This window comes from Saccopteryx leptura, chromosome 1 (assembly GCF_036850995.1).
Source record: "Saccopteryx leptura isolate mSacLep1 chromosome 1, mSacLep1_pri_phased_curated, whole genome shotgun sequence".
In the NCBI taxonomy this organism is placed as follows: Eukaryota; Metazoa; Chordata; class Mammalia; order Chiroptera; family Emballonuridae; genus Saccopteryx; species Saccopteryx leptura.
The window spans coordinates 7,497,651-7,563,393 of record NC_089503.1 but is presented as its reverse complement, the minus strand read 5'-3'; the positions used below and the strand labels follow the sequence as shown (position 1 = coordinate 7,563,393).

The following is a 65,743-nucleotide window of genomic DNA, read 5'->3' as shown; positions in this document are numbered from 1 at the left end:
GTCACCTACAGAACAAAGGCTAACGTCCTTCATGCTGTATTCCAGGCAGTCCCGAGGCTCTCCCCAAACTCATATCCTACCAGTCTCTGTACTACTCTCCCTGCTCCAGCCAGACCAAACTACTATTCTTGCCTTTTCCTAAACAAGCCATGCTGTTCCTAGTCATGGTGCCTTGGCAACACTATTCTCTCTGTTTAGAATGTTTTCCTCGGCCTGACCTGTGGTGGCGCAGTGGATAAAGCATCAACCTGGAAATACTAAGGTCGCTGGTTTGAAACCCTGGGCTTGCCTGGTCAAGGCACATATGGGAGTTGATGCTTCCAGCTCCTCCCCCCTTCTCTTTCTCTGTCTCTCTCTCCTCTCTCTCCCTCTCTGTCTCTCTCCTCTCTAAAAAATGAAGAAATAAAATAAAAAATAAAAATAAAATAGAATGTTTTCCTCTTCTCACTCAATGTTGACCCCTCCTCACCCTTCTAAGTCCAGCCCCAAAGCCTTCTGTGATCACCCCCCTTCCAGCCACCTGTGGTTGGTCCTTCCTCCTCTGTGGTTCCCACCATGCTTGGTACATAACTCCCTGCTAACCCATCTCACAATGCATGGTAATCTGCTTGGTGAGACATCTGTCTCAACATGAGAAAGGAGGTCAAGGGCAAGGACCTGGCCCTCCACCTTGGTTGCATTCCCAACTGACATATCGTACACGTTCAGTGTTTGGTGAATGAATGAATGGGACTGACTATGAGAGCATTTGAATAAAAGCCAATGTCACTTTAAACACATACTGTTGCAAGAAACAGGGATTTTGGAGTATATGCAAAGGAAAAATAAGATAAAAAATATATAAAATCACGAGCCCCTCAATTCTCTGAAATGTGTGCATTTTGGTTAATTTTAGTAAAAAGGGATAAAGTTCTAGCTATCTAGGCAATCGAAAATATCTTGCCTGGCCCATGGTGGCGCAGTGGATAAAGTCAACCTGGAACACTGAGGTCACCAGTTTGAAAGCCTGGGCTTGCCCGGTCAAGGCACATACGAGAAACACTACTATGAGTTGATCCTTCTGCTCCTATCCCCCTTTCTCTGTCTCTCTTCTCTCTAAAATCAATAATTATTATTTCTTATCTTAAAAAAGAAAAAGAAAATATCTGTACTTACAAGGTGGCAGCCATTTGTCATGGTGTCTTGCTCTTTACTTTTTCTTTCTGTGGCTTCAGCAGAATGCATCTGATATCCCAAGAGAAAGTGTAATCCAGCCAAAGAAGTCTGATTATTTGGTTTATAATTTATATACTGTGCAGTGTAATCTGAGAGACTCACACAACCAAAAACTGTTTGTCTTGACCTCATGCCTCTGCACGCCTCTTCTGAGATAGGCAACAACTTCTAGGTGCTCAAAGAATCACCAGAGGAGGCTAGGAGTGGAAGATCTTGGGAAGGCAGAGATCTGGGAAAGAAAATAAACATCATTGTTTTTGGCATTTAAGGTCTTAAAAACTTGCCTCTGAAGCGCCCATTCAATAAACATTCACTGAACGAATGGAAGGGCTGTTGCACAGCCTCAGTCCCCGCCCCAGGCAGGATCAGAGCCCTGGCTTTGGCAGTCTAGAAAACCGTGGAGGCCAGCTAACATAATGGTCTCCAGCACGGCTCTGGGGTCAGGCTGCCTGGACTCAGGGCCTGGCTCTCGCAGTTTGTAGCTGGTAGAGTTGGTAGAGTAATAGTTCCTCCCTTCGAGTTGTTGGAAAGATTAAATGATAGAAAACATGAAAAGTGTTTAGCATGGTGCCTATGAAATTATTCTGATTATTACAAGAATTCAGTAAATGCTAGCTATCATCATTGTCAAAAGACCCTACTGGCCTGACTTGTGGTGGCACAGTGGGATAAAGCATCGACCTGGAATACTGAGGTTGCCGGTTCGAAACCCTGGGCTTGCCTGGTCAAGGCACATATGGGAGTTGATGCTTCCTTCTCCTCCCCTTTCTCTCTCTCTCTCTCTCTCTCTCTCTCTCTCTCTCTCCTCTCTCTAAAAATCAATAAATAAAAAATATATATATAAAAAAAGACCCTACTACTAGACTTGAGACTTTTAGAGCTTATCTTTCCAGCTCTGCACACCTAACACCTCTACTTTATTGTCCAACTATGGGATCAGAGTTCCTTGAGAATGGAAGAAAGAAAAAGCTATAAATTTCTGACCAATAAATAAGCAGAGGCCCTGGTCGGTTGGCTCAGTGGTAGAGCATTGGCCTGGCGTGCAGGAGTCCCAGGTTCAATTCCTGGCCAGGGCACACAGGAGAAGCACCCATCTGCTTCTCCACCCCTCCCCCTCTCCTTCCTCTCTGTCTCTCTCTTCCCCTCCCGCAGCCAAGGCTCCATTGGAGCAAAGTTGGCCCAGGTGCTGAGGATAGCTCTGTGGCCTCTGCCTCAGGTGCTAGAATGGCTCTGATTGCGGCAGAGCAACGCCCCAAGATGGGCAGAGCATCGCCCCCCTGGTGGGCATGCCGGGTGGATCCCGGTCGGGCGCATGTGGGAGTCTATCTGACTGCCTCCCCGTTTCCAACTTCGGAAAAATACAAAAAAAAAAAAAAAAAAAAAAAAGCAGAAACATAGAGACAAGAAGAAAGAAGGCCACACACTGAACATCTGGTCATGTAATGGCTCAAGCATAAAAATAGATCTGGACTCTCAACAGCCATGCTTGAAGAGACAAAACAAAGGGGCATGCCTCTAAACCGCTGAGGGAAAACTACAACCAGACAAACCTCAAGTATGGAATAAAGACTTTTTAGGCATTTGAGGCTTCAAAAAATGTGAGATATTCTAAGGAACAGGGTAAATTATAAAACTCTTTTTAAAATTTGTTATTTATTGATTTTAGAGAGAAGGGGGAAAGAAACATTTGTTACTCTTATTTATGCATTCATTGGTTGATTCTTTTTTTTTTTTTTTGTATTTTTCTGAAGCTGGAAACGGAGAGGCAGTCAGACAGACTCCCGCATGTGCCTGACTGGGATCCGCCCAACCGGGATCCACCCGGCATGCCCACCAGGGGGTGATGCTCTGCCCATCTGGGCGTCGCTCTGTTGCGTCCAGAGCCATTCTAGCGCCTGAGGCAGAGGCCACAGAGCCATCCTCAGCGCCCGGGCCATCCTTGCTCCAATGGAGCCTTGGCTGTGGGAGGGGAAGAGAGAGACAGAGAGGAAGGAGAGGGGGAGGGGTGGAGAAGCAGATGGGCGCTTCTCCTGTGTGCCTTGGCCGGGAATCAAACCCGGGACTCCTGCACGCCAGGCCGACGCTCTACCACTGAGCCAACTGGGCAGGGTCTCTTTTTTTCTTTTTGACAGAGACAGAGAGGACAGATAGGGACAGAAACAGGAGGGGAGAGAGATGAGAAGCATCAATTCTTTGTTGCAGCACCTTAGTTGTTCATTGATTGCTTTCTCTTATGTGCCTTGACAGGGGCTCCAGCTGAGCAAGTGACCCTTTGCTCAAGCCAGCGACCTTGAGCTCAAGCCAGCAACCTTGGGCTTCAAGCCAGTGATCTTTGGGCTCAAGCCTGCGATTTCACGGCTCAAGCTGGTGAGCCGTGCTCAAGCTGGCGACCTCGGGGTTTCAAACCTGGGTGCTCTGCATCTCAGTCTGATGCTCTATCCACTACACCACCACCTGGTCAGGTAATTGATTCTTTTTTAAAATGTTTATTTTATTGACCTAGAGAGAGAGGGACAGAGAGAGGCACAGGTACATCCATCTGTTCCTGTATGTTCCTTGACTGGGAATCAAACCAGTAATCTTTGTGTTTCTGGCTGATGCTCTAATCAACCGAGCTATTGGGCCAGGCATGGTTGATTCTTTTATGTGCTCTGACCAGGGATCAAACCCACAATTAACTGAGCTACCTGGCTAGGGCAAGATCAGGTTAAATTATTTCAGCAAATCTTTAATAGATGTTAAATAGTATTGAGCCAGGTGAAGTCACTGAATGTGACAGACTATTTCATACCACAAATACATGCTGAGTGCCTACCATGTGTTGGTTTGACAGTGAATAGAACAGGTAACCCAACAAACACACGTTTATTCCCTTCTGGAACTTGCACCCCAGTGGGGGAGAGATAGATGATAAACAACCACAGAAGGTAAACTGGGAGCCAGAGAGTGATGACTGCTACAGAGAAAGAGAAACTAGGGCCTATAACCCCCTTCCATCATACAGGAACTACAGCAGATAGAAGAACAAACTAAATAACACCACCTGGACACAATCAGATAAATCCAGAATGTTGGACATCTATAAGAAAACAGTCCTGGCCTGATCAGGCAGTTGCACAGTGGATTGAGCATTGACCTGGGACATTGAGGACTCAGGTTCAAAACCCCAAGGTTGCCGGCTCGAGCACAGGCTCACCAGCTTGAGCGTGGGATCATAGACATGACCCCATGGTCGCTGGCTTGAGCCCAAAGGTTGTTGGCTTGAAGCCCAAGGTCACTAGCTTGAACAAGGGGTCACTGGCTCAGCTGGAGCCCCCCCAGTCAAGGCACATATGAAAAAACAATCAACAAACAACTAAAGTAAGGCAACTCCGAGTTGATGCTTCTCATTTCTCTCCCTTCCTGTCTCTGTCTCTCTCTCAAAAAAAAAAATTTTTTTTTAATAATATATAATCAACAACAAAAAATGTGTGTGTGTGTGTGTGTGTGTGTGTGTGTGTGTGTGTGTGTGTGTAGTGGAGCCCAGAAATCATTCTGGTAGTAATTAGAGGGAAGATCAATAAGGATGAGTTTGGTCCAGAAATGCAGACCCTGTTAGATTATAAATTTGGCTACATGGGAGAGGAGGGTACAGAAATACTGAAGAAAATAACCTTAAAACCCAACATACATAATTACTATTATAAGATCTGGCTTCTTACTTTTTTTTTCTTCACTTCTGTATTTTCTTATCTCTTCCCTTGCTTTTGTTGCTCATTCATCTTTAGGATCCTCTTTCAGAAATTTTCTTTAATTGTTCTAGCCCGCATCTTCTTCCACAACCTTTATTATCTATCATTTATCATGCTATAATTTTCCATTTTTCTCACTATGCATTCTTACTGTGCAAATCAAATCCTTCTAGCCCATACTAAATCCATTTCTCAAACATTTCCCTACAAGCTCCTTGATCACAGCTCTTCTCCAAGAAATATCCAATTGTCCCTTACTTATCAACACATTATTGAATCTTTTCTTTCTCCTCAAAATATTCCCATTTCTCTCTTCATCACTCTCCCTGTTTCCTTTGGTCCTGGTTCCCTGCCTTCACCACCAATAGCTCTTCATTTCCACTGTCTTCTCTTTTTCTTTTATTTAGGCTTAGCTATTCACCTTCCCTCTCTCATATTTACTCTTTCAGGGTCAATATGTTCTGCTTGGCTCTAATGTCTCCTCTTTGACTTGCAATACCTCCTTTATCTACTTCTCTTTCCTTCTTTATGTTCAGTTCTTCATATGCCTCATTCACCAGTACCTTCCTCTGTAATCTCTTTCTCTTCCATAGAAACGGATTTATCAGTAATATCATTTACGCCATCCGGGACATGCTCCTCCCCTCCTGCCCCTTCCTCAGTCCCCTCTAGGTCTTGATCATTCCTTTCCGCCCTGTTGAAAGGAATCTCCATCTCAGCACCCATAACTTCTATTGCTTTTGCATTAGTAACTTCTATCACTCTTTCAACTTTCTCTTTGTTTATGCTACCCATTTCTGAGCCTTTTAACTTCCGTCCACTAGTTTTCAGTTTCTCCCTCCTGGATCCCAGCTTCTCTGCACTTGACTGCTCTTTATCTTCAGTGGATCTCAAATCCTCTTGACTGGTACCCAGCTTCTCTCCCCTAGATCCCCGCTTCTCTCCGCTCGACCTCAGTGTCTCTTCATTTGACTGCAGCTTCTCTGCACTTGAGCTCAGTTTCTCTGCACTCAGCTTCTCTCCATCCGACCTCAGCTTCTCTCCACTCAGCTTCTCTGTACTTGACCTCAGCTTTTCTCCACTTGACCCCAGCTTCTCTCCACTCAGCTTCTCTGTACTTGACCTCAGCTTCTCTCCACTCAGCTTCTCTGTACTTGACCTCAGCTTTTCTCCACTTGACCCCAGCTTCTCTCCACTCAGCTTCTCTGTACTTGACCTCAGCTTCTCTCCACTCAGCTTCTCTGTACTTGACCTCAGCTTTTCTCCACTTGACCCCAGCTTCTCTCCACTCAGCTTCTCTGCACTTGACCTCAGCTTCTCTCCACTCAGCTTCTCTCCACTTGACCTAGGCTTTTCTGCACTCAGCTTCTCTCCACTTGACCTCAGTCTCTTTGCACTCAGCTTCTCTCCACTCGATCTCAGCTTCTCTCCACCTGTGCTCAGCTCCTTCTCACTCTGCCCTAGTTTATGTCCCCTGGATCTCACGTCCTCTACACTGGTCCCCAACCCAGTAAAGCTCAATGTCTCTTTAAACCCGGACTCCCTCCTAGACCCTGCTGTAGTTCCTGCACTCTCGGATTCAATCTCTGCTTGCCTTCCCCACATTTCCTTTGGGCTCTCTTTCCCCAAACTTGCTGAAGGCTGTAATGCGCTTGCTACACGGTGCAGTGGCTTCACTTTCAGCCTTTCCTGACTGGGGCCTGACTTCTTTTTCACAGTTTCCAGTCCCCAGTGTTCAGACCCAAGCTTCGGATTCCACATCCTAGGCTTTTGCGTGTTTCTCTCCAGAAGCTCCATTCTCTTCCCAATCACGATGAGCCCATTCCAGGGCATCCATATTTTTTCTCGCAGCATCTCTGCCCCTCTGCTTCCCGGCTCCAGTTGGAACCACCCACGGACCTGGGCCTGGCCTTTGATGTCCTTGTCGCACCCTTTCACCTTCTTGCGCCGCTTACACCGCCGCTTCCTCATGACTCAGAGTGGAAAGCCAACAGGCATTAACCCTGGCCCTGATCCGCACTCCATCATCCCCTCTCCTGCTCCCCATTTTGTCCCCCACCCTTCCCCCCTTTCCCCCTTCCCACTGCCCCGCCAGCCCAGCCCACCGCAGCCCACCACCTGGGGCTGAGGGGGCAAACGGGGCTATTGCGCACGCGCAGACCGCGCGATACCGTTGGAAGGCGCGGCGGGGAGCGGCGGCGGGTGAGAGGTAGCGAGGCTGGTGGTGAGGCTGACCTGGCACAAGATCTCTGCGACCCCAGAGCCCCGGTCCCTAGTGCCTACGCTGTCACTCAGTTCCGCTATTCCCCTTAAAAGCTGGGACGTGGACGCAGCATCGACAGGCGTTGCATCCAATGGCTTCGTGCACCATAAACCTGGTACCCAATCAAAAGGCGAGGCTGAGAGAGGATGGGGTGAGAATCTCGCCCAACTCCCGGTGACTCCTTGGCAGGGAGGAAAGAGTGTCTCCATTAGCTGATAGGATCCCCACTTGATCTGTTCCTCCCGGCGACTAACCGGGGACCAGGCGGCGGGAGCGCGCGGGAGGTGGCCAAGCCCGGAATCCTTGTGTGCTGCAGCCAAGAAGGAAAGTGAGGGAGGAGCATCAGGAGGCTGGGGAGGAGAGCAAGGTGAACAAAGGACGCCCCCCCCCACACACACACCTCACTCTATGATACCCAATCATGCCCAGTCAAGGAGGATGTGCGTGTGTGCGTGCGCATGCGTGAGCAAGAGGGTGGGGGCGTCTTTGTGGCACCCGCAAGGGAACTGGTGAGGATGCCAAGGGAAGCAGGGTTTACCTTTGTCCTTACAGATGGAAAGGGGCCCGTCACTGTTACACCTCACCTCTCCAGGATAGACTCATACGGGCTTGATGGAGAAGAAGAGGAGGAATGTTAAGGATTGGGAAGGGGCTGGAGTACCCTCATCTTTCCCCAAGGGGAATCCTGTTCATCACTAGTGGCTTCATTTGTGTATCTGTGCTCATATAATCATAAGACTATTCGCTCTTTATTCTTTCCTCTTAACTTCATTCAACAAATAGTTATTGAGCACCTTTCTGCCAAGGATGCACTCAAGGTGCATACCTTTGAGGGTTGGAGGCATGTAGTAGGGAGATGTGGCTGAGGGATCAGGATGGAGCAGCTTTCTTCTTCCTCAAGCAGTTACCAAGCCATGCAGGTCAGAGCAGACGTACTAAGGCCGTAGGAAGGAGACAGTGGACTTGGCGGCCTACTGCACCAATGAGCTAGACTGTGTGTGTTGGTGGTGGTAGGGCAGTTGTACAGAAGAAGAGCCTTCCCTGGGGGAAGTCAGAAAAGCCAAGTGGAGTTTGGACAGGTGAGAGGGGTTGAGAGACAAAGTACGGAATAGAAAATATGTTTCAATGTTTATTTATGCTCATACTAGTTTTTTTTTAATAGATTGATTTTACAGAGAGGAGAGAGAGAGAAGTATCATAACTGCTTCACTTTAATTGTTCATTGATTGTTTGTCATATGTGCCTTGACCAGGCAAGCCCAGGGCTTCGAACTGGCGACCTCAGCATTCCAAGTCGACTTTTAATCCACTGCATCTCCACAGGCCAGGTTGGTTAAACTAGTTAATGTATGCCTGACATATAAAGAGCAAATATAAGTGTTAGCTATTGTATTATTATTGTTGCTATTGTTGTTATTACTGTTACCATATGAGATGCTATATGCTCTGAACATGTACTGGACTATCAGACTGATAGGTGTACCCCCAACCTTTGTAGGTGCCCAACTCTAAAAGTCCACTATTAGACCTTGTCCTCTAGAGGAGTGATTTTCAACCTTTTTTTTCCATGGCACAAACACACACTAATTACTAAGGTCAGTGCCCCTGACTAAATACAACCATTTTCATCTCATGGCACAAATAAATTAGTTACTAAGGGAGAAGAGGTCAGAGCCCCTTTTTCTTTAGTAATTAGTTTATCAGTGCATGAGAAACAAAGGTTGAAAAATCACTGCAGAGTAAGCATTGACTAAGATTCTCCTTTAAATGCAGAGAAATGAAAATAATAATAAATAAATATGTAAGTAAAAATAGAAGAGAAAATGAAATGATATAAAATACTAATCTAGCCTGACCAGGCGGTGGCACACTGGATAGAGCGTCGGACTGGGATGCCGAGGACCCAGGTTCGAGACCCTGAGGTCGCCAGCTTGAGCGCGGGCTCATCTGGTTTGAGCAAAAGCTCACCAGCTTGGACCCAAGGTCGCTGGCTCCAGCAAGGGGTTACTCGGTCTGCTGAAGGCCCGTGGTCAAGGCACATATGAGAAAGCAATCAATGAACAACTAAGGTGTCGCAATGCGCAACGAAAAACTAATGATTGATGCTTCTCATCTCTCTGTTCCTGTCTGTCTGTCCCTGTCTATCCCTCTCTCTGACTCTCTCTCTCTGTAAAAAAATTAAAAAAAAATACTAATCTAACAGAAGGCAAGAAAAAAAAAGAACAAAAAAAAAGAGAAAACAGCCTGGCCTGTGGAGGCGCAGTGGATAAAGCGTTGACCTGGATCGCTGAGGTCGCTGGTTCGAAACCCTGCACTTGTCTGGTCAGGGCACATGTTAGAGTTGATGCTTCCTGCTCCTACCCCCTTCTCTCTCTCTCTCTCTCTCTCCTCTCTAAAATGAATAATTAGAAAAAAAGAAAACAAAATTCAAGGCAGGTTTTATAGCCTGCTCTATCCACTGCGTCACTGCCTGGTCAGGCAACGGATTGGATTTTTTTTTAAGACAGAGAAAATTTTTGTTTTATTTTATATTTTTAAATTTTTATTTATTTATTTTTAAAGAGAGAGAAAGGGAGACAGGCAGGGAAAGAGAGAGGGAGGAAGGAGAAGGATGAGAAGCATCAACTTGTATAGCTGCTTCATTTTAGCTGTTCGTTGATTGCTTCTCGTATGTGCTCTGATGGGGCTCCAGCCGAGCCAGTGACCTCTGGCTGAAGCCAGCGAACATGGGATCGTATTGATGATCCCACGCTCCAGCTGGCAAGCCGTCCCCAAGCTAGCGAGCCTGTGCCAAAGCTGACTGCACCCGTGCTCAAGCTGACCAGCTTGGGGTCTCGAACCTGGGACCCCAGTATCCCAGGTCAACACTCCATCTACTGTGCCACCACCAGTCAGAACCTGATTAGATTTTTATCTTTTCTTTCTTATTTTCTTTTTTCAGTTAGAGATAGACAAAGATAAATAGATAAGAAGAGAGAGATGAGAAGCATCGACTCTGTTGTGGTACCTTGTTGTTCATTGATTGCTTTCTCATATGTGCCTTGACCAGAGGACCCCAGCTGAACCAGTGACCCCTTGCTCAAGCAAATGACCTTGCGCTCAAGCCAGCGACCTTGGGCTTCAAGCCAGCAACCTTTGGGCTCAAGCCAGCAACCATGGGTTCATGTCTATGATCCCATACTCAAGCCGGTGAGCCTGCACTCAAGCTGGTGACCTTGAGGGTTTCAAACCTGTGTCCTCAGTGTCCCAGGCCTATGCTCTATCCACTGCGCCACTGCCTGATTTGTATTTTTTTTTTTTCATTTTTCTGAAGCTGGAAACAGGGAGAGACAGTCAGACAGACTCCCGCATGCGCCCAACCGGGATCCACCCGGCACGCCCACCAGGGGGCGACGCTCTGCCCACCAGGGGCGATGCTCTGCCCATCCTGGGCGTCGCCATGTTGCGACCAGAGCCACTCTAGCGCCTGAGGCAGAGGCCACAGAGCCATCCCCAGCGCCCGGGCCATCTTTGCTCCAGTGGAGCCTTGGCTGCGGGAGGGGAAGAGAGAGACAGAGAGGAAAGCGCGGCGGAGGGGTGGAGAAGCAAATGGGCGCTTCTCCTGTGTGCCCTGGCCGGGAATCGAACCCGGGTCCTCCGCACGCTAGGCCGATGCTCTACCGCTGAGCCAACCGGCCAGGGCTGATTTTCTCTATCTCTATCTCTCTATCTCTCCCCTGTATCTAAAATGATTTTTTTTAATTTTTATTTTATTTATTCATTTTAGAGAGGAGAGAGAGGAGAGAGAGACAGAGAGAAGGGGGGAGGAGCAGGAAGCATCAACTCCCATATGTGCCTTGACCAGGCAAGCCCAGGGTTTCGAACTGGCGACCTCGGCATTTCCAGGTCGACGCTTTATCCACTGCGCCACGACAGGTCAGGCAATGATTTTTTTTTTTTTTTTTTAAAGTACACGAAACATTTACCAAAATCCATAATATGTTGGGCTATAAAACAAGTATCATTAACTTTTTATTATTATTATTCATTTTAGAGAGAAAGAAAAGGGAAGGAGCAGGAAGCATCAACTCCCATATGTGCCTTGACCAGACAATTACAGGGTTTTGAACTGGTGACCTCAGTGTTCCAGGTCGACGCTTTATCCACTGCGCCACCACAGGTCAGGCCAAGTTATCATTAATTTTAAGGCCCTGGCCAGGTACCATGGTTGGTTAGAGCATCCTCCTGATATGCCAAGGTTGCTGGTTTGATGCCTAGTCAGGGCACATACAAAAATCAACCAATGAATTCACATATAACTGGAACAAGTCAATGTCTCTCTCTTGATTGGTTCGAGCACGGCCTTGGGAGCTGAGGATAGCTCAGTTGGTCCGAGGGCATCAGAGTCATGCGCTAAAAAGAGCTTGGTTGATTCGAGCATCGACTCCAGACAGGGGTTGCTGGTGAATCCCGGTCAGGGGTGGGAGTCTATCTCCCTTCCACTCACTTAAAAGATGAGTCTGACCAGGCAGTGGCACAGTGGATTGAGCATGGGATTGCGATGCAGAGGACCCAGGTTTGAAGCTCCAAGGTCTCTGGCTTGAGTGTGGGCTCACCAACTCAAGGCACATATGAGAAAGCAATCAATGATCAACTAAGGAGACTAAGGAGCTGCAACAAAGAGCTGATGCTTCTCATTTCTCTCCCTTCCTGTCTGTCTGTCCCTATCTGTCCCTCTCCATCTTTGTCTCTGTCACAAGAAAAAAAAAATTTAAGACATAGAATGTGATCTCTGACCAGGTAGAATTAAATAGAAATCAAAACAAAAAGTAGGTTCCAAGATATTTGGAAGTTAAGCAACATGCTTCTAAGTAAATTTATAGGTCAAATAATAAATTATAATGGATATTAGAACAATTTTTAAAGAAATTACTTTGAAAATATGACATATCAAAACTCATGATATGCCTGACCTATGGTGGCTCAGTGGATAGAATGTCAACCTGGAATGCTGAGGTCGCCGGTTCAAAAACCTGGACTTGCCCACTCAAGGCACATATGAGAAGCAATGAACGAACAACTAAGCGAAGCAACTACTATCTTGCTCCCCTCTCTCTCTCCTTCTCTCCAAAATAAATAAAATAAATTGAAAAACAAACAAACAAAAAACTCATGATATGCAGCTAAAGTAGTGTCCAGAGGGAAATGTGTATCTCCAAATGCATGTTTTATTCTTTTTCTTCTTTTTCCTAGTGAGAAGAGGGGAGATAGACTCCCACATGTGCCTGGACCAGGATCTACCTGGCAACCTGTCTATGGCTGATGCTCTGTCCATCAGGGACCATGTTCACAACAAACTATTTTTAGCACCTGAGGCAAAGGCTCTACAGAACCAATTGAGCCATGGCTGTGGGAGGGAAAGAAAGAGGGAGAAAGAGGGAGAGAGAGAAGGGGGTGGGGGTAGAGAAGCAGATGTTCACTCCTTCTGTGTGACCTGACCAGGAACAGAACCCTGCACATCCACACTGGGCCAATGCTCTACCACTGAGCCAACCGGCCAGGGCTAAATAAAACCTTTGAAAAAAAAGAGACAGTTGCAATGCATGAAGACTTTATGTAGCCCCTGGCAGCCGCCCCCCCCCCCCCAACCTGGATGTGAACTGGGCCAGAGCACAGGGGTCACCGCTGGGGGTGGGGGGCAGAGCTCTAGCTGGCCTCAAGCAGTTGTCAACTTTGCAAGTGCCATGTGCCTCAGCTAAGTGCTTGAAAAAAGAACAGGGAGGAGCTCCTTGGTGGTTTTGTGAGGAACACTGTGTAGTCTACAGATGAAGCCCTCTTTACCAGCATGCCAGGGCTCAAGGTGACCCCTGGGACCCTTTCTGGATTCAGGTCCACAGCCAAGATTGCGGCTCAGGCTGGCTGTGGGAGTGAAGCCATTGGTGAGGCCTGGCCCAGAGGGAGACGGCCGCCCATTTGTCTGTGGTGCCAGGCCCCTGGTTACTTGGTGGAAGTATGCCTTACCATGCTCACTTCTGTGGATGACTGATTTGAGCAGGAGAGGACCTTCCTGCTGGAGTAGCACACCCACGTCTAGGATGCCTACCAGCAGGCACAGGTCATACACTCCTACAAATGTACACAGGGCCACTAGTCGGACTCCCGAGGAGAGAACAGGAAATGCCCTGTCCGTGGCCACAACCACCAGGGGTGGTGCTTGACATGCAGACCAATGAGCTCTGATGGAGGGCTGTTCCCCCACAGAACTGGCAGACAATTATATCCCTGTTTCAGCTGCACTGAGCAGCCCGAGAACACAGCAAGTTAACCAGCTCAAAATGTGAGGACTCCCTCCCACCCTTCCTGCCCTTTCTCTGTGTCTGTACTACTCTGTGCCCAGGAAAGGTCACTGTAGAAACCACCTATCTGCTCCATGTGAGAGCTGCAGAAGTGCTCCTGGGGTTTGGGAGAAACATTTCTCCTCAAGGGTGGGGTAAGGGCAGGGAGGCTTTCCGCAACCACCGAGGCCCAGCCCTCGCGCCTCCCCACTGCCTCCTCAGAGCTTCCTCAAATTGGCAGAGATCTTTGAGACTAAGGGTGGTCTGACTGGTGGTGGCGCAGTAGGTAGAGCATCGATCTGGAACGTCCAGGTTTGAGATCCCGAGGTCACTGGTTTGAGTGCAGGGTCACCATCTTCTTCAACACGGGATTATTGACATGACCCCAAGGTTGCTCGCTGGCTTGCCCAATTGAGGAGCAATTCAAGATCTAAAGTGAAGCAACAAGCTGATGGCTCTCATCTCGTCTCCCCTCTCAAAATACAAAAAGCTTCAGCCTGACAGCTTGGTTGGCTAGAGCATCATCCAAAAGAGCAGAGGTTACCAGTCCAATCCCTGGTCAGGTTCTGCCTCTTTTCCCCTTCCTCTCTCTAAAATCAATAAAATTAACTTTTTGGGTTTTTTTTAAGGAAGTTTAAAAAAATAAAACAGACTAAGAGTGTGTACTGCCTTCTGTGTTGAATTCCACACAAAGATCTTTTGCAGGGAAGAATCCTGTAAAAGGATAAAAAGCACCAGGATAATTCTGGAATTTTCATGTTCATGACTCCCTGGACTTGTCCTCCAGGATAGTTTAATAAAGAGGTGGAGTGGAGGCAGGGATCCAGCCTCAAGTGTGTCTGGTGGTGGGAAGCGGGTGGGAGTCGGGCTTGGCAAGGCATTTACAAGGACGTGCCTGCTAGGGGCCACTGGCAGGCTGCAGCTATGCTGCCAACATCCTGCCCCAGGCCTCTTCTGAACCCTTCTCCAAGAGTCACTGGAGTGTGCCAATCTTGCTTCTCTGCTCAAGGCCCTTCAGGGACCCTGTTCCTTCCAGAAACTACCAAAGACACACAGCACAAAGTTCTTAGCTTGCACTTAAGGCCTCTTGTGACCTGGCCACTGCTGTCCAAGTGCCCCCACTGAACAGGCTCCCTGAGCACACACCTGGCTTGCACATCTACCTGACCCCCACAATCCAGATCAGGTACTACCTCCTCTGTGAAGCCTTTCCTGGTCTGCTCCCCTAAACATCAGAGTTTGACCTAGAGTGGTTACCAAGTCATGCTGGGTAGAAGCTCCTGCCCCAGTCCCCAACTTGCTGATACATTATGTTTACTTATCTTTTTAGAGGCAGGGAGACAGGAACATCAAGCTGTTCCTCTATGTGCCTTGACCAAGATTGAACCAGCATGCTGCCTTTCAGTATGACGCTCCACAGAGCTACCTGGCCAGGGCCTATCTACCTTCCTGATTCAGAGGCTGGAGTGGCCTCAGGGCTAGGGGCTGGAGCCACCAAAAAGAGAATGTAGATAAGGGTGGTGGGCAACAGTGCTCAGTGCCCCTGCTGTGTTGGCAGCTGCAGACTGCTGAGCACCAGCAACTGTACTGCTTGGAGTGCTTCTGAACCAGGACAACAGGGCGAGCCGCACGGCCCTGGAGCCCCTGCCACTGGTCTGCCTACCCTGCCACGTTTCCCTTCTACAAGAACCTCACTGAGTTGGCAGTGCTAGAGCTCAACCAAGGTGAACCCTCCAGCCTGAGTCATTTTGCTAATTCCCTACCTCCCACCCCCCTGGGTTCTTTCCAACTGAGTGTGTTGCTGGGAGGGGTGGTAGCCATGAGCAGTACCAGCTGAGGTTCCGGGCAATGTTTCCCCATCTTAGGCCTGGCCGCTGCCGTATCACCAGTAAGAAGTCCTCAATAAACGGAAGCTGTGACTGCCAGAAACAAGGATGAGGGGAGGGGAGAGGAGGGGAGAGGAGGGGAGGGGAGGGGAGGGACAGTTACTGTGGTACATGAAGAGCTACACCGTCTCCCAAAATATGGCACAGGCAGGGGACACTCAGGACCTTTCCCCTCTGCAGGACAGTACCCTGTTTCTCCAGAACACCCTTTTTTCCCTCAAGGAGCCTTAAAGCAGCCAGAGCCTGCTTGGGGCCATTTAATGACGCCTTTCCCAGACCTCCCACCCCAGCAATATGCCTCCTTCCCCACCCACAGCAGCCATCAGCCACACCCACAACCTCCCACCCTAACCCTGTACCGGGTCCTCCAAAAGGATAAACTGTGGAAGCCAGGGCCCTAACCTGCTTCCCCAGGGGGCTTAAGGACAGCCTCCACCCACCTTCCACCCACCTGGACCCAGGGATCAGTTTACCCAGTCTGTCCAAGAATAGACTGGTTTTGAGCCTGGCCTGTGGTGACGCAGTGGATAAAGCATCAACCTGGAATGCTGATGTACCGAGCAGGGCACATACAACAAGCAATTAACAAGTTAAGTGAAGTGACCGAGTTGATACTTCTCCAAGGCCCCAGATGGGGGTTGCTGGGTGGATCCCAGTTGGGGGGGCACACAGGAGTCCATCTCCCTTTCTCTCACTTGAAAAAGGAAAAAAATGAGTTGATACTTCTTGTCCCCCAACCCTCCTCTGCAAAATCAATTAAAAAAAAAAAAAAAGACTGGCTTTGCCTGACCTGTGGTGGCGCAGTGGATAAAGCGTGGACCTGGAAATGCTGAGGTCGCTGGTTCGAAAAACCTGGGCTTGCCGGTCAAGGCACATATGGGAGTTGATGCTTCCTGCTCCTCCCCCCCTTCTTTCTCTCTCTCTCTCTCCTCTCTCAAATGAATAAAATAAAAATTAAAAAAAGAAAAAAAGACTGGCTTTATAACAAGGAGGCCTGCTCTGCCCTCACTTCCTAGTTCCAGGGGCCACCAAGTACACCCCCTACTAGAGCACTACGGAGACCGGATCCTGGGGGAATACGGTGGGCACCTACAGCACCCTCAGTTGTTTTCCAGGGTACTGACTCTCCATGGGAAGGTGCAAGACTCAGTACTTGGAATCCAGCAGTCTTCAAGATGCAGACCATATAAAACACCTAATTCTCTCCACACCAGTGGCTTTCAAACGCGGTCTGCTAGAGTTAACCACCCTGGCCTGAGCAGGCAGTGGTGCAGTGGATAGAGCATCGGACTGGGATGCAGAGGACCCAGGTTTGAAACCCCCGGGTTGCCAGCTTGAGTGCGGGCTCATCTGGCTTGGGCGCTAGATCACAGACATGACCCCACAGGCGCTGGCTTGAGCAAGGGGTCACTCGCTCTGCTGTAGCCCTCTCCCCCAAATCAAGGCACATGAGAAACCAATCACTAAGATGCCGCAGTGAATAGATGCTTCCTGCCTCTCCATTCCTGCCTGTCTGTCCCTCTCTGTCTGTGATAAAAAAAAATCAAGATTAGCCTGTAATCTTCATATATCAGAATGGCTAACTTTCACACACCAGCACTTGAAAAACACTACTCTACACCCATTTCCTAAACAGTAAAATAGAAATACCCTTTCTGCCTCCCAGAGATATGGACAGCTCCAAGAAACTAAGGAACCAGCTCTAACTCCAGGTTCTTTTACTGTAGTTGATTAGGATGGGCGGTATAAATTCACATTACCACCACCAGGATGAGACTTCTAGAGTACCTTTACCTGCCGAGTAGTTTAAAGCCCAAAGTACAGGCTGGAAAGAACCTGTAACAATGCTGGCAGAAGGCTTGAAGTTCTAGCCAACACCCCCTTGGTTAAACACAGGAAGAGCCCAAGACACCTGGGTCTGAAGTCCTGAGCCCCACTTGGCTAGCCCCACCCTGGACTCCAGCCGTATCTGCAGCAGACCAAAGGCTCACCTTGGCTTCTGACTCACGGCAGCCACAGAACCCAGCCCTCATAAATGAGTCAGCCAACGAAGGGAGGTAGAGAAAGGACCTGAAAGAACCCTGACAGTGGAGAAAGTAGTTCAAGGTAACCTGTGACATGTACTCTCAGCCCACATCTGGTAATGAGAAGAGGCCTCAGCGCCCTGCTGCCCACCAGGGTCAAGGCTAAAGAAAAAAGCAATTCAGGCACAGAGCCCCATCTGCTGGAGGGCCCCAGGCCGATATTCCCTGGCTCAGCTACCTCCTAAATGGCCAACCTGGTGCCAACAGAATGAGTGGCACCTCTCAGAAGGGAGACTGGGCCAGTCACTGGGGCCAGATGAGGGTGTGAAGACTGGTTGGAGATGGGTTTAGAGAAGAGATGATATTTATTCCCCTAACCCACCTTCCCGACAAGGTCCCCTGGGCCCCAAACCTGAATCAAACATCGTATTAAGTGAGCCTTTTTATTGTTGTGTTTTCTTTTTTTAAACTGAAGGTCCCTTACTGGTCCTGCTTCCAAGAGTGGCCACGACCAGGTGAAAAGGGGAGGGCAACCAGGCAGCACAGGGAGGGGTCATCTCCACAACATTCCATTTATACACAGAACTAAACAGACAAGCACAGAGTCACTATTGCGGTTAGAAGTTGGCAGCATGGGAAAGGGGAGCCACAGGTGGGAACTGGGGTGTCATTAAAAAAAATACAGGCCCCCCCCAAACTGGGGTGCCTGGGAGGGGGACTTGGTCTCCTTCAACCCAAGAGGAATCAGAAGATCAAAAGCAGTTTGGGAAGGCCAGAACCGTCAGGGATGGAGGGAAGAGGAAGGTCCAGGGGGTGGGGGGGCTGTTTGGCAACTGGGTGAAGGGATTGCCCTCCCCCTGCTGGGATCCCCCCAATCCCTCCGGTCTGGCGGGAAAGGGGCAGCCTGCAACCCCCCACAGGCAGGTCTGGGGCTGCCAGATACTCCAGGCAGGGGGCTGGAGGGGGCTCACAAAGGCTTGCCCTCCAGGGAGATGACAGCACTGCCCCCCAGCTTCTCTGCCAGAGTGCAGCGGTCCTTGACCTCCTCGTAGCAGTTCGCTTGTAATTCATGCTTGATCCCTGTGGGAAAGAAAGGGGAGTGTATGTGAGCAGCAAACACTGGTATGGTGGTTGGGGGTAGGGAGATTATGGTTGGGAAGGAGCCAGTGAGAACAGGTGGCAGGAACAAGGTTACCTTCTGAACAGGCAGGAAAGAGGAGGGGAAGGAACTTCCTCTGCCATACCACCCACCCCACCCTGCAGCCAAGGCCTGAGCAAAGTGCATGTGGCATGACCAGTGTGGCCCTTACCTGTCAGCTTCTTCTTGATGGCATCCTTGGAGCTGGCATAGATCATTTTGCTTTTAAGGGGTGCAGACTCAGGGGCCCTGGAGAGAAATAGAGAACTTGCAGCGAAGTCCCCTCCAAATCTAGGAAGTATCCTCAAGCTATAGATGACTTCAAGAAAACTCATGAGCTGGCCCCTACTATTTCAGCTTTTATCAAGTTCCTCACTGATAAGTGTTCTGTTACAATGCCCCCCCCACCCCAAACACACACCTCTGTTTTCCCTTTTTTAAGGAGCCAGAGAGTTCCCATCTTGAGAAAGGGGGGCGGGGCAGAGCTAGGACAGGTGGCATGAAGAAGTGCCTGCAGGAGGAGCTCACCAAAAGATAAACACCAGGTCCTCCTTCTTGCTCTCCTTGGTCTCATAGGTTGCATCATACAGAGCGTAGCGGCAGTCTTTGTCCGGTAGCATCTTGACAAAGGTGGCGTAGGGGTCGTCTACTGTCTGGCCCACGTCACCTACCAGGATCTCCTTGCCCTCCTCCAGAATGATATTCTTCTTGTCTTCACTCAGGCAGAAGAGCACCGCCTTCTTGCGCTTCTTCACCTCCTCTGGTGTTGAGGACTTACGCACCTTCATGTCATTGAACACTTTGATGACTCCATCAGAGACAGCCACACCAGAGGCCTGGGGACAAGCCACACATACCTCACATAAGGAAAGGTTTCTGGGGCTCCCCCATTAAGTCCTTCCTTTGTTTTCTTAGAAGATCCATCTGGATGCCAACACAGCATAATTCTCAGCTCCAAGGGATCATTAATCTTCCCAAAACAAGTAACCCTATTTTCCCACCCAAGCTACTGTCACAAAACCAGATGGACACAACCCCAGAACGGCAGCCATGGAAGAGCTCTGATTACCTAATTTTTAGCATATTCTTCCCCCCCTTGACATCCTACAAGCTAAAAATTAAAGCGCTGTGAGAAACAGCCTTGACTAAGAGATGAACATAGAATGCTCCTGACTCATTTCACTCTGAGTGCTCAATCTCAGCTTTAGGATATACGTTCTGACCCAGAATTTCAGAGAGAAGGAAATACAGACACCTACATCACAGTCATCTCTTCTAAAAAGAACCAGGACTCCATAATACTAATTAAGACACCAAAGGTGCTCAATAGTTCCAGCAAGTTCAACAGAACTGCTCAGTGCAGTTATTACACAAATGATCCTCTTCTCTGCAGGAGTATTCCACAACCAAGGAATTACAACACCTGATTATGGCCCTACAACACTGCTCCCTGTCCTCTGAAAAAAAAAAGCAGACTTAGAGATCACTGATAGAAGTAAACAAGCTAAACCCAACTGCCCACAGCACTCGAGAGCTTTTTAAACTGCTATTATGGGTCGTGCTGGGGGACACCCAGTAACGTAGCGACGGTCCCCGACTAAATCTGCCGCGCCCCGCCCCCGTCCCGGAACTGCAGAGGAAGCCTGCCACGTGACTCAGCCGCTTCCGGAGTAGGCGGGGCAAGATCAGCTAGGCTGGGCCTCCTCCGCGAAAGAAACCACCCAGCCACAAACAGCAGCACCTCCCGGGTCTCAAACCCCAGGAAAAGCTTTTACCAGTCGGCATATCAGCCCTCTCGGCTTCGGGCTCGAGCCTGGAGAGTTACACGACCTTTGGTTCCCGCAGCCCTCGAATCGAACACAGGGGGTGGGGTGGTTTCCGGGCGGTGCCCGCCTGGGTCACTTCCCTAAACTCGACTCCACCCTCAGGCCCCCATCCGGGAAAGCCGACGGCCGCTCTCATCCAGGGCTTCGGGCCGAGCGGCCAGGCCTGAGCGTGTGCGCACGCGCCGCCCGACTGCGCCGTTCCGGTCGAGAACCCAGCTCGCTTTATGGGCTCGCTCGCTCTGGAGAAGGATCGTAGCCTCTGCAGGGTCCGCTCCGCGCCGCGCAAACCGCTAATCCAGACGCCGGCGCCCGGACCCGTCGCCCCAGCATCTTCGCTGGCCGCGCCGCCCCCGCCCCTCCAGGGTGCAGACATCTCTACCACCTGCTTCGAGACAGACCCGCCTGCCCAGGGAGGGTGACGCCAGGAGGGAACAGCCCTTGGGTGGGGCGCGCGCTCCAAAACAGCTCGCGCGCTTTTCCCTCGCCGTCCCCAGGCTGCGTTTGGACACCGCGTGCTCCCGTCGAGCGCGCGTCCCCGTGAACCGACTCACTTGGGCCCAGCGGCAGCGCACCACCCCGGCTGCTCCGCGAGGGGCGGGCGAGTGGACGCGCGCCCGGACCCCTCCCCCACGGCCGGTGTCTGCGCGGGCGCACCAGCAGTGTGGGGGAGGGGAAGGGAGGCCAGGGGGCGCGCGAGCGACATTCGAGCCGGCCCTACACGGCGCCCGCGGGCGCGCACGCGCATCCTAGCCCCGGCCGCCCCTCCGCACGAAACCCTCATCCCGCTCTGGGCGCTGGGGGAGGGGGTACCCACGTCGCTCCCTCGTTCCCTTCAGCGCGCGCAGATGACCGATTTCGCAGCTGCCTCCCCTCAGGCACATTGGCTTTGCGCTCACCATATTTTCGGAAGCGAAAAAGGAGACAGCAAGACGAGCCTTAGAAGACAAGAGCCGCTGCAGCTGCTGCTGGGATCCAACTGAACGCGGCCTCTCCCGGCCCCTTCCGTTTAGTATGAGCCGCACAATGAGGGGCGGGGCAGGCTTCCGGCGCTCCCGCTGCGGGCGGATGGGTAATGAAGTCCGGAGGTCCTGCGTCGTCCTCTGGTCACATTGCATACGGGGAAATGTAGTCCGAGAGAGGTGGGGCTATGGCACGGAGCGCACGCCCATTGGTCGTGGAAACGCTCTAGCTGAGCAAGGCCTCGGCGCCCGGCGCTTGGAAATAGACCAGAAAATGAACCCAGACTTCACGGCTATTAACTCCATTGCGAAACTGTTTTTGCTAAGATCCATCTTGGCACTTTCTGGGTCCTTTGGTCTGAAAATTTTGAGTTAATATTTTCTTTCCTGAATTAAAGCAACAATTCATTGGCTTGGAATCCAGTCCTTGAGCAAGGAGAATCTGCAAGTATAAGGCGCCTTCAATCTAATAAACCATTCATTGAGCACCCTCCATGTTCAAAGCCATTCTTGTCTCCTGAGAGGAGGCCTTATGCAACCTCAGTAAAATAAAATGAAGGAATAAGGGAAAGACTACAAGGAAATCTTGGAAAATAGAGCTTTATTCTTGTTTTAAATGTCTGGCAAATTTACGAGACAATAAAGGGAGAAACAGATTTGTGCATTCAAGAATTATATGCCTTTACTAGATAGCGAAAAGAAGAAATATATTAAATCAGATTTGAATCTCGTTCTCGAGTTGATAACCAGTTATATATTGATAGTTAATACCTGCAAAAGTTGAGACAAATTCTGGGAGTATAGCTCCAGAAAAAGCAAACCCCAAACACCTAGGGTGGAAAACTTTGTTGGCCTCAAACAATGACTACGGCCTCACGCTGTGCGGGCATGGAAAACGGTCGCAAACAAGGGAACTATGGCCATTGAAAAAAATGGAAGCCCGGTTTCCCTGATCTGGGGAGTGACACCTGTAGTAGGGTACCTCGCAGAGCATGTCGGGAATTGTAGTCGGGGACGTTGAGCCGCACCGCCCACCAACCGAGCTACCGGGAGCCCCAGGTGTAGGCTACAGCTCGTAGCGACCCTGCCAGAAGAGGCTGGCTTCACCTTTTTTGAGCCTTGGAGTTTCCAAGAGCAACGAGGAGGGGGAGGGGAATATTGCAGTTACTCTGGAGACGCGCTCCCGCCCGCCCCTAGCCGCGGGATGCCCTAGATGTCCTTATTAGGGCAAGAGACTAGAGGGGGCGGGTCCAACCCGAACGCTGGCTGGAGGCTCCTTATAAGGCATCGTCGTGAGGGAGGCGGGAATTCTGAGTAGGCTAGGCCCTAGCTGCTAGGGTAGGCAGGTCGCAGTTGGGCGGAGCCTGAACGGGCGGCGGACCCAGACCAGAACCTCACGACTTCCGGTATAACTGCTGGGGTCTATTACAACTCCCTGGCGAGTCCCTGATACATGTCCCTCAACCTGGGACCTTTTTGCCTAGATTTCACCTTAAACCTCCCTGTGGGTCTCACCTCCAATGAGTCATTGAAACATCGAAGTGTTTGTTCCCTTCCACCCTTGCCCGGGCTTCTTATCCCAGCCTGCTCATCCAAATCGAACTACCTGCCGATCTCAGCCACCCCCGCCACCTGCCAGGATGCCCAACACCTCCTACCCGGCCCCCTTCCACTTGTCCTCTGTTCCCCTTCTCCGTCCTTTGGCCTTCCCTGCCCGTCCCCGACTTCGCACCCCTCCTCCTCTGCCCTGTGTCGTTTCCTCCACCCTGAGCTCGGGATCATTTCCCAGGAGGGTCCTTCAGCTCCTCCTGCGTCACCTTTGTGTCCTTATCCCCTACACACCTTCCTAGATCTCTCTCCTGCGAATAGACCTGCACCTGTTCTTCCCTCACCCCTTCGGCTCTTCCAAAGCCCGGTCTCCAGCAGCCTCCGCTAAGGAGAGACTGAGACTGGCAGCCTCAGGCTACTCGATGGTGCACCGCCCCGGCCAGCCCTCCCAGGCACAGGGGGCGCTATCTCCCTTTCTCTCGCCTGCACTAAGAAGACCTAGAATCTGTGGTGGGAGGAAGAGGCGGGTCGAGACTCCGGTGGTGGTGAGGGGGCTGGGGAGCGCGTCTAAAAGGCTGGGAGGGGAGGGGCGGGGAGGGAGAAAGGCCGTAGAGACAGTATTCTCCCTTAATAGTGTAGGGACAGGGAGGGCGGCGGGAGGCTATCCACTAGAATGTAGTGACTAGATAGTGCCGCCTGTCGGACCACGTGATCTGGAGAGGTCCTGTCTTACCCCGTCTGAGCCAGGTACTCGAATCCTTTGTCCAGAACTGGCGGCGTCCCAGTCCCACCGGCGTGAGGCGCCAAAAGACCAGTCCTGGGGCTCATGGCGGCGCCGGTCCGTCTGGGCCGGAAACGCCCGCTGCCGATTTGCCCCAACCCGCTCTTTGTACGTTGGCTGACCGAGTGGCGGGACGAGGCAGCCAGCAGGGGGCGCCGCACACAATTCGTATTTCAAAAGGTGAGTCCTGGCCCGACCTGATGGGGACAGGTGCAAGCGGAGCCAGATGACCAGATCTGGTCTGACCCGGTACCACACCGTCTACCCCCGCCAGGCGCTGCGCTCACTCCGGCGTTACCCACTGCCTCTGCGCAGCGGCAAAGAAGCTAAGATTCTTCGGCATTTCGGAGACAGTCTCTGCCGGATGCTGGACCAGCGGCTGCAGCAGCACCGATCGTCCGGCGGTGAGCGCTGGGGGCACCACCTGGGATGCCTTAATTTCCCACTACGACTCAAAGTTGCTCTTTGTCCTTGGACTTGTTAGTGACTGGCTCTCAGAGCCTCACCGCTGACAGCTACCACACGAGCTGGAAGCGTCCCTGACCTCACCTGCTGAATTCCATGGGGTCCTGGATTGACTCTTTTCTGTTCCCGCAGGTGATCATGCCCCAGATTCATCTGGAGCAAAGAGTCCATCCCCGGAAGGGCCACATGCCGAAGTCCAGGACTCTTCCATGCCAGGGAGGAGGGGGCGAGGGAAACTGGGAGCATCAGGAGTAAGATTGTCTTACTTGGGGGATTTAGCAGGCTTGAGTCCAGATCTCCCCACCAGTGATGCCTGGCCTTGGGCACATGAGTTGTTCTTTATGATACTTAGTTGCTCATCTGAAGATGAGTGTATGTCATTGATAATAGAATCAGCTGGGAGAGTCCCATGATCAAGCTATTTAGGGGGACAAGCCCAGTAAGTTGTGGGGGTTGTCGTTACTGAGTTTTCTTGTCTTACTATGTGTCCAGTGGGTGGTAGAACTGAGACTGAATGAAACCCTTTGCACTACTTCCCCACACTCCACCTACTCATCCCAGCTTTGCAGGGGATTATCCCATAATAAGGCCTATTTTATAGAAACGAAAGTTGAGAGGCAGCTGGGTGACTCCTCCAGGGCCATGCAGCCTGCTGAGACAGAACGAGAACCTCAGCCTTGCCAGGGATTCAGTCTACAACGCACGCACAGCTCCCTGGCTCCTGTGTTCCAAACCCTCTGTACCTTTCAGGTTCCAGCTCAGCCACAGGGTGAAGGCTCTGGAAGCTACTGGCCTGCTCGGCACTCAGTCGCACGTGCAGTACTGCTGCAGCTCTACAAGGAACATCTGGTGAGTGTCTGGCTACACCTGGAGTTGGGAACCAAGGCAGTGGAGCATAGGCCCCTGGAGGAGACTAGCCCAAGCACTTCGTTACATTTCTGCCTTGGTTACAGAGTCCTCGTGGCCATAGCTTTCTAACCAAGGAGGAGCTGCTGCAGAGATGTGCCCAGGAGTCTCCCAGAGTGAGCACTGAGGTGGAGAAGGATGGGGCCAAGTGGCTCTGGATCTGACCCTGAGCCCACCAGAGGCTGTCCTTCTTGGGAGCAAGCAGTGGTGTTGGGCACAGGGAGTTGGACACGTGGTAGCACCAGGGGCTTTCTGACAGTGTCCTCCCCTGTGGATAGATGGCCCCTAGGAGATCTCAACCCTGGCCAGCTCTCCGCTCCCTCCTCCACAGGAACCTGGTCCTCGGGACACACCAGCCAGCCAGGTGGGACCAACTACAGGGGATGCAGAGGGCAAGGAGGGACTACTACACATGATGTTCTGAGTGGGGCCTGTACTCACTCAGCAATTCCTAGGCCTCAAAGTGTTGAAGTTGGGAAAGAGAGGCCCTACCCCCAGGAGTCTACACTGTGGGAGTACCAGGAGGATCTGAACAGGGAAGGGCATGGGGAGGTGCCCCAGGTTATTGGAGAAATAGAAGGGCTTGGCTGGGGACATGGTATTTGACACATCTTAGAATTCAGAGGGTAGAGATGCAGGAAAGGCATTCCAGGAAGGAGGTACCAATATAAGCAAAGTTAGGAGGACGGAAAGTTTATTTTGAGATGTACTTATTACAGACTTGAGAAATGGCCCTGGGCAGGTCTAGAGGAAGCTGATCTGAGGAGCAAGAACACAGCTCAGGGCATTGGGTGGAAGCTACTGGACTTATTTGTGCAGGGCCACCAAGGGGGGGAGGGGGGGGAGACAGGAAAGCCTGCCAGATACAAGTGAAGAAGGAAGATCTGTGTTTCTTTCCTCCACCCACCAGGTACTCACTGACCCAGGAGGGTCTGGAGCTAGCCCAGAAGTTGGCTGAGTCAGAGGGCCTGAGCTCACTGAATGTGGGCACCAGAACAGAGGAGCCCCCTGGGGAGGAACCGGAAGTACCAGGGTCAGCTTCAGCTGAGCTGTGAGGAGGAGGAGAGGAGGGGGGTGGAAGGAAAGGGGGAGCAGGAGTCCCAAAAATGAGGCCAATACCCCACCCCTATCTTCATCACCTACAGCTGAGCTGTGGCTGCCCCATTTCCACTGGGTTTGAAGGGAAACTGCCCTGGCACTGGGGTTCTGGCCTCACACCAATCCCCCTCTCCAGAGGTGCTAGCGAAGGCGGTGTCCAGCAGCCGTCCCTGGAGCTGAGGCCCGGAGAATACAGGGTGCTGTTGTGTGTGGATGTTGGTGAGGCCAAGGGGTGAGTAAGGCGAGGGGAAGTAGGGAGATGATGCTGGGGGGTGTCAGTGGCCTGCTCTGACCTAAGTTTCCCACCTTGCAATTCCAGGATGGGGCACAGGCCAGAGCTGCTCCGCCAGCTGCAGCGGCTGCACGTGACCCACACTGTGCGTAAACTGCATGTCGGGGACTTCGTGTGGGTAGCACAGGAAACCAGGCCCAGAGACCCTGGTAAGGGGTGTGGATAGTCAGATGGTGACAGAGGCAGGGCCTGGTGGGTGAAGGGATGTAAGCCAACGGGACCCTTCTTGGCTTCTTGGCTTCTTGGCAGCAAGACCCGGAGAACTAGTCCTGGATCACATCGTGGAGCGCAAGCGGCTGGATGACTTATGTAGCAGCATCATCGATGGCCGCTTCCGGGAGCAGAAGGTTCCTCTACCAGCCTTACTGAACCTCCTACTTCCTGCCTGCTCTGGGGCTTCCCTCTTAACCAAGAGGAATCCAGGGGTCACTTCTGGGTAGCCGCAAGGCAAAGCTCTACAACTCCAGCCATACCCCTTTAGAGCCGCTTCAGGGCAGCCCTGGGAACAGACCCCTCAGGCCTTTTCAGGGACACAGCAGGTGCACAGGGTGTCGGCTGGGTTGAGGAGCATATGAAAGACCCCTGGAGTGTCTGGCCCCTGTAGTCTTGTATAAACAAGCCCAGAGTTCCAGGAGTGGAACCACTGTTTCTCAGTGCTGGCTCCTGGGCTGACCCCATAGTTGGAGAGACCATGCATAGGCTGAGGGGGGCTTGAAGAAGGGGCATTATTAAAGATGGTGGACAGGCTTTCCATGCAAGAGTAACAGCATGAACAAAGATAGGTAGGAAGACTAGCGAAGATGAGAAATAGCATTGGTGTGCCCAGGGTCCCAGGAGGATGTTGAGTGTGACATGATAGATGGCCTGACCCTGTCTCCCCCTACCTCTGCTTCCCCAGTTCCGGCTGAAGCGCTGTGGCCTGGCGCACCGAGTGTACCTGGTGGAGGAGCATGGCTCAGTGCACAACCTCAGTCTTCCTGAGAGCACATTGCTGCAGGCTGTCACTAACACTCAGGTGACCTGGGAGGGCAGGGCCAGGTTGGCAGGGACCTTGTGATCCACGGCTTAGACCAGGATCTACCTCCCTCTGTTGGGTCCTCTTCCCCAGGTCATCGATGGCTTCTTTGTGAAGCGTACAGCAGACATTAAGGAGTCAGCTGCCTACCTGGCCCTCTTGACACGGGGCCTGGAGAGACTCTACCAGGTGAGCAGGTGCACATCTAGCACTGGTCCCTTCCCTGGGCCCTGTGCTTCCTTAAGGAAGACAAGCTGAGTGAGTTCCCTGCTTCTCAGGTTGGCCCAGTGGGGCTTAGAATCCAACAAGGACTGCCTGGGGGGTTTCCCTAGAGCGCTGGCCTGGCTTCAGTCCCTTCTCCCCTCAGGGCCATATCCTACGGAGTCGCCCGTGGGGAACTCCAGAGGGCCCCAAATCAGGGGCTGGGCCTTCCACAAAGCCTCTCTGCTCGCTCCTCACTTTCAATGACTTCAATATGGGAGCCATCAAGAACAAGGTACTGCCTCTGATCAGATCTCCCTTAATGTGGTCCAGCCCCAGACCACCATTAATACAGTCCTCCCTGACCCAGGCCCAGTCCGTGAGGGAGGTGTTTGCCCGGCAGCTGATGCAGGTGCGAGGAGTGAGTGGGGAGAAGGCGGCAGCCCTGGTGGATCGGTACAGCACCCCCGCCAGGTAGGCCCCACAGAGCCCTGAGGGGTCCACTGCCCCTACCCTCCCTGCATGGAATTCAGCTCAACCAATGCTTTGTGCAGGGTCGGGTTCTGTGAGGACTGTACAGACCGAGATGAGCAGACTTAGCTGAACCTTGGGGAGTTCATGGAGGTTGGGTGAAGAACACAGTGCCCGCCAGGACCAGACAGTATCTCAGGCATTGGGGAGCCCACAGGAGACAGGGAAACATCCCACCTGGTGCAGCAGAGGAGTTGGGTCATGAAGACCGGGCCAAGAACTTGGAGAACATTTGCAAGAGCAGGAAGGGAGGATGAGTGGGGTGGAACGGGGCTTTGAATGCCGGGTTCAGGAAACACAGGTGGTTCTGACTCCTTTAACTGGTGCTGACCCCTTCCTGCCTGTCTCCCATGACTCTGGCCCGAACTGCTCAGATGTCAGCCTCTGTAAGGCTTGACAATGGGACAGTGCCCCAGTGCCCCATCCCATCCGCAGTCTACTCGCTGCCTATGATGCCTGTGCCACCCCCAAGGAACAGGAGATGCTGCTGAGCACTGTCAAGTGTGGGCGACTACAGAGGTGAGGCAGGGGACAGGCCCCGGAGGGAGTGGCTGGGGCCGAAGCTGCTGTGATCCAGGACCTGACCCTCAGCCTCTCTCTGTGCGCAGGAATCTGGGGCCCGCTCTGAGCAGGACCTTGTCCCAGCTCTACTGCAGCTGCAGCCCCCTGACCTGAGCTCGGCCACAAGACTGACCCAGGCCCCCATCTCTCCAGGCTAGCCAGCCTTTTAACAAGAATTTTTTAGGCTACAATAAAAATCTAAGTGCCTGCAGCTTTGTGTGTCATGGAGGAGACGCCAGGCCCCAGGGCCTTGTAAAATATCCAAGTGATTTTTAAACTCGGGACGCTGGGGTTTCCTGGGGGGACACTAAAACTGGCAAGGAGATGGAGTCGGTAAGGTGTTGCAATTTTGAATCTTGTTTATGTCACCAGAGGGTCCCTGACCAAATACAGTTTCCTTTGATAAAGTTCTATAGCTTGGAAAATAAAAGTTTGAAAAGCACAGTCCAGTTGCCTCATTTATGGATTGGAAAACAAGCCTAGGGAGCTACTAGGGCTTGTCCAAACTGATAGTTTGAGGCTCGGGTAGGATTGAAACCCGGGGCTTCCTGGTGCTGTCTAGAGCAGGGTTTTTCAGGCTCCCTGCAAACCAGCCAAGCCCAAATTTCTACTGGAACCTGGAGTCTGCAGCCATATCACTGCCTCCCTTCTCGGGTGATTCCGATGCCTGCTGTATACAGACCAAGCCCAGCCTTGGGGACATAGCTCCCAACTTCTGTCCGTGGGATCCCTTCAGCCTGAGCCACCCCTGCTGTAGGTAGACTTGGCCCGCCTCCCACAAGCCTGGCCCCTTCCCCGGTCTGGGGGTCACTACAGTGTTACCCACCCACCTCAGCCACCAGACTCCTTCTTTCTCCCTTTATTGCCTTTCTCTCTCTACCCTTCACAATAGCATCTCCCCTTTTAGCAGAACGTGGTCGTCCCTGAGCCCCAGGTTCCCGGCTCTGGGGCCCTCCCCCTCCCTGAGAGCTCGCCGCACTCCTCAGAAGGTGTAGGCCCCCACGAAGACGGTGAGCCTCAGTACGGAGCTGGCCCGGTAGCTCATGAGGGAGTTCATGGTCACCATCTCGAGGTCCAGCACGTACTCCCGGGGGCCCGTCACGGGCCGGGCGAGGACCAGCATGGCGCTGACATTGTTGATTTGCTGCGGGCACAGTAGGTGGGGGGACATGTAGAATATGTCAGCTTGCGGGCCAGAACCCTCCACCAGCACCACCTCCCATCCCCATGTTTTGCACCCACAACCAGTTGGCTGTGACCCTGGGCTGTCTGTCACTTATGACATCTTTAACATCTCATCTCCTACACCTGGCTCCTGCTCTCAGAAATCTTCTACTGGTGCCCTGCCCCCTTTCTAGTTTGTCGTTGTTTTGAGAGAGAGGAAGGGAGAGAGATGAGAAGCATCAACTCAAGTTGCATCACTTAAACTGTTCGTTGATTGCATCTTATATGTGCCTTGACCTGGGGGCTCGAGCCAAGCCAGTGACCTTTAGGCTCAAACCAGCAACCATGGTATCAAACCAGTGATTATGGGATCGATCTCATGCTCAAGCCTGTGTACCTGCACTCAAGCCAGATGAGCCTGCACTTGAGTCAGCTATCTTGGGGTTTTGAACCTGGGACCTCAGTATCCCAGGTTGATGCTCTATCCACTATGCCACCACTGGTCAGGTTAGCCAGTTCTATTGTCTAACCTGGGACAACTGATGATTCAGGGCCAGGAGTGAGACTTGGGGGAGTGGTGGGGCCATTGGTGACCTGGAACAAGCAGACTTGTTCAGAACTTTCCATTTCAGAAAGAGAAAACCAGCACTGGTACCACACTCAGCCTGTGCCTTTCTCACTGAGCCACATCCGGACCCCTCCCTCCTCACAGTTCCACCAGCAGAGCTGATTCTCTGACCCCAGGCCCCTGCGCCAACCCCCACTGCCTCTCCGCATTTGCTTGTCTTTCATGGGCTCTGCCTGTAACCTCGGAAGGCCTCTCATGTCAGTCACTTGTTCTAAAGGTGAAGAAACTGGGGTCAGATACAGAAATCAGTAAGGGACTTAAAACCCAGTGTCTGAGTTAGAATGATCTGAACTATGTACCAAGGAAATTGAAAACACCCCTATCTTTCTACAGAAATTCTGCCTCCCCGGGGGTGGGGCTTTGAGAAGAGGCGGGACATGGTGGCATAACCGAATCTCCCACCTAAGGTTTCCTGGAATTCAGTTTTGGATTATGCACGTCATTTGAGGGGAAGGGTCAGGGGAAAGCCTTACCCTAATGTAAAAGTCCCCCTGCGAGTTTCCAGCACGGATCTGAAAAGCGTTGTAGGCGCCGGGGTAGACGGAGGTGGCCTGGATCTGGAACACGTCAGCGGGCACGCTCCGCTCGGAGGTGATACTCATGTAGCGGTGCACAATGGACGAGGGCTGCTCCCGGCATAGGGGGTTGGAGGCTGGGCAGAGGCAGCGACTAGGGGCCCCAAGAAGGGTATATGAATGAGATCCTAGCCCATTTCCCAAATTTAGCCTACCCCCAAAATTAAGGAATCCCAAAAGGATCTCGTATAACTGCGCGTTGTTGTCATGAAGGACAATTCCCATCAGGTGACGGGGCAATTACCAGCCTTAATAGACACCAGCCAGCCTCAGAACCCAATGGGAGTTGTAGAGAGAGAGTGTGTGTGTGTTGTAGGGGAGGGTGGCATCAAGTTGACTTACTTGTCAGATACCTGAACATAGGGCTCCAAGCAGCGGTTGGTGTCCACACAGCGGTAGCCTCCATAGAAGTTGACACAAGTTTGGGCTTCAGAGCACTGGTGAGCACCGGACTCACACTCATCAATGTCTGTGCCAGGGGAGAGGGGCTGGAAACTGGACATCAGGCCATTAACCCCTGACACCACCCTGCCCACTCCACCCGGGCAACTTGTACCTTGGCAGAGGCGTGTGGCCAACAGCTGGTAGCCCTGCGGGCAGTGGCAGGAGAAGCGGCCCGGCTCATTGACGCAGCGGTACTGGCAGAGGTAACTGGAGTAGCTGCACTCGTCAATGTCTGAGGGAGAGGGGTCATGAGGACTTGCGGTCAAGGACAATGTCCCACCGATATTTTCAGAGAGCCCAGCCCCATGTGAGGCTCAGTGCAGCCAGCTGGGGTATGCAGGAGGTAAACAGGTGCAGAATGAATAGGACATGAAGGCATCAAGTGGAGGACTGCGTGGCAGGAGGCACAACATGGCACAGGAGGACCAACGCAAGAATTCTTGGCAGGGCGGAGCTCACCACTGCAGGAGAAGCCGTCCCGGTGCAGCTCATAGCCCTGATGGCAGCGACACAGGAAGGTCCCGTAGGAGTTGAAGCAGCGCTGCTCGCATGGAGCCCCCATGTCACATTCATTCACATCTGGGGGTGCCAGGAGAAATGGGAGGAGTAGGAGGCAAGGAGCAGCCCAGAGCTCCCATTCCACCTGTTCACCTGGGCTGGTCAGGAGGGGAGCTCCCCAGCCCACAGCACCCTGCCCAGGACCCAAGAGCCCGGCCCCGCACAGCCTCACCCACACAGGAGCGGTTGTTAGGACCCAGCTGGAAGCCGGGCTCACACTGGCAGCGGAAGGAGCCAGGCAGGTTCACGCAGCGGTGCTGGCAGTAGCGGTAGCGGCACTCGTCTATATCTGGGATGGAGGCCAGGAGGGCAAGGAGGGCAGAGAGCAGAAGTCAGTGGGGCCCAAGCTGCCTGGGACTCAAGTCCTCACCACCCATAGTCTTGATTGATCTGTGTCTGGGGGCTGGGCTAGGCCAGGTCAGCCAGCACTCACACATATACCCATATAGTGCTGTCTGGTGACAGCGGTGGCAGCGGCTTATGGTGAAGCCTTGGGGTGGGATGGGATGGGGGTCAGGCACTAGGGTGAGAGCCAGGCAAGGGGCATGGAAAAGAACTAGCAAGGCCACTCCTGGACTCACCCACACATTCAGGCCCAATCTTGCGGTAGCCATCAGGGCAGGCGCACTGGTAGGAACCAGGCAGGTTGTGGCACTGCTGGCTGGGACGGCAGTCATGCAGGGCCTGGGCACACTCGTCCACATCTGCAGGAGACACCACTCAGCCCCTTCCCGGGAGGCCACGCACCCTCCCACATGACAGACTCCTCAATGTTGGAGGACACACAGGCCAGGGACCACTCACAAGGGTATGTGGGTGATGCACCCCCAAAACAGGAACACATGGACTAGACCCTCCCAAAAGCACAAATAACAGTTTACCAGACTGGGAGCCAACAGGAAAGGTACCCCTAACCTGTGAGAGCCTGTGCTAGGGAGGCACAGGAAACAAGGTTCGACCCATACTCCTAAGACCACTGATTCCAGGGCCTTCCTTCAAGGCCCATGGTGCCTAGGAATCGGGCCAGATCAGGAGGGGGCATGGGGGCGGAGTCTAAGACACTGAGCTCTTGCAGTGTGTCTGCAGCAATGGAGGGGAGGGTCCCAGAGGCTGGCTAGGGCAGTGGGACAGGAGCTGGGGCCATCTGTGGCAGACCCCACACAAAGTGAGGGTCTGGCCGAGGATCCAGATGTTATCCCTGTGCTCCGAGGAGGCTTTTGAGCAAGGGAGGAACCTAAGCTCTGAGTCTGGTAGGAAGACTGGAAGCCTCTAATGAGGGTGACCCTTACCAACACAGCTCTCTTGCTCATCAGGCTCATAGCCCGGCGGGCAGGAGTTTGGGTGTTGAGCGGGGGGCACTGGTGGTGGTGGTCCCTCGCCATGCAGGTCGTTGATGACGGCAGCAGAGCGGGGCAGGCACAGGTAGCCTCCGTAGTGGTTGATGCATTTCATTTCCCCCTTGCAGGCCTCGGGGATGGTCAGGCACTCGTTGACATCTGCAGAGAGGGGCCTGCTGGGCACAGCCGGGTCTCCTGGGCTGGCCACGGAGGGGGTGGGAGGCAGGAGCCCAGCCTGGTCTTCTCTAGGCTGTGTGACCCAGGCAGGGACTTCCCTCTCTACTCAACAAGCTAAGGCTGCCTGTCCAGGACCCCTCCCCAGGGCCTGCCAGGGCTGATGGTGGGGTGGCTGTTCCTAGTCACCCCCATTCTCTTGCCCCTAAGAGAGTCTCTATCCCTCCCCAAAGATTTGGCCCTGGCTCAGCCCAAGAGTGATGTACGGGCCTCCTTACCCACCCCAGAAAACACTGGCCTCCTGGGCTGTGACAGGACCCAGCTGTGTAGAAGTGATTAGAGAAGGTGCTCCTCAGGGCAGTGCCCTGTGACTCTCCTGCCTACTGAGAGGTGGGAGCAGGATGTCCTGATTCCTCCGAGAGGGAGGGGCCTGAATGGCTTCTCCACCCCTAGCTGAGCTGGCCCCCAGAGAACCAGAGCTGGCCTTGGCGAAGCAGAGCTGGGCAGAGGACAGGCCATTGGCCTCCTGCTGCAGCTCTTGGAACTGGGGTTGCAATCCCTTTCCCGGTTCCTGGGGGTGGGTCCGTCCCCCAGACACACTCACCCCGGCAGTGCTGGCTGTCAGGGTCCCACTCATAGCCATCTGTGCATTCCTACAAGGGGACCAGCGGTGGCCAGCGTTCACCCCCTGTCCCCTCCAACTGACCAGGCCAAGACCAGGGCCCTGAGCCTAGCCGCCCTCCCGGGACTACTCCAAACAATGGCCCCAGTTGCTCCACCAACCAGGGGAGGGGAGAATCTTCCCCAGCAGTAGCCACCCCAGGATCCTGGTCTCTGCGTCCCTGCCCAGCCCAGCCCAGGCCCGTGGCCCCACGGTCCCCACCGTGTAGCTGTCGGGCTCCTCCGAATCTTGGGGAGACGCTGCCCCCAAAAGCAACAGCAGCAGCGCCCAGAGCAGTAGAGACCCGGGGAGGCAGGAGGCGAAGGGGAGCATCCTGGGGCTGGGAGGTGGTGGGCAGGGGTCAGGGCGCCTCTGCCACGGCACCCCCATTCCTTGTACCAGGGCTCAAAGCCCTGGCCCCTCCCGCTCGGGACCGCACTTAGGACCCCAGAGCCACCTCGGAGCAGAGGGCTGACTCCTCACGCAGGCCGGGATTCGGCGCCCACCCGCCGAGGGCCGCCCCGCCCCCGCCCGGTCCCACAGCGGCGCGGGCGGAGGAGCGCGGGCCTCGCCGCTCCTCGCTGACGCCGACTGGGCCGAGACTCCAGCTCGTGCCCTTCCCCCCACGGACGGCCACTCACTTGGGCCTACGACGCCCCCGCGGCCCGCGGCTCCGGCGGCTCGGCTGGCTCCGGCAGTGCCTGCGGGCAGACGGACGGACAGAAGGCGCAGCTCCCCGGACGCGCGGCCCCAGGAAGCGCCCCCCGCCCGCCCGCCGCGGTGCGGCCCACCCCGGCGCCTCCGCCCGCCCCTCGGCGGATTCCTGAGCCCGCGCCAGGGGGAGGGACCCCGACCCCCGCTTCTCCGCCCCTGCCGGCCGCAGGCCCCCACCCGGTCCCCCGCGGCGCCGCCCGGAGCCGCCTCCCGGCTCTGGTCCAGGGTCCCCTAGCGCCTGATCCTGGGGGCATTAGCCCTGCTGTCAGGTTCCCCGACTCACCCAGAGCCCCCAGACCCTCACTTTGTGCACCCCAGAATGTCATACTGCGCATCTAGACCCTACCTAATCTGCGCCCCCATCCTATGCACCCACATCTTTTTAAGAAACATTCATTGATTTTATAGAGAGAGGAAGGTCGAGGGAGAGAAAAACACCGACCTGTTCTTCCACCTCTCCATGTAATCATTGGTTGATTCCCCTACGTTCCCCGACCACTGAACCCAGAACCCCGGCAAATGGGGACGCCGCTCTAACCAACCGAGCTACGCGGCCGGGCCTCTGCGCTCACATCTTAATGTCCGGACCCCAGACGCTTTCTGCGCCTCCAGAATGCCATTCAGGCCCTCAATCTAGGCTCTTCAAAATGATATTCTACGCTCCGAACAGTCACTCAAAACTTCCTTCAGGGTCACTATACCCTCGCCCGAGAATGAGACGCTTCCAAGCCCAGTGATGTTCATCTCTGTCCACTCTCCCCTCCATCCCCAGGACTGTCTTCAGCCAGATGTTCCCTTCACTCCTCCAGCCCTCCGTTTTCGAAGTTACGAGTTTGGGGGCGGGTGCCTTTTGGCCCAGAATGAATGGAAGCCCCTGGAAAGGCTGGCAGGACCAAACTTGGGTGTGCAGGACGTCAGGGTCTTGTGTCAGCACCTTCCTGGGCTTCGTATCACCCTTGTCCCACCGGGGTTTCCACCTCCTCGGGCAAATGAAGGGAGCGCCTTCGGGGGAGGAGTTTGGGCGGAGAAGCTCCCAGGAAAAGGCGGGGCCTCTCCCTGCCCACGTCTCCAGGCGGAGCCAGACGGGAAAGAGCCGCGTGTCCAGGGATCCCCCGCCTCGCCTCCGGCAGTCGACATGCGGGAACTGCTGAGCCCTGCCTTCCCTTTCCCACCGCGCTTATCCTCACGATCGCCCCAAATACAGTTCCGCCCGGGGAGGGGGTGTCCCTAATAGGGGACGTTCCTAGGAAGAGGGTGAGCCCTGGTTCAAAGTGAACTGGAGAGTGTCTCCACCACCCCCAAATCCTTCCCAGCTGCTTGGGTGAGGAGGCTAAAAATAATAGATGTTTAAAACCAAAAAGACAGACATCAACAAGTGTTGGCGAGCATATGGAGAAATTGGAACCCTCATACAATGTGGGTGGGAATGTAAGACGCACCCACTTTGAGAAAATTTTGTCAGGTCCTCAGATTTTTACATGGCCCAGCAATTTCACTTTTAGGTATATACTCGGGAATTGAAAATATGTCCACACACACAAAAAAATCTGTACACCCTGTTCACAGCAACGCTATTCATAAGAACCAAAATGTAAAAATAATTTAATGTCCATCCATTTATGAATGGATAAAAAAAATAATGAAATGTTATTCAGCCATTAAAAGGAATAAGTAACTGATATGTGCTACCACATGGATGAATCCTGAAAATACACTAGGTGAAAGAAGGCAGACACAAAAGGCCACATGGTCTGTTTATGTGACACAGCCACAGTAGGCAAAATTGAGAGATAAACTAGATTAGTGTTTGCCAGAGGGAAGGGTAATAGGAAGTGACTGCTAAGGGGTGTGGGGTTTCTTTGGGGATGATGAGAAAGCTCTGAAATTCGATAGTAGTGATGGTTGCACAATTATGCAGATACACTAAAAACCACTGAATAGTACTTACAAGGGTGATTTTTGTGGTAGATGAATTATATACTTAATAAAGTCATTATTTAAAAATAATAGTGCTTGAATATCAAGATCTAACCTATTCCAGGCATCAGCGTGTACCCTCATGCAATCGCCCTGCCACGCCAAGGAAGGGATACCCTTGTTACTCTTATTATTTCACAGATGAGAGAGCCTGAAATTTGCCCAGGCACAGCCCGAGTGGTACAGACAGGATTTGAACTCCAGTCCCTCTTGACTCCAAGACCCTTGGGGTTCTTTGCCCCACAGTAGAGCAATAAGGACCCACCATTTGAACACCTACTCTGTGCTAGGGTTAAAGGTGCTCCACAAAGTGTCATTTCAGTCAAAAGAATTGTCACTGACACTTAGAGATGAGCAACAGAGGCCCAGAGGGCAATGGCTGGGTGCACAGCTGGTATCTCAGACTTGGACCTGAACTTCCATCTTTATTAAGCCTGAGTGTACCTGCCACTCCGAGGTGTCTCCTCTCCACCTCTGTGACCCTAATGACTCTCCCTGCCTTCATCCCTTTGCCAGTGGTTTTCAAAGTGTGTGCCAGGGCACACTGGTGTGCCCTAGAAGATTTCCAGGTGCACCCTATGGTATTCCAGAGAAATATGTGCCTGTTGGGGACCAAAAAACCAACAGGGTTTTTGGAGTTTAGATTTTTTTTTCTTTTCTATTTTTCTGAAGCTGGAAAGGGGGAGAGACAGTCAGACAGACTCCCGCATGTGCCCGACCGGGATCCACCCGGCATGCCCACCAGGGGGCGATGCTCTGCCCCTCTGGGGCGTCACTCTGTTGCGACCAGAGCCACTCTAGTGCCTGGGGCAGGAGCCATCCCCAGCGCCGGGGCCATCTTTGCTCCAGTGGAGCCTCGGCTGCGGGAGGAGAAGAGACAGAGAGGAAGGAGAGGGGGAGGGGTGGAGAAGCAGATGGGCACTTCTCCTGTGTGCCCTGCCCAGGAATCGAACCCGGGACTTCTGCACGCCAGGCCGACGCTCTACCACTGAGCCAACCAGCCAGGGCTGGAGTTTAGATTTTTGGGGAACAGAGGTGTGGGGAATTGGCTATAAACTGACAGTTAGCCTGACCTGTGGTGGCGCAGTGGATAAAGCATCGACCTGGAAATGCTGAGGTCGCTGGTTCAAAACCCTGGGCTTGGGCCTGACCTGTGGTGACACAGTGGATAAAGCATCGACCTGGAATGCTGAGGTTGCCGGTTCAAAGCCTTGGGCTTGGCCGGTCAAGGCACATATGGGAGTCAAAGCTGCTTCCTGCTCCTCCCCCCTTCTCTCTCTCTCTCTCTCTCTCTCTCTCTCTCTCTCTCTCTCTCTCAAATGAATAAATAAATAAAAATAATTAAAAAAAAAACAAAAAAAAAAAACACAAAAAAAAACCCTGGGCTTGTCTGGTCAAAGCACATATGGGAGTTGATGCTTCCAGCTCCTCCCCCCTGTCTCTCTCTCTCTCTCTCCTCTCTAAAATGAATAAATCAAATTAAAAAAAAAAAAGAAATATAAACTGACAGTTGGCCCAACCCCCCACCGCACTTGCCTGATTAGGTTGCAAAAGGCTGTTAAGCTGTGGTGCTGGATTGTTTACACTACCCACCATGTTCCCCAGAAAGACTGGAGGTAAGTTTCTTCTATTCTTTGTTTGGTGTAAAGTTAAGATGATATGTATGGTGGGGGTTTTTGATTGATGATTAAACATAAGGTATTGTCTCTTGAAGCCTTTTGGATTTCTATAAAAGAAGAATATGTGGCAATATCTAAAAAAGCTTTGAACATTTTACTATAATTTTCAACATCCTATTTATGTGAATTAGGATTTTCTACCCTCAACACAGAGAGGAATTCTTTGATGTATTGACAAGGAAATGAGAGTTTGCCTTTCAAATATCTGCCCAAACATTGAAGAAATCACTAGGACACATTAGGCTCATGTTTCTCATAAACACAAGAATGAAAAACTTAATACATTCACGCCAGGACCTGCCGAATTTACTAAATCTTACTAAGAATGTATCTATATATATAAAAAGGTAACTTTTTTGTTGTTTTATTTCTTTCTTAACCCCCTTTTTCTTTTACAAATTCTAAAAAGCATAACTCAAAAATGTAACATAAAAATGTTTTTTAATGTCAGAATAAATTTAATTTTGTGGTATTTTGTTTAATGACCATAAAAGCACGCTTGGACTTTATATTTTTTTCTTTAATATTTTACTTAATTATTATAACATATTTCTCAGAAATTTGTATATAGTGCAGCTACAATTATTTGTAGGATTTTAAATGTGCCTGACTTCAAAACATTTGAGAACAACTGCCTTATGCAGTGGGTCACAAGGCCTTATCTTGGTTGGTGTCCTTCTCCTATGAAGTCATGAGCTCCTCCCAGGCAGTGAGCCCTGTGGCCCCTGGGTCCATTGTCCAGCCCTCACTGGGTGTGCCGAGACCAACTCAGCAATGGGTGTGCTCGAAAGGAGGGTGCTGCAGGACTTAAGAAAAAACACACAAGACACAACATAGAGAAAAGATGGGTACAGGGAACTCCCAGCCTCTAGGACTGACAGCCCAGGTCTCTGCAGCCTCATTGTATTTATTCGTTTCTTTTTTTAAAAATTATTTTTATTTATTTATTCATTTTAGAGAAGAGAGACAGAGAGAGAGAGAGAGAGAGAGAGAGAGAGAGAGAGAGAGAAGGAGGGAGGAGCAGGAAGCATCAACTCCCTTATGTGCCTTGACTGGGCAAGCCCAGGGTTTTGAACAGGCAACTTCAGCATTCCAGGTCGACGCTTGATCCGCTGCGCCACCATAGGTCAAGCTATTCATTTCTTTAATCATCAATCAAATTAGCAGAACCTGGGTCAAATTAATCTAGAATGGATTCAGGTGCAGAGAAGGATGTTAACCTTTCAGGTATGAAGGAAAATGGCTATAGGAATCAGCTGTTTCCTATAAACAATCTTATCAGTGTTTGCCAGGGCAGCATTCTGCCCCTGCAGGACTTGGCATTCCAAAGTCCACACCAAAGACTTGTTTCAGGGCAGTCTAATCTCTCACCATTCTCCTACAGGGTGCCTGCCAGGAGCTCTGTATTTGCAAGATGAGCGAGTGAATGGACATATGAGTGTGCTGAGTGAGTAGGGAAGTTCATTCATTCATTCAACAAATGTTTACTGAGTGGCAACCATCAACTAGGCTCTATGCTAGGCACCAAGGACACAACGATTAAAAAAGACTAAACTCTCCTGGCCTCAGCCCTGGCCAGTTGGCTCAGCCATAGAACATCAACCTGGTGTGTGGAAGTCCTTGGTTCAATTACAGGTCAGGGCACACAGAAGTGACCATCTGCTTCTTCCCCCTCCCCCTCTCTTCTCTTTCTGCAGCCATGGCTCGAATGGTTTGAGCAAGTTGGCCATGGGTGCTGAGGATGGCTTCATGGCCTCACCTCAGTTGCTAAAATAGCTCAGTTGCTGAGCCACAGAGCTGCGGCTACAGATGGGCAGAGCATCGGTCCCAGACAGGGGTTGCGGGGTGGATTCAGGAGTCTGTCTCTCTGCCTCCCTGCCTCTTGCTTAATTTAAAAAAAAAAAAAAAATCTCATGGCCTCATGGAACTCACATTCAAGGGAGGGAAGTAGTGGATCAAAGAGGAAGGTCATCCAGCTCCACAACCCCAAACTCTCCTCCCCCAAATTTCCACAGCCCCCACCATCACAGAGACAGATTTTATGATACCCTCTTTGGTACCCAGACTGGAACTCCAGCTCTGAGGGCTGACACATGAGGCCTTAGTCATAGGTCACACACAGTCCAAGACTAGCTTGGGGCATATGACTGGGGTCTAGAACCACAGAGCAGGTGCCCCTCTCTATGGAATTTTTTTTTAAGTGAGAGAGAGGGAGGAAGAGACAGATAGACAGGGACAGACAGGAAGGGAGATGAGAAGCATCAATTATTCATTGCAGCACCTTAGTTGTTCATTGATTGCTTTCTTTCTTTCTTTCTTTCTTTTTTTCTGAAGCTGGAAACGGGGAGAGACAGTCAGACTCCTGCATGCGCCCGACCGGGATCCACCCGGCATGCCCACCAGGGGGCGAAGCTCTGCCCACCAGGGAGCGATGCTCTGCCCCTCTAGGGTGTCGCTCTGTTGCGACCAGAGCCACTCTAGCGCCTGGGGCAGAGGCCAAGGAGCCATCCCCAGCGCCCTGGCCATCTTTGCTCCAATGGAGCCTCAGCTGCGGGAGGGGAAGAGAGAGACAGAGAGGAAGGAGAGGGGGAGGGGTGGAGAAGCAGATGGGCGCTTCTCCTGTGTACCCTGGCCGGGAATCGAACCCGGGACTTCTGCACGCCAGGCCGATGCTCTACCACTGAGCTAACCGGCCAGGGCCATTGATTGCTTTCTTATCTGTGCCTTGATCATGGGCTCCAGCTGAGCCGGTGACCCCTTGCTCAAGCCAGCGACCTTGGACTCAAGCCAGCAACCTTGGACTTCAAGCCAACAACCTTTAGACTCAAGCCTGTGACCATGGGGTCCTGCCTATGAGCCTATGCTCAGGCTGGTGATCTTGGGGTTTCGAACCTGGGTCCACAGGGTCCCAGTCCTATGCTCTATCTACTGTGCCACCGCCTGGTCGGGCTGTACTGATTTTTTTTTTTTTTTTTGTGGCAGAGAGAGAGAGAGTCAGAGAGAGGGACAGACAGACAGGACGGGAGAGAGATGAGAAACATCAATTCTTCGTTGCGGCTCCTTAGTTGTTCATTGATTGATTTCTCATACGTGCCTTGACCAGGGGGCTACAGCAGACCGAGTGACCCCTTGCTCGAGCCAGTAACCTTGGGCTCAAGCTGGTGAGCTTTTGCTCAAACCAGATGAGCCCGTGCTCAAGCTGGCAACCTCGGGGTCTCGAACCTGGGTCCTCCGCATCCCAGTCCAATGCTCTATCTACTGCACCACCTCCTGGTCAAGCTGTACTGAATTTTAATAGAGGTTGCACAGCTCTTTTTTCACAATAGAAGAGTCCTTTGGCTTGCTGTCCGGGGTGTGAGTGGGGGTGGTATAGCAAAACAGAGCAGATTCCTAATGAATGAAGAAATGAGGTAGTGAGCACAAGAGTAAATGAATCCCAGAACCAGAGCCCTCCTCCCCTCTGCTCTGTCCTAGCCCATGGAACCCCTAGAAAGCCAGTTTTATTCTCCCCCATCTTCGATCTTGGGCACAGGTTCTCATTTTGGGGGCATGGTTCTCAGCCTGAAGGCTCATCAGGGAGAGTTCCAGCCTGAGAACCCCTCAGAACAAAGGCGGCAGCAACAGACGTTAACGCCTCCACCCAGCCCTTGACCTCAGAGGCTTTGGCCTGGCTCTGTCTGAGATGCCGGTCCTATCTTTCTGCCCCTTCAACTGCACTCAGGTTGTGACAGGAATGTGGAACCAAAGGAGGCCGGAACTGCCCCTGCACTTTCCTGTTTGAAACCCCTGACCGACTGTTCAGTCATCAACACCCACCAAGCCTGCTCGGTGCTCAGCTGCACTGTGGGCCTCAGACTCCGTGTGCGGTTGGAAGGCAGATGCCAAGTGGGCGCAGCCTCAGCAGGGGCTTAAGGGGCTGCAGGTGACGCCAGAGGATAGAGAGCAAGGAAGGTTTCCTGGAGGTGACCCTTGAGCTAAGCTTTGTGGGATGAGCAAGAGTGAGTGCTTCCCAGGGAGCAGTGACCTCCCTTCATCCACACTCAGTGGTCAGGGTCCTGTGGCTCTCACAGCCTCCTGGGCTTACCTGTCACAGGACTGATGGCTTTCTGTCACTGCCCTCTTATGATGTCTCCTTAATGACAGATCCAGTTCTGTCACCCATGAATTGCCCAGAACAGGGTGGGCAGAGAGCCTCCGAGGAGTAAAGAAAAAGGTGTGGTGGTGGAGGAGTGGGCAGGCAGAGGCTGTGCAGAGACAAAAAAGCCCAAACGCCTCTTGCTTGAGGGGTCCACCTCCCCCTGCCAGCCTGGTTTCCCCTTTGTGGTTTCTGTAGCTCCACCCTCTCATCCCCTCCAGCTTGGTCTGTTCAGCTTCCTGTCCCTGGCACTCTGGTCTGAGAGCAACATGGAACTGACTGTCCATCTTTCCTGCCTCCTGGCCCTGTTGGTGGCAGGTCTGGCCCAAGGCATCAAGGGCTCCCTCAGGAGCCAGGTAAGCACCTACAACCTGCTACCCACACCCTTCCCTCTGCATGCCCCATACCTGGGGCTCACCCCTTCAGAAAAAACTGCCTTTTCCCCATTTCTCAGAGAGAGCAACTGAGGCTGGAGAGGTCATTGATATGCCCAAGCTCACACAGGTAGACAGAACAGGCCGACCAGCTGAGCCCCTAGCCCAGTCCTGGATGGGAACCAAGGTGTGGTCCCAGCCATGACTCCTGACTTAACCCCCTCACTCACACCCTTGGTTCCTTCCAGGACCCCTGGACCCGGCCGCTGGAGCTGAAAGAGTTCTTCAGTTGGTTCCAGATCCAGTACAATCGGAGTTACTTGAACCCAGAAGGTATCACAGGGCTGTACATCTCAGGCCCAACCCCACTTCTCCCACTTAATCGATGAAATCAAGTCTCAGGGTGGGGAATGGGCTTGACTAAGGCCACACAGCGGGACAGCAGCAGGGCTTGAGGTGTACTCCGTTTCTTGAATGCACAGGTGAGAGAGGATCATTTTTTGCTATGAATCTGGAGGCCAGTGGCAGCTGTTGTGGGTCTGCTCAGTTCTCCAGAGCCACTTCCCTGTGACTCCTGGCAGCGGACAGAACATCATCTAGTCATGAATTCATTTGGCAAACACCAAAGGACACCAATTTTGTCCCCAAGTTGGGGACTCCCTCTCCACCCCAAGTTGCCAGCTCTGTTCCTGACTTCTCTCTGGGGCCTCATCATTTTTTTTTTTTTTTTTTTTGAGAAGAGGGGAGACAGACTCCCACATGTGCTCCAACCAGGATCCACCCAGCAACCTTCATCTGAGGCCAATGCTCTGCCCATCTGGAGCCATGCTAGTAGAGGGGGAGGGGTGGAGAAGCAGATGGGTGCTTCTCCTGTGTGCCCTGGCCGGGAAATCAAACCCAGGACTTCCACACATCGGGTTGACACTATAGCACTGAGCCAACCAGCCAGTAGGCCCCATCTTCTGCTTTTTCTAATTTTGAGAGGAGGAAAGGAGAAACATTGATTTGTTTTTCCACCCATTTATGCATTCATCGGTTGATTCCGGTATGTGCCTTCACCAGGATTGAACGCACACCCTTGGTGTACTGGGTTGACACTCTAATTAACCAACTAATGAACTGAGCTAACCGGCTAGGGTGGGTCCCATCTTCTTTAGGTGGAAAATCTTCGAGTGTCTTTCAGCCCATGTCATGGACCTGTATCCCTCCCCCCGCCACCCCACTTCCCAGCACCAGAACTGTGGTCAGAGGTGTGAAGGTGACCTGGTAGCAGGAAGCCTGTCTCTGACCACCCACCTTTCCCTTCTGAGTCACTCTGCTTTCAGACCCTTTATGTGGCTTCCCCCCAATGTGGGCAGGTGCCCCCCTTCCTGCCTCCTGGAAAAACCCACCCTAGGTGGGCCGGGCACCACTTCCTTGGCCCAGGTATCTGCAGTGGGGCCTGCAGGGGCCACCATGCTCATCTGGGTGAACAGGGTGGGAGGACACCAGCAGGTAGCCACTTCCTGCCCCCAGGGGCTTGGGAGCCTGCCCAGAAGACCTTCTTTCGGTCTAGGGCAGTGGTAGTCAACCTGGTCCCTACCGCCCACTAGTGGGCATTCTAGCTTTCATGGTGGACGGTAGCAGAGCAACCAAAGTATAAATAAAAAGATAGATTTAACTATAGTAAGTTTTTTTTTTATAAATTTTATTATTACTTTTTTGTATTTTTCTGAAGCTGGAAATGGGGAGGCAGTCAGACAGACTCCCGCATGCGCCCAACCGGGATCCACCTGGCACGCCCACCAGGGGGCGATGCTCCGCCCATCTGGGGCATCACTCTGTTGCTACCAGAGCCACTCTAGCGCCTGAGGCAGAGGCCACGGAGCCATCCCCAGTGCCCAGGCCATCTTTGCTCCAATGGAGCCTTGGCTGAGGGAGGGGAAGAGAGAGACAAAGAAGAAGGAGAGGGGGAGGGGTGGAGAAGCAGATGGGCGCTTCTCCTGTGTGCCCTGGCCGGGAATTGAACCCGAGACTTCCGCACGCCAGGCCGACGCTCTACCACTGAGCCAACTGGCTAGGGCTAACTATAGTAAGTTGTTTTATAAAGACTTACTCTGGCCCTGGCCGGTTGGCTCAGCGGTAGAGCGTTGGCCTGGCGTACGGGGGACCCGGGTTCGATTCCCGGCCAGGGCACATAGGAGAAGCGCCCATTTGCTTCTCCACCCCCCCCTTCCTCTCTGTCTCTCTCTTCCCCGCCTGCAGCCAAGGCTCCATTGGAGCAAAGATGGCCCGGGCACTGGGGATGGCTCTTGGCCTCTGCCCCAGGTGCTAGAGTGGCTCTGGTCGCGGCAGAGCGTCGCCTCGGTGGGGCAGAGCGTCGCCCCTGGTGGGCGTGCCGGGTGGATCCCGGTCCGGCGCATGCGGGAGTCTGTCTATCTCTCCCCGTTTCCAGCTTCAGAAAAATACAAAAAAAAAAAAAAAAAAAAAAAGACTTACTCTGCCAAACTTAGCGAAAATCCGACATAAAGTACTTGGTAAGTAATTATCATTATATGCTTTAACTTGCTATAACTGCTTTATAAACTTTATAAAGTTACTTCCTTACTTTATAAATCACCATTACTGTGGAACCGGTGGGCGGTTAGAAAATTTTACTAACAGAGATACAAAAGTGGGTGGCAGGTATAAAAAGGTTGACTACCCCTGGTCTAGAGCATGCCCGCCGCCTGGAAATCTTTGCCCGCAATTTGGCCCGGGCTCAGCAGCTGCAGGAAGAAGACCTGGGCACAGCGGAGTTTGGGGTGACTCCATTCAGTGACCTCACAGGTATTGGGATGCATCTGGCCCCAAGTGGTGGGTAGGGGAAGTACAGCCTTGTCCAGGGACACTGGCAGAGGGACAGGGCAGACCTTTGGCACTCCTTTCCCAGAGAGGGACTCTGAAGACCAGAGGCCTGGGTGCTTGTCCCAAATCACTGAGAGCCGGGATAGGTACTGCAGAGGCCTGTGTCCCAGCTCAGCTCAAGGCTGCGGTAGCAGGTGCAGGGGAATGCACCCCAGCTAGGAACTTGGTTTCTCCCTAAACCTCAGCATCCTCGCCTGTGTTTCCCAGGGCATTAGGGGGACTCAAAGGGCCAAGGATGTGGATTGCTGGAGTGGGAGGGCAGAATATGGGGAGGGGTCACTACTGTGACTTTGGTGGTCCTACCTGTCCCCCAGAGGAGGAGTTTGGCCAGCTGTTTGGACATCAGAGGGCAGCTGAAAGGGCTCCCAATGTAAACAGAAAAGTAGAGTCAGATGAGCAGTGGGAGTCAGTGCCCCCAACCTGTGACTGGCGGAAGGCAGCTGGTGTCATCTCACCTGTCAAGAACCAGGTATCTGCTCCCCCCAGCCTGGTCCAGGCCAGCCCCAGTGGTGGGCGGAGAGGAGGGGCAAGGCCCTGCCCTCTTCCCCAGCCCTTTTCCTCTCCCCACTAGAAAACCTGCTTGTGCTGCTGGGCCATGGCGGCGGCAGGAAACATCGAAGCCCAGTGGGGCATTAAATATAGGAAGTCTGTGGAAGTCTCTGTGCAGGGTACGGCCGGGAGAGGGGGCATGTGTGCCAGTGGGGGTCTGGAGGATGGGGTCTGGGGCTTGGTCACCCATATTTTCCTTTCTTGCACCAGAGCTACTTGACTGTGGCCGCTGTGGGGATGGCTGCAGGGGCGGCTTTGTCTGGGACGCGTACATAACTGTCCTCAACAACAGTGAGTGCCGGCCTTTCTGACGGGCTTTCTGGGGTGAGGGATGTCCCAGAGCTGAGTCTCCTCCTGGCCCTGCTTACCTCTAGGTGGCCTGGCCAGCGAAAAGGACTACCCATTCCAGGGGGATGTCAGAACCCACAGGTGCCAGGCCAAGAAGCACCAAAAGGTGGCCTGGATCCAGGATTTCATCATGCTGTCGGGCAATGAGCAGGGTATGGGCAGGGTGGAGACCCAGAAGGACGTGGGCAGGGCTAACAACAGGGACAGACAGACCAGGATACAGGCAGGCTGCTCGGGCTATAGACAGAGATGGAGGAGTAGGGGTGGGAGGGACAGCGACAAACAGGAACTGAGAGCAGGGGAAACAGGGCAGGCAAAGCCTAATGGCACCTTTGTCCCCAGGAATTGCCCGGTACCTGGCCACTGAAGGCCCCATCACCGTGACCATTAACAAGAAGTTACTGCAGGTGGGATAGGGTGCAGAATGAGGGGAAGGACATAGAGGGGATGTGGCCACAGGCTCAGCCCCTCTACCTCTGCCCCTGCAGCACTACCAGAAGGGTGTGATCAAGGCCACACCAACAACCTGTGACCCTCACCAAGTGGACCATGTTGTCCTGCTGGTGGGGTTTGGTAAGACCAGGTCAGCGGAGAGGAGGCATGAAGAGGCAGTCTCATCCCAGTCTCCTTTTCGTCACTCCACCCCATACTGGATCCTGAAAAACTCCTGGGGGGCCAACTGGGGTGAGAAGGTGAGTGTGATCTATTGGGGGGAGACAGGATAAGACAGACCTCTCCCAACCTTCTGGCCCTGACGTCCTCTGACTTCCTAGGGTTATTTCCGACTGCACCGTGGGAGCAATGCCTGTGGCTTCACCAAGTACCCGCTTACTGCCCGAGTGGCCACAGCTAAGAAGCAGAACATTGTCTCCTGCCCACCTTAAGCTCACCCCTCAGCTCTCTTCCATGCCAGCTGCCCCCCATGCTGGCCACACCCCAAAATCTTCATCTGTCCTCCCAATCTTCTTGCTATGGTTTGAATAAACCAAGTCAAGACCCTGCATTCCAAGTGGATTCAGCTGGGGGGAAACAGACAGGGAGAGCCCAGACACCATTCCCAGACACATCCTAGTTCCTGCAGAGCCAATGCACATAGATCCTAATCCACCAAAACCCTTAAATACATATGTGTGCACACCTCCCACACATGGATCCCTATGTGTATCCACACACAGGCTCCTCCAAAGTCATGGCAACTTTATTGTCACTGAGGGTGGTGTGGTAGGCAGGAGCTTCAGTCATGATAGAGGCGCAGGAGGCAGCCACGGAGGGTGCCCATGTAGCGGTCCCAGAGCGCCTGGTGCCTGCAATGATAACAGTGACAGTAACGGCTGAGGTTTACTGCAACCCGCCATGTCATGAGACTGCTCTGTGTTCTATATACCTTCATGCTTTAATCCTCACAATATTCTTATGACTCTTACCCTTATCGTCCCCAGTTTCTATACGAAGAAACCGAGACATGGAGAGATTAAGGAACCTGCCCAAGGTCATGTCACAGCTTGTAAGATGGAGAGCTGGGACTCTGGTTCACCGAGACTTCCACCCCAGGGCGGCAGAACAGGGAACCCTCAGTCTGCAGCAGGGCCAGGCCCTGGCAAGAGGCTGGCTGGGGTGAGGCCACGCTAAACAGGAGGCCTGGGGTCTCTCACCGGAAGCCATCTAGGGAGTGGACAGATGCCGAATACTGATTCAAGAAGAGCCGCACGTCATTCAATGGCCAGTGGTCAGAGCGGCAGGGTTCCACGAACTGTGGGCCCAAGGGAACAGCTAGCACCGGGACAGCTCAGAGATAGGCTGGGCTGGGGATAAGCGGGCAGTGCACAGGGCAGCTCACCTTCTCCACAAGGTCCACAAACAGGTCTCTGACGTCCTTATTGTGGGTCAGCTTGGCGGCCACATTCACGAGCCCCCGGGACAGGTTCTGTGGGGCAGGGAGCCCGGGAATTCTGCCTTCTGTCCCAGAGGCTGGGGAAGGGGCAAGCCCCTTCCCAAATCTATCCACCTCCCTCAATCAAATAATTCCCGAATGTTTAGAAGCTGGCTCCCCCCATCACAAGTGGGCAAGGGGAGCATCAGTGCCACCTGCTGGTCAATCTAGGGCATGAGCAGAGTTGCCAGGTGGGACAGTGCCCTGGAGGCTGAAGATGCCTGAGACACAGGCTGGCTTGGGCCACAGACCTTGAAGTTGGCTTCCATCTCAGAGAAGACACCGAGCTTCCCCCGGAGGGCAGTGCACACCAGGCTGAAGGAAGAGAGGGTCAAGCCTAGAGCTGCCTGGGCTCCCTCCCACTTTCAGGCCCCGCCCCAGGGATCCCCCCGCCCCAGATTCACCTCTTATGCAGGTCTAGAAGGTCCTTGTCAGCCACCAGCACCTTGAGCTCCTTCAAGTCCTGGAGAAACTCCTTGTCTAAGTCCACGTCCATGTCATCCACCTGGGAGTCTGAGTGAGGCCCATGAAAGGAGTTGGGGGGGGAGTGACAAAATGCCCTCCCAAGCCTTTCCCACCCACATCGCACCCCCCTAAGACAGAAGAGAAGCTAGAGTGTCCGAGGTGGAATGCCTTGCCCCAGGCCATGGAGAAGTAATGGGCCCTTTGTCTGCAGACAAGGTGTGTGTAGGCAGACAAGACTATGAGCAGAGGTGGCCGGGGAGGGCCCTGAAGAATGTATGCTTGGGACTGGGAACCCGCAGGAGAAACTGCGGGTGAGGTAGCAGGCCCGAGAGAGTGGGGAGGTGTCCAGGCACCTGGGTCAGTGGGGGCCTCACCGACCGCTCCAAGGGTCCAGTTCTGGATCATGAGCTCAGCACAGAAGGCAAAGTCGCCAAAGCTCAGATACTGCAGTTTTTTCTTCCCTGTCTCAAAGCGGTTGTTGGCAAAAAAGACGATGGCTGCATAGTCCCTATGGGGAGGAGAAGGTGGACCTGTCAGGGCCAGAAATTCCTTCTTAGCAAGCAGTCCCATCTACAACATTGGCTGGAGATCTCAGTTCCAGTTTCTCTTTGCCCTAACTCAGTGTGCAGTGTGTTTCAAGTCACCTCTCTCTGGGCCTCCTGACCTGTGCAGAGGCTTCAACCCAGGTCTCCTAAGAGAGATAGTAGGAGATCACAAGGTTAATGGTTACCATTTACTGAGCACTTCCCAAGCCTGGGGGGCTGTGCCGCTGGGCACTTTATATGTGGCACCCCACAACAGCCCAGATGTTAAATGGCTGGGCTGGAATTTGAGTCCAGGCCAGTCTGATCCACATTATACACCCGGAGTGAGATAGGCATTCCCCCAACACAGCCACGAGGTCAGTGGGTTGGGGCGGGGAAGGTGGACAAACCTCAGGGGCTAGGGAAGGAGAGTACAGAATGGAGGAGATGGGTGGCTCCTCGCCTGGGCCCTTACCTGGCCAACCGATCAGAGAGCAGGAAGTGTTGCTGGATGTTGTCAACCAGGGAGCCTCGCATTTCTTCCACCACCTTGAAGACTCGTTTAAAGTTGTCAAACTGCAGGGCAGTTAGGGGAGGGGGAACTGGTCAGAGGCTCCTCACCCAAGAAACTATTTATTGAACACTATCCCTCACGTATCTACCAGTTAAAGTTATCAGTTCAACAAATGTCTACCAGTTTCTGCCATCTTGTCTCAGATAAACGGTTATTCACCCCATCTTTGAATTCACTCCTACTTTAGCACTGTGCTCTCTAGTTCTTCACGAACTTGTGCTGGAACTGACCCTCATGGCTAAGAACCAGAAAGTAAAAAATGAATAAATGCTACGCTATACCCAGGGAACTCACAGAAGACACAGAGAAACGACACTAAAGGTCCACAAGAGGGGTTACTTGCCCTTGGCACCACCAGAACGGATTGTGGAGAAGGTGCTATCTTCCTTGCCTTGGATTTCAAGGAGTAAATATGGCCAAGAAGAGTACTGACCAGGTAAAAGCAGCATGAGCAAAAGAAAGCCAGATGCTGAGGAAATGTAAGCCCAGAAAGACTGGCAAGGACCAGATCACAGGACAGTATGAAGGGCAAGGCCGAAGAATGTGGCTACTATCCAGAAGAGAGTGGAAGCCAGTGAAAACTTATTGAGAGGAGAAAGCTATGGTCAGATCTGAGCTTCTGAAAGGTCACTCTGGTCAAAAAGTAGGAGATGGTATGAAAGGGCAAAAACAGGGAAGAGGAGACTAGGTCTGAAGCCACTACCATAATCAGAGGTGGGGGAGGCAATGGCCAGAGATGGAGTGGACTAGAGATGAAATGCTGCATTGATGAGGAAGGTGCTGCAGTGCCCACCTGTCTTCGGCAGCTCTTAAGGGTAATGCCTGTTTTGGTGCTGATGTCATCCAGGTCTTTCTTAGTGCCCTTGGACAACTTCTTGCCCAGGACCTCTCGTACAAAGGCCTCGTCAAAGGCATAGTACCTGTGTAGAGGTAGAAGATACTATTGACTTTCCATAAAGCAGGGGAAAGGGAGCCTGGCGGGGCCTGGGTTTGGCCCCTTGTGCTCTCAACGTTCTCACGGCCCAAGTAAGTCCCTTCCTGGGCCTCAGTTTCAGCCTTCAATATGGGTATATGGTCAGAGCGGTTGGCATCCCCACCTCTCGATGAGCAGCGCCTGTCGGGAGGGCGGGATCTGAAAGATGAGCTGGTGCAGCAGCTTGGGCGGTGCGTGTAGCAGGCGCTCGAGCATGTGGAAAGTTCGATAGTGGTCCATGGTATCACTCTGCAGCACCGCTGCCGTGGCGCCTGTCTGCTCCAGGATTCCCGAGTGCACTCTCAGGGCAACCGCGTCACTCACTGGGGAGTCGGCGCTAGCATCAGGCCCTGACCCGCCGACCTCAAAGCCATTCCTGGTATTCCAGCCCGAACCTCCATACATCCGACTTATTCCCTCTATCCGCTCGCCAATAACATGCCCAAGTCCAGGCCCCGCCCATTCACCCAACCAAAACAAGCGCTCGGCCGGACGGGCACCCCCAGGCGGTCCCCCACAAACCCGAATAACCATCCAGCCAGAGGCGATACACATCCTCGTCGATGAGGGTCGTGTTCCCTACGAAGATATCCAACTCACTGGTCATGGCGACGCACGGACCCGGGAGCAGCCGCTGCACCCCAGCAGGAGCTAAACCTCCCGGGCCGGGCGCGCCACGACCGAGCCACTTCCGGGAGCGCCGAGATGCAGCTCCCCGCACCCGGAGCCACTAAAGGACCACTTCCGGGACAGAGAGGGTGGGGCGGGAGCTGCAAGGGGAGAGGTGGAGTCGGTGAAGGACCCCCTCCTCTCAGCGGGAGGGAGAATCCCAGACTCCTTCGTTGCCACTCCAACCCCTACTCCTTGCGGCCCAGTCCCCTTGCTTTGGAATCCTTCCGTTACTTCCTTCTTTTATTTTTCCCACTTTCTCCGAGTCTCCCTACTTTGACCTGTATCCTAAATTTAGGAGTTTTACAGGGCTCAATCCTAAATCTTTTTTGTGCAATAAAGGTGTGCAGCTGAATTCCAAAGGCCTCTGTTGAGAGCCCTGCTGTCCATCTTGCGGATGAGCATTTCTCTTGGGGAGGGCACTTGCTCCCATGGTTTTAACACCCTTCCTCCAAAATACACACACACACACACACACACACACACACACACACACACACGCGCGCGCGCGCGCAAACCTTGCCTCCCAATCTTGTTTCTTTCCCGAGTTCCTATCTCAGTGACAACCACAACATTCACCCAGGTCTCATATCAGAATCCTGGGGTTTCTTTCAGACGCCTCTCTCTCCACATTCGGTTCTGCTGATTTGCCTCCTGAGTATTTTTAGTATGTCTTCCATCCTCTCCACCCTTGCTGACACTGTCCCAGCATAGCTCTCCTTGCCCATTGATACAGTGTTCTTACTAATATCCCTGTCCACCCCCGCCCCCCTGCCCATGGTCCATCCCACAGAGAACAGTCTGAACATTTTTTTTCTTCAGAGAGAGATCAACTCGTTGCTTCACTTAGTTGTGTACTCATTGCTTCTCTACGTACCCTGACTGGAATGGAACCCGCGACCTCCATGCACCAGGCAGATGCTTTATCCACTGAACTACCCAGCTAGAGCCTGAATAATCGTTTTTTAAAATACAGACTTTAAAATGTTACCCTCCTGATTATAACTCTCACTGGCCTGTGAAATGCTCTAGCCTAGTATTTTTTTAATTTATTTTTTATTTTATTTATTTTTTTTACAGGGACAGAGAGAGAGTCAGAGAGAGGGATAGATAGGGACAGACAGGAATGGAGAGAGATGAGAAGCATCAATCATCAGTTTTTCGTTGTGACACCTTAGCTGTTCATTGATTGCTTTCTCATATGTGCCTTGACTGTGGGCCTTCAGCAGACCAAGTAACCCCTTGCTTGAGCCAGCGACCTTGGGTCCAAGCTGGCGAGCTTTTTGCTCAAGCCAAATGAGCCCGCGCTCAAACTGGCAACCTCGGGGTCTCGAACCTGGGTCCTCCGCATCCCAGTCTGACGCTCTATCCACTGCGCCACCGCCTGGTCAGGCTCTAGCCTAGTATTTTTTTTTTAATTTTTTAAAAATTCATTTTAGTGAGGAGAGGGAGAGACAGAGAGAGAGAGAGAGAAGGGGGGATGAGCTGGAAGCATCAACTCCCATATGTGCCTCGACCAAGCAAGCCCAGGGTTTTGAACCTGCGACCTCAGCATTTCCAGGTCGACGCTTTATCCACTGCACCATCACAGGTCAGGCCAGCCTAGTATTGAAAACCCTTAAGAATCTGGCTTTCACCTGACCAGGTGGTGGCGCAGTGGATAGAGTGTCGGACTGGGACGCTGAGAATCCAGATTCAAAACTCAGAGCTCGCCCTGGCTGCTTGGCTCAGTGGTTGAGCGTCGGCCTGGCGTGCAGAAGTCCCAGGTTCGATACCCGGCCAGGGCACACAGGAGAAGCGCCCATCTGCTTCTCCACCCCTCCCCCTCTCCTTCCTCTCTGTCTCTCTCTTCCCCTCCTGCAGCCAAGGCTCCATTGGAGCAAAAGATGGCCCCGGGCGCTGGGGATGGCTCCTTGGCCTCTGCCCCAGGCGCTAGAGTGGCTCTGGTCACGACAGAGCGACACTCCGGATGGGCAGAGCATCACCCCCTGTGGGCGTGCCGGGTGGATCCCGGTCGGGCGCACGTGGGAGTCTGACTGCCTCCCCGTTTCCAGCTTCGGAAAAATACAAAACAAAAACAAAAACTCAGAGCTCACCAGTTTGAGCGCCGGCTCATCTGGTTTGAGCAAGGCTCACCAGCTTAAACCAAAGGTCGCTGGCTTGAGCAAGGGGTCACTCGGTCTGCTGTAGCCCCCTGGTCAAGGCACGTATGAGGAAGCAATCACTGAGAAACTAAGAATTGATGCTTCTCATCTCTCTCCCTTCGTCTCTGTTTCTCTCTCTGTCTCTCTCTGTCACACACACACACACACACACACACACACACACACACACAAGAATCTGGCTTCCAACTACCGTTGTTTCCTCCCTTCCTCCCTCTCTTTCCACTTTCTCCAAGTATCTGCCTTTCAAGTAATTAAGCTACTTACTCTGTTCCTAAAGCCGCATGGCCCTCTTAGGCCCCAGCATCTTTCACCACGCTATGACCACCGGCCTTCAGCAGACAAGGCAGACGGAGCAACCCCTTGCTGGAGCCAGTGACCCTGAGTCCAAGCTGGTGAGCTTTTTTGCTCAAATCAGATGAACCTGCAGTCAAGCTGGTAACCTTGATGTCTCGAACCTGGGTCCTCTGCATCCCAGTCCAAAGCTCTATCCACAGCGCTACCGCCTGGCCAGGCCCTCCTCCATTTAATTCTTAACATCGCTAGTTTCCCCGGCCAGATTAAGACTTCTTTTAGGGCAGGATAACAATCTTGATCAGGTTTATTTTTGCTTGGGTCTTACACACAATAAAGGTTTATTTAACAAACTAATATCTTCTATGTCCCCTTCACCCCTACCCTCCTCACCCCTGGACAGGAAAACGCCCCGTGAGACGCAGGGTAGACTGATGGTGAGCCAGGACGTTTGGAGAATCTAGGAGTGATGCTCAGTGAGCCGAGACTTTTCTCTCGAGTTCGGGCTAAGCTAGGAAGGATGGAAAGGCGATCGGTCTGGGTTCTGTCCGGGAGGAGGGGCGGGAGAGTTCCGAGGCAGATCCCTGAGTTTTGGTTCTCAGGAGCCGAGAGGCCTAGGCTCCAACATGAGGAGGTTTGGAATTGAGAGGTACGAAGCGCCTAGTTTCAAGTCGACGGGCACGAGTACTGACACCCAGTGTCCGGGACAGACAGGGATTCCATGGTAGGGACTGGGCACGGAATGGGCGCGCTCTGTGCTCAGGCCCGCCCCTTTCCCGGGAGGCTTCCCCGGATTGGCTGTCCTTCCTCACGTCATGCGGCCCCGCCCCGGCGCGCGCCCTGCCGCGTGCCCACCCCCGTGCGGCTGCTGCAGCCTACGCTAGCCGGCCACAGCCTGCCGCCTGCGGAGCGAGATCTTGAATCCAGTCCACGCGGGGCTCGACGTGGGGCACCTGGACCGCGGCGGCGGGCAGGCGATGCTCCAGAGACCTGAGCAGCCATGGAGGCCGAGGCAGGCGGCCTGGAGGAGCTGACGGACGAGGAGATGGCGGCGCTGGGCAAGGAGGAGCTGGTGCGGCGCCTGCGGCGGGAGGAGGCGGCGCGCCTGGCGGCTCTGGTGCAGCGCGGCCGCCTAATGCAGGAGGTGAACCGGCAGCTGCAGGGTCACCTAGGTGAGATCCGTGAGCTAAAGCAGCTCAACCGGCGCCTACAGGCCGAGAACCGCGAGCTGCGCGACCTCTGCTGCTTCCTGGACTCGGAGCGCCAGCGCGGGCGGCGCGCCGCGCGCCAGTGGCAGCTCTTCGGGACCCAAGCGTCCCGGGCTGTGCGCGAGGACCTGGGCGGTTGTTGGCAGAAGCTAGCCGAGCTGGAGGGCCGCCAGGAAGAGCTGCTGCGGGAAAACCTAGCACTTAAGGAGCTCTGCCTGGCGCTGGGCGAGGAGTGGGGCCCCCGCAGCGGCCCTGGTGGCGCGGGGGGCTCAGGCACCGGGCCGACACCAGAGCTCGCTTTGCCCCCCTGCGGGCCCCGCGACCTGGGCGATGGAAGCTCCAGCACAGGCAGCGTGGGCAGTCCCGATCAGTTGCCCCTGGCCTGCTCCCCAGATGACTGAGGGCGCAGCTTCGTTTGCACGGACGCCCGCCCGATGGCTCCCTACGCGCCCGGATTGAGGTGGACCTGGAGACTTGGAAGCCGCTCCGCTGCACACGAAGGACTGCTGGCATGGACTTAGAAACCCTGGCATTGAGGAGGCCCCTCGCTCTCGCTGGCGGGGCAACAGGGGGACTGGAGGCTGGAGCGGAGGGAGTTGCAGGGTGGGGGCTAATAAACTGGGACAGAAGCTGATCCCAAGGGCAGCGTCTGTTTGGGACTCGCCGGGGTTAGGAAAAGGGCAGGGACGTCAAGACGGGGTATCATATCCATCCGGAGGGGCCGCAGAACTAGGATTTCTGAACCCCCTTCCCCCAGTTACCTCAAACCTGAAGTGGGATGTGGGACCGTAGTAAACCGCAGGCTACAATTTATTCCCTCCGCCCCCACCGTCAGGCCCCGGGACTGGCCGTGATCCGGGCCCTGATGTGGCTCCAGCTCCCTTCCCAGCTCTTTCCTGTCCAAGACAATGGGCAGGAAGCAGGTGTTGGGGGCATAGAACCCACTGAGTCGCCTCCTCTCACCCTGGAAGGGGCATAACAGCGCCCTCCTGTGGTACACGCAGGAGCACGGTGGGTCCTCACCAGGAGGATGATGATAATCCTCTTGGCTTTCATCCCAATAGCACTCTTCCTCTCCTTCTTGGAGATGAGGAAGAGCAGATGTAGCTTCATTTGTCAGATAAGACAGGGGAGGTCCAGAAATATCAAATAATTTGTCCAAGGTCATGCAGTGAGTCCGTGGAGCTGAGACCTGAGCCTATGGCTTCTGGATACAAATGTTCTCCCTTTAACCTCTGAATCCAGTGAAACCAGATTGGAACTTCAAGCCTTTTATTCCATTCTGGCAAGTTTGTATAAAAAATACTCTCTTTAGGAAAATAAATAGCAGCTGCTTTTGTGGTGGAGGCTTAGATTCCCTGGAGATAAAGTCTTCTCAGAGCCGGGAGCTGCAGCTCAGCTCATCACAGAAGTCTGACACCCTTTTGAGCTGTGCCATTTCTGGAGGGGCCGGCAGAAAGCCCTGGTTCAACCACATGGTGCTGCTGTCAGTGGGGCTGGGTGAATTAGTGTTCTAAGCTGATATCACCTTCTGTCAAGGGGTAGGATTGGGTAGGTCAAAGGAAAAGGGTGATGAAGACTTAGGGGAGGTTTTGGAGTGTGTTTTACAGAGTCCTTTGGGGCTGCCAGGAGTTCTCTTGCACAAATGGGGAACATTTTGTCTGATTTAATGCAAATTGTGCTAGAGAGGCCAGCTCCAGAGAAACTGGGCAGCTTTGGTGGCCCCAAGCTGGCTCTACCAGGAAGCAAAATAGACTCAGTCTCATCTGGAGGGATGGAGAAGAACTTGGTGGGATTGGGCATGGGATATAGCCCAGGCCAGCTGGACCAATAGACAGGAACGTATTGGCTAAGGTGGAACCCATGGGGGGAAGGGCAAAGAGCCTCATAAGGCCAGGAGGGTGGGGGAGCCCAGAGGGTCAGAGGACGGGTCTCCACTGCTACTGCTGCTCCTGCGGTGGGCTGAGGCACAGGGCTCAGGGGTGCTGGGGTAGGTGAAGACCAGACTGGGGGTGAAAGGAGTCAGAGAGGGTGTGGTCATGAGTGTGGGAGTATGCAATGCTTCGGGTTCAAGCACAGGCCCAGGGGAAAGGGAGATACAAGGCACAGGGCCGGAAGAGGCTGGTGGGCTGCTGGTACTGCCTGTGCCTCCAGTATCACTCTCCTTGGCTTCCGGGATTTTGCAGATGGGTCGGTGGGCTTCGAGCACAAGCTCCAGCCTCTCCTTCTGCTTCTGCAGCTCCTCAATCTCCCGCTGCAGCCCTGATTTCTCCTCCTCCAGTTTGTCGGTCTCCTGCAGGAAGAAGGTCAGGAGAGGAGTCAAGATCAGGGCCAAATACAGCGTCGCCTTCTGCGGTGGTGGTGATTGGAAAGTTGGGGGTAGGGTGAGTGGGGCGTCTCTAGCAAGTCTGGACTACAATTCCCATGAACCCTTGGGAGAAAATGTGCACAACTCCAATCACAGCCAGGAGCGTTTTAGGAGATGGTCGATGGAAGCTTCAGTTCTCCGCTATGCTCCCAGTACATTTGCCTCGTCCTCTCCATAGAAAAACTGCCCCTCCAGCGCCCGCTGGGGCCCTACAAGCTCACGGGAGCCGAGGCCCATAAGAGGTTGGGTGGGCCGGGGCCTGGGCACCCTCTGCACGGGCAGGTGCTCACCGCCTGCAGGAAGTCGGTCAGTTCCTTCCTCCGGTTTCTGCACTTGGCCGCAGCTAGCTTGTTCCTCTCGCGTCTCACTCGACGGCGCTCCTCCTCCTCTGGGCTGATCTGGGGGATAGAGGGAGCAGCGAGGTGGATCCTGGGCACCTGGCTGCCGGGCACTCGCCTGGTGATGTTGCCCGGTGGTACATCGCCACTGGTGGAGTGCATGGCTGGGCAGGGGCGCCCTCCTCCTGCACTTTAAGAACCATGGCTTCTCGACCGGTTCCCTACTTTAGTAAATTTGCACCCAGATTTTCTCCTTGCACCCAGCTTTTGCCTCCTACAATTCCGCTCTCGGAATGCCTTCCCTTGCCTCTCCACAAACCTTAACGTCTTCATCTCCCAGGACTCAACTAAGATGCCTCCACCTACAGGAACCCTTCACTCATTCCTTGACCAGAAGGGACCTTTTCTCCTTGAGACAGCCACTTATTTTCCCGTAGGACCCCTATGTTTTCAATCTCTTGATAACTAAGTCTCCTTTTCACCAGGGGCTGTAAACAGTAGGCGGGGCTAAGGAGTGCCGCTAAGCAGTTATTTGTTGGGACTCGACTGTCTGCCAGCTAAGTGCTTTTCTTAGTTTCTTAACACAACTTTCCATGTAAGGAACTGAAGCCCAGGGAAGATGAATAACTAGTTTATGGCCCTAGAGCAGAAATTAAAATCCACTCACTCTTTTCAACATTGAATGAGAGGCCAGCTGATGGAGAGCAGCTACCCCAAGAGGACCCCAGTCACAGTTCACAGCCACGGGGTAAGAGTACCCGGGATCAAAGCACCCTCGGGACAGGACTGAAGGAAGAAGATCCAGAAGCCTGCCTCTGAGCCTCACACCACAGTCCTATTCCAGGTGGTCACAAAGGCCAGCCATTCTGCTTCTGGGAAAGCCTCCCCTGGCTGATACATCTTTCTCAGGATTCCAACCTTCCTCCCCATTCTTTACTCTGCTGTCAGAGCAATATGTTTAATGTGCAAACCTTGCCCACTCTGGTCTCCTATACTAAAATGTTCCGGGAGAGGAAAGAAGTGCCACTCCCTGAAAGACTATCTCTTACTTATTTTGGTAAGGACTTTATTAGCAGTGTGTGGGTAGGAACCCTGTCTGGGAAGGCAAAAGTTCCCAGCTCACTCTTCTTCAAGTCTTCTTTTTTTTACAGAGACAGAGAGAGAGTCAGAGAGAGGGATAGATAGGGACAGACAGGAACAGAGAGAGATGAGAAGCATCAATCATTAGTTTTTCGTTGGGACACCTTAGTTGTTCATTGATTGCTTTCTCATATGTGTCTTGACCGTGGGGCTACAGCAGACCGAGTGACCCCTTGCTCAAGCCAGCGACCTTGGATCCAAGCTGGTGAGCCTTGCTCAAACCAGATGAGCCCACGCTCAAGCTTGCGACCTCGGGGTCTCGAACCTGGGTCCTACGCATCCCAGTCCGACGCTCTATCCACTGTGCCACTGCTTGGTCAGGCTCTTCAAGTCTTCTCTTAGCTCGAGGTGAGACAGTGTAGCCTGATGGTTAGGATCTAACTTTAGATTTGGACTGACCTGTCCTATTACTCACTACTTGCGTGATCTTAGGCAAGTGACTTTGCCTCTCTGTGCCTTCATTTCCTTGGCTATAATATGGGGAAAACCAGAGTATATTCCCCAGAGGGTTTTTGTGAGGTTTTAAATGAGACCGGGAAACTGAGACACAGAGAGTAAGTAGCTAAAGGGAAACTTTTCCTTTCTGTTCTCTCCCAGCCACATAGACATAGACGGCATAAGCCCACCCTCTCCATACATATCAGCAGGTGGATAACCCTCTGTTGTCAATGCACTTTCCACGTGTACCTTACGTGTTCTCACCTCCACCTCCATTTTTGCTCCTACTATCCCCTCTACCTGTAATATCCTTTTCTTCAACTCTATCTAAGCAAATCTTACCTATCTTCTAGGCTAATATGTCCTCCACCTCTAGGAAGTGTTCCCTGATTCAGAAGTGACCTTTTTGCCCTCTCAGTCTCCCTAGAGGCTCCTCTCACTTTCCACCTTGGCCAATAGTCACTAGTGATGCTACCTTCTCCCCCCTTCTAAGCCTGTGTTCTTCTTTTGAGCAAGAGCTATTCTCTGCACCTCAGTTCCCCTGGGGGCATCAGAACCAGTGCAAGGCCTCTCTACTCCTTACCTGTTCACAGGGCCGGCGACGCACCCCTGGAGGTGGCCCCAGGGCCCGGATAACTCCTGGCCGGGGCTGTGGGTGACTGTACTGGGGATAGACCAGAGGCCTGGGATAGCTGCTGGGTCCCAGGAAGTGAGGCTGAACCATCCACTGCAGCTCCTGGCTGCCACTCACAGCATTGATGCTTGGTATGAGGTGGAACTTCTGAAGGATAAGAAATGGAATGTCAGGGGTAAGATCTGTGTGAATTGAGTGGCTTGCAGTAGAAAAAAGTCATACTACTGTCCACCCTCAAAACAGGTGCTGAGAGACCAGAGAGAATACAGGTTGGCAGTTAGAGAGACTGAATTAAAAAAATCTCTGCCCCTGCCTGACCTCTGGGGGCACAGCAGATAAAGTGTTGACCTGGAATGCTGAGATTACTGGTTCAAAACCCTGGGCTTGCCTGGTCAAGGCACATATGGCAGTTGATACTTTCTGCTCCTCCCCCTTCTCTCTCTCTCTCCTCTTTCTAAAATTAATAAATAAAATCTTAAAAAAAAAATCCCGCCCTGGCCGGTTGGCTCAGCGGTAGAGCGTCGGCCTGGAGTGCGGGGGACCTGGGTTCGATTCCCGGCCAGGGCACATAGGAGAAGCGCCCATTTGCTTCTCCACCCCCACCCCCTCCTTCCTCTCTGTCTCTCTCTTCCCCTCCCGCAGCCAAGGCTCCATTGGAGCAAAGATGGCCCGGGCGCTGGGATGGCTCCTTGGCCTCTGCCCCAGGCGCTAGAGTGGCTCTGGTCGCGGCAGAGCGACGCCCCGAGGGGCAGAACATCGCCCCCTGGTGGGCAGAGCATAGCCCCCTGGTGGGCGTGCTGGGTGGATCCCGGTCGAGCGCATGCGGGAGTCTGTCTGACTGTCTCTCCCTGTTTCCAGCTTAAGAAAAATACAAAAAAAAAAAAAAAAAAAAAAAAGAATCCCTACCCCTGAGCTGTGTGACTTTAGGCAGATCACATAACCTCTCTATAACTCCATTTCCCCATCAGAGTCAATACTTACAAAGTGTGAATTCCAGGCACTGTCCCAACCGCTTTACAAATACTGACTCATATAATTTGCACAACACTATCTTCATTTTCAGACAGGAAAACAGTTGTCCTTAGACATACAGCCAGTAAGTGTGAAGTGGGGTGTGGGCCAGGCAGCAAGGCTCTTTCCCACTCCTGCACCCTGCCTGAGTCCCATTTGCACAAAGAGGTTAATTATAGATCTGAACTCCGAGGGTGGCTGTGAGAATCAGATGAGAGAATGAAGAATGAGTGGGACAGAACCTGGGAAGTGCTGCAGAGGGCAAGGGCCACTGCTCGGGGCTCAGGGTGTCCTAGTTCTAATCTTAATGGCATGAGTCTGAGCAAGTTATTTAACTTCAATGTGCCTCACTTTCCTCATTTTTAATATTATAACAGGTGAGGATTACGGCATTTTATTTATTTATTTATTTTAATTTTTTAAAAAAATTTTTTGTATTTTTCTGAAGCTGGAAACGGGGAGAGACAGTCAGACAGACTCCCGCATGCGCCCGACCGCGATCCACCCGGCACGCCCACCAGGGGGCGATTGCTCTGCCCCTCCGGGGCGTCGCCATGTTGCGACCAGAGCCACTCTAGCGCCTGTGGCAGAGGCCAAGGAGCCATCCCCAGTGCCCGGGCCATCTTTGCTCCAATGGAGCCTTGGCTGCGGGAGGGGAAGAGAGAGACAGAGAGGAAGGAGGGGGGGAAGGGGTGGAGAAGCAGATGGGCGCTTCTCCTATGTTCCCTGGCCGGGAATCGAACCTGGGTCCCCTGCACGCCAGGCCGACGCTCTACCGCTGAGCCAACCGGCCAGGACCACGGCATTTTATTGATGCTAAGAAATACCCTTCAGCCTGACCTCTGGTGGTGTAGTAGATAAAGCGTCAACCTGGAACACTGAGGTCGCCCGTTTGAAACCTTGGGCTTGCCTGGTCAAGGCATGTATGGGAAGTTGATGCTTCATGTTCCCCTTCTCTTTCTCTCTCCAAAAATGGATAAATAGGCCCTGGCCAGTTGGCTCAGTGGTGGAGCGTTGGCCTGGCGTGTGGAAGTCCCAGGTTCGATTCCTGGCCAGGGCACACAGGAGAAGCGCCCATCTGCTTCTTTACCCCTCCCCCTCTCCTTCCTTTCTGTCTCTCTCTTCTCCTCCTGCAGCCAAGGCTCCATTGAAGCAAAGTTGGCCCAGGTGCTGAGGATAGCTCCGTGGTCTCTGCCTCAGCTGCTAGAATGGCTTCAGCCACAATGGAGCAACACCCCAGATGGGCAGAGCATCGCCCCCTAGTGGGCTTGTGGGTGGATCCCAATCAGGTGCATGCGGGAGTCTGTCTGACCGCCTCCCTGCTTCTAACTTTGGAAAAATACAAAAAATAAAAATAAAAATGGATAAATAAAATCTTTTAAAAAAAGAAGTACCTTTCAGTAGCTCTGAAATCAGTTTAGTTGGCAATTTAAAAAAATTAGTGGCACAAAATAATGGTGGGTTCTAAAATCAGTGGGGTTGCCTGACCTGTGGTGGCACAGTAGGTAGAGCATGGACCTGGAATGCTGGGGTCCCTGTTGCTGTTCTGAAACCCTGGACTTGTCCAGTCAAGGTACATTCAAGAAGCAACTACCAGTTTATGCTTCCCGCTCATCCCCCCCTTTCTCTCTCTCTCCCCTCTCTCTAAAATCGATAAATAACATCTTTAAAAAACATCAGTGGGGTCCTAGATTCTGTGAAATACGGTAGATGCTGTGAGAACCGCGCAGCAGAGGTCTGGCGGTACTGTATGCGCTCCAGGTATTACCTGCCACTATTCTCTTCCAGCTACAAGTGTGAGGAATGGGCTGAGTTGGGGGGTTCGGTGTTCAGGGAGAACTGGGTTGGGCTCTGGGTGTGTGCGCCCAGTCCTCCCGGAAGAGCCGGCTCAAGTCCAGGCAAGTCCGTACAGCGGTGTCCCTGGCCCAGCGTTGGGGGGCCCAGTGGCCCAGTGACCCCAGTTCCGGGCTTGAGGCACCACGGGCGGCATCTCCCGCTCCCGAGGTTGTCCTGGCCAGGAAGGGAGGGGCGCCCCGGGTGAGTCAGCCGCCGTGACTCGGCCGCCGTGACTCGGCGGAACGGACGCTGCTCCTTCCCTCCCCTAGCGACACGTGCTCGTGGCCCCTCGACAGGAAATGGGCACCTGCAACCTCCCGGTCCCCCCAGCCGCCAGCGGGCGCCGTTTGGTGCCGAGAGTTGGGGGTGTGGGAGCTGCCCAGTGCATGACCCCGCGCACGTTCTGGCACCTCCCGGTCTCGACTGGCCCCAATAGGTAAAGGAAGGGGTCAAGAACAGTCTCCAGGAGCCCACCAACTCCCACTGCGCCGGGAAGAGGACAGGGACTTGGCGACGGGTGGAGAGGGACAGACAAACGGACAGACACACAGATGATCACAGACAGTGCCGAGGGCTCCGTTCTGTCGGGGCGAGCCTGCCGACGGATCCCGCCCCCCTCCTGTGTGGGGACGTCGCGGTCTCGGTCCGGAATCCGGATCCAATCCCGGGAACTGAGTCCCAGATGAATCAGACCCTGTTATTCTGTCAGGGCTCGGATAACGCAGGTGCCCTGGCCCCCTTCTTACGCAGATGGGACCAAGAAATGAGCGGCTGACAAGAGGGAATAAAGGAGGTAAGGCCAGGAGGAAAGAAAGACGGAGGGACACACAGACAGCAGACAGCGACGGTAGGGGGCGAGCGAGGGGGGGAGATCGCAGACCTCTGCTTCGCCCCCACCCGCGCGTTTCCCCGGCGGGTGGGGAAGGTGTCCCCACCTCGGACGGCAGAGCGGGGGCAGGGCCGGCGGGGGCCGGGCACAGACCCAGTCCCCACTCGTGCGGGAACGGACCGCAGTGGCCCAGGCGCTGTCCGAGGACCCCAGGCGTCGGTTCCCTCTCACCTGCGAGCCTGTCGCGGGGGGCTGCGCTGGGCCGCCGTACGCACCGCCGGCCCCGGAGCTCGGTCCGGGTTCCCCGAAGTCTCGGAACATGCCCTGGGCTGGCTGCTCTGTGGGGTCCGCGTCGGCGGCTTGGGTTCTGAGTCACGGGCTCCTCGCGTAGTCTTTTCTTTTAATGAATGAAGTCCTCAACTAGGGGCGGGTCACCTCGGGGCTCCGCCTCAAGAGACACGACACTCAACACCTCCTACAGCCCCGTAGCCGTCTTTTCCCAGGGAAACGGGAGAAAGAGGCCTCCCCGCACCGACGGCGGGCCCGCCCCCTCTGACGTAGCTGCCCAAACACGGTGCGGCTGCCTCGCCGCGCCCGGGTGGAGCCGAGGATTCCCCCGCGGATCGACGCACCTGCGAGCAGCCAGGAGCCCCGCCCAACCCAGCCGGCCAGCGCAGACGGCGAGCCGGCGCGCCGCTCCCGGGCCTGCACCCCCAGCCCTCTCACCATCTGGTCAGGCCTCAGTTTCTGTATTTGTGAAAAGGAACGAAATGCATAGCTACCCCACTGCGCGTGGGAGTTGGAATAAAGAATTTGAAAGGGTTTGGAAACTGTAAAGTGTATTATAAATGTGATTGATGTCGTTGTTATTATTATTCACTGGGTGTTTATTTCATGCCGACAACCATACTACCACCATCCAAGGCTTCACGTTGTGGCGTGGAGCCCTTCCCTTGGCATTGTTTCAAGGTTCAAGTTTAATAATAACGAACCAGGTTTACAAAAACGGTTTATTATAAATGCTTACGGACCCTGGCCGGTTGGCTCAGCGGTAGAGCGTCAGCTCGGCGTGTGGAAGTCCTGGGTTCGATTCCTGGTCAGGTCACACAGGAGAAGCGCCCATCTGCTTCTCTACCCCTCCCTCTCTCCTTTCTCTCTGTTTCTCTCTTCCCCTCCCACAGTCGAGGTTCCACTGGAGCAAAGTTGGCCCTGGGTACTGAGGATGGCTCCATGGCCTCTGCCTCAGGCGCTAGAATGGCTCCAGCGGCAACGGAACAATGCCCCAGATGGGCAGAGCATCGCCCTCAGGTGGGCATGCCAGGTGGATTCTGGTGGGGCACATGCGGGAGTCTGTCTGCCTCCTCCCTTCTAACATCAGGAAAAAAAAGTATAAA

The 65,743-nt window shown here is 53.3% G+C and overlaps 7 protein-coding genes and 1 long non-coding RNA gene across 24 annotated transcripts; 4 read left to right on the top strand and 4 right to left on the bottom strand.

Annotated features, from left to right (window-relative positions):
* The first annotated feature begins 7,173 nt into the window (after positions 1-7,173).
* LOC136387322 (uncharacterized) lies at positions 7,174-12,760 on the top strand. 2 transcript variants are annotated; one of them, XR_010748104.1, is made up of 3 exons: positions 7,174-7,360; positions 8,462-8,536; positions 12,441-12,760. It is a non-coding gene; the product is annotated as an uncharacterized lncRNA (long non-coding RNA). The 2 variants fall into 2 exon arrangements; XR_010748105.1 differs by lacking the exon at positions 7,174-7,360 and adding an exon at positions 7,367-7,576.
* A 5,101-nt stretch (positions 12,761-17,861) lies between these two features.
* Positions 17,862-21,526, bottom strand: CFL1 (cofilin 1). 2 transcript variants are annotated; one of them, XM_066358250.1, is made up of 4 exons: positions 21,293-21,526; positions 19,099-19,406; positions 18,743-18,819; positions 17,862-18,512 (listed from the first exon to the last, which is right to left on the bottom strand). In XM_066358250.1, exons 1-4 carry the CDS (start codon positions 21,509-21,511, stop codon positions 18,400-18,402), a joined length of 717 nt encoding a protein of 238 aa, XP_066214347.1. In that variant the 5' UTR covers positions 21,512-21,526; the 3' UTR covers positions 17,862-18,399. The 2 variants fall into 2 exon arrangements, with proteins under 2 accessions (XP_066214347.1, XP_066214355.1); XM_066358258.1 differs by lacking the exon at positions 21,293-21,526 and adding an exon at positions 20,346-20,461.
* A 1,950-nt stretch (positions 21,527-23,476) lies between these two features.
* On the top strand, positions 23,477-28,964 carry MUS81 (MUS81 structure-specific endonuclease subunit). 6 transcript variants are annotated; one of them, XM_066352074.1, is made up of 16 exons: positions 23,477-23,864; positions 23,959-24,088; positions 24,282-24,400; positions 24,900-24,998; positions 25,103-25,171; positions 25,334-25,419; positions 25,966-26,088; positions 26,290-26,385; positions 26,473-26,594; positions 26,695-26,792; positions 27,344-27,460; positions 27,554-27,649; positions 27,828-27,956; positions 28,032-28,135; positions 28,628-28,711; positions 28,801-28,964. In XM_066352074.1, exons 1-16 carry the CDS (start codon positions 23,730-23,732, stop codon positions 28,865-28,867), a joined length of 1,674 nt encoding a protein of 557 aa, XP_066208171.1. In that variant the 5' UTR covers positions 23,477-23,729; the 3' UTR covers positions 28,868-28,964. The 6 variants fall into 6 exon arrangements, with proteins under 6 accessions (XP_066208171.1, XP_066208082.1, XP_066208247.1 ...); XM_066351985.1 differs by having other exon boundaries at positions 25,966-26,106; XM_066352150.1 differs by lacking the exon at positions 25,103-25,171 and having other exon boundaries at positions 25,966-26,106.
* A 130-nt stretch (positions 28,965-29,094) lies between these two features.
* EFEMP2 (EGF containing fibulin extracellular matrix protein 2) lies at positions 29,095-36,003 on the bottom strand. 8 transcript variants are annotated; one of them, XM_066354277.1, is made up of 12 exons: positions 35,943-35,986; positions 34,936-34,995; positions 34,517-34,634; positions 34,238-34,286; positions 33,412-33,618; positions 32,704-32,826; positions 32,295-32,411; positions 32,024-32,143; positions 31,677-31,796; positions 31,463-31,589; positions 31,019-31,214; positions 29,095-29,897 (listed from the first exon to the last, which is right to left on the bottom strand). In XM_066354277.1, exons 3-12 carry the CDS (start codon positions 34,625-34,627, stop codon positions 29,736-29,738), a joined length of 1,332 nt encoding a protein of 443 aa, XP_066210374.1. In that variant the 5' UTR covers positions 34,628-34,634; positions 34,936-34,995; positions 35,943-35,986; the 3' UTR covers positions 29,095-29,735. The 8 variants fall into 8 exon arrangements, with proteins under 8 accessions (XP_066210374.1, XP_066210456.1, XP_066210251.1 ...); XM_066354359.1 differs by lacking the exon at positions 35,943-35,986 and adding an exon at positions 35,551-35,914; XM_066354154.1 differs by lacking the exon at positions 35,943-35,986 and adding an exon at positions 35,581-35,914.
* Positions 36,004-38,563: 2,560 nt separating this feature from the next.
* On the top strand, positions 38,564-47,974 carry CTSW (cathepsin W). Of its 2 annotated transcripts, XM_066355498.1 has the most exons (11): positions 38,564-38,601; positions 43,021-43,155; positions 43,422-43,506; positions 45,868-45,981; positions 46,374-46,528; positions 46,631-46,727; positions 46,819-46,899; positions 46,983-47,108; positions 47,299-47,363; positions 47,445-47,648; positions 47,730-47,974. In XM_066355498.1, exons 2-11 carry the CDS (start codon positions 43,069-43,071, stop codon positions 47,838-47,840), a joined length of 1,125 nt encoding a protein of 374 aa, XP_066211595.1. In that variant the 5' UTR covers positions 38,564-38,601; positions 43,021-43,068; the 3' UTR covers positions 47,841-47,974. The 2 variants fall into 2 exon arrangements, with proteins under 2 accessions (XP_066211595.1, XP_066211654.1); XM_066355557.1 differs by lacking the exon at positions 45,868-45,981.
* Positions 47,975-48,138: 164 nt separating this feature from the next.
* FIBP (FGF1 intracellular binding protein) lies at positions 48,139-52,137 on the bottom strand. 2 transcript variants are annotated; one of them, XM_066355682.1, is made up of 10 exons: positions 51,945-52,137; positions 51,547-51,745; positions 51,243-51,369; positions 50,351-50,451; positions 49,705-49,859; positions 49,291-49,399; positions 49,138-49,201; positions 48,794-48,880; positions 48,609-48,706; positions 48,139-48,260 (listed from the first exon to the last, which is right to left on the bottom strand). In XM_066355682.1, exons 1-10 carry the CDS (start codon positions 52,027-52,029, stop codon positions 48,191-48,193), a joined length of 1,095 nt encoding a protein of 364 aa, XP_066211779.1. In that variant the 5' UTR covers positions 52,030-52,137; the 3' UTR covers positions 48,139-48,190. The 2 variants fall into 2 exon arrangements, with proteins under 2 accessions (XP_066211779.1, XP_066211867.1); XM_066355770.1 differs by having other exon boundaries at positions 49,726-49,859.
* Positions 52,138-55,364: 3,227 nt separating this feature from the next.
* Positions 55,365-56,389, top strand: CCDC85B (coiled-coil domain containing 85B). Its single transcript, XM_066358335.1, has one exon. It carries the CDS (start codon positions 55,548-55,550, stop codon positions 56,154-56,156), a length of 609 nt encoding a protein of 202 aa, XP_066214432.1. The 5' UTR covers positions 55,365-55,547; the 3' UTR covers positions 56,157-56,389.
* Positions 56,069-65,112, bottom strand: FOSL1 (FOS like 1, AP-1 transcription factor subunit). The gene is made up of 4 exons (XM_066358153.1): positions 64,581-65,112; positions 60,623-60,820; positions 58,414-58,521; positions 56,069-58,048 (listed from the first exon to the last, which is right to left on the bottom strand). The coding sequence occupies exons 1-4, from the start codon at positions 64,668-64,670 to the stop codon at positions 57,641-57,643; spliced, it is 804 nt and encodes a 267-aa protein (XP_066214250.1). The 5' UTR covers positions 64,671-65,112; the 3' UTR covers positions 56,069-57,640.
* Between the last annotated feature and the right edge of the window lie 631 nt (positions 65,113-65,743).

Coding starts and splice junctions, on each gene's coding strand:
- CFL1 (XM_066358250.1), bottom strand. CDS start 21,511: ATGCAATGTGACCAGAGGACGACGCAGGACCTCCGGACTTCATTACCC. Junction 18,820..19,098: donor GACCTGGTGTTTATCTTTTG/GTGAGCTCCTCC, acceptor ATTTCTCTCCAG/GGCCCCTGAGTCTGCACCCC. Junction 18,513..18,742: donor CATCAAGAAGAAGCTGACAG/GTAAGGGCCACA, acceptor TCTTTCCCACAG/GGATCAAGCATGAATTACAA.
- MUS81 (XM_066351985.1), top strand. CDS start 23,730: ATGGCGGCGCCGGTCCGTCTGGGCCGGAAACGCCCGCTGCCGATTTGC. Junction 25,420..25,965: donor GGGACACACCAGCCAGCCAG/GTGGGACCAACT, acceptor TCCACCCACCAG/GTACTCACTGACCCAGGAGG. Junction 26,107..26,289: donor GGGTCAGCTTCAGCTGAGCT/GTGAGGAGGAGG, acceptor CCCCCTCTCCAG/AGGTGCTAGCGAAGGCGGTG.
- EFEMP2 (XM_066354154.1), bottom strand. Junction 31,215..31,462: donor TATGTTCAGGTATCTGACAA/GTAAGTCAACTT, acceptor TGGGGCCCCTAG/TCGCTGCCTCTGCCCAGCCT. Junction 29,898..31,018: donor AGGGGGACTTTTACATTAGG/GTAAGGCTTTCC, acceptor CTGTGCCCGCAG/CAAATCAACAATGTCAGCGC.
- CTSW (XM_066355498.1), top strand. CDS start 43,069: ATGGAACTGACTGTCCATCTTTCCTGCCTCCTGGCCCTGTTGGTGGCA. Junction 46,728..46,818: donor TGTGGAAGTCTCTGTGCAGG/GTACGGCCGGGA, acceptor TTCTTGCACCAG/AGCTACTTGACTGTGGCCGC. Junction 46,900..46,982: donor CATAACTGTCCTCAACAACA/GTGAGTGCCGGC, acceptor GCTTACCTCTAG/GTGGCCTGGCCAGCGAAAAG.
- FIBP (XM_066355682.1), bottom strand. CDS start 52,029: ATGACCAGTGAGTTGGATATCTTCGTAGGGAACACGACCCTCATCGAC. Junction 49,400..49,704: donor TGAGGCCCCCACTGACCCAG/GTGCCTGGACAC, acceptor GGCCTCACTCAG/ACTCCCAGGTGGATGACATG. Junction 48,707..48,793: donor TTGTGGACCTTGTGGAGAAG/GTGAGCTGCCCT, acceptor TTGGGCCCACAG/TTCGTGGAACCCTGCCGCTC.
- CCDC85B (XM_066358335.1), top strand. CDS start 55,548: ATGGAGGCCGAGGCAGGCGGCCTGGAGGAGCTGACGGACGAGGAGATG.
- FOSL1 (XM_066358153.1), bottom strand. CDS start 64,670: ATGTTCCGAGACTTCGGGGAACCCGGACCGAGCTCCGGGGCCGGCGGT. Junction 60,821..64,580: donor CCCCCGCGACAGGCTCGCAG/GTGAGAGGGAAC, acceptor CTTATCCTTCAG/AAGTTCCACCTCATACCAAG. Junction 58,049..58,413: donor TGACCGACTTCCTGCAGGCG/GTGAGCACCTGC, acceptor TTCTTCCTGCAG/GAGACCGACAAACTGGAGGA.